The 72,089-nt window shown below is 42.8% G+C and overlaps 1 long non-coding RNA gene across 1 annotated transcript; it reads left to right on the forward strand.

Annotated features, from left to right (window-relative positions):
* The first annotated feature begins 9,694 nt into the window (after window positions 1-9,694).
* LOC309366328 lies at window positions 9,695-58,645 on the forward strand. The gene is made up of 3 exons (XR_014166640.1): window positions 9,695-10,177; window positions 12,157-12,951; window positions 58,521-58,645. It is a non-coding gene; the product is annotated as an uncharacterized lncRNA (long non-coding RNA).
* Window positions 58,646-72,089: the final 13,444 nt, after the last annotated feature.

The raw sequence follows: 72,089 nt of genomic DNA on the forward strand, positions 1-72,089 counted from the left end.
GGACCTTCAGATATGAAAACTCAAGACCTTGTGGTACTGACAGGTTTAACTTGGTGCTCTGGAGCAGGAAGTGCCTGAATCACCATGGCTTGATGCTCCACCAGCATTGTTTGATCTTTCCACTTGTTCACATTTCATCTCCTTGCACTTTGGAGAGAGGAAACACGGGTTCCCCCTTTGCCCTTTCCTGAATAAATGTGTCATGTTACTATGGATACCTCCCACCAGGGGCATGCTCTTTTCCATCCTGCTAATGTCTGCATTGATTGACAAAGAGGCCCTAAATAAACCTTGTTGAATGGGTTTTGAAAGGCAAAGGTCAGGGTTGAAAACCTGTCAATGGGCAGCGCTTAATGTACATTGATCTGGTCTCCCATGTTTTTTGGTGCGGTACCGGAAACTCCCAACCACTTGCCTGTTTCTGGTTTTACTTTTAACCACTTAATGATGCAGTATTAACCATGGCCACTCAGAAGATGCAAGTCCTATTGAATTCAGTCAACTTCACTCCAGGGAATTTCTCCCCGTGATTCTGTACAGTGGTACTTAATTTGTTCCAGGGGTCCATTCTTAACCTGAAACGTCTGCACACAGCTGTGACCATGGGGTTTACAATTAGGGTTCATCTATTAAATGTGTGGGACACAAATGTAACATGTTGAGTTAGGGATATAAGCAAGATGTTGGGGAGAGAGGTAGGGTAAGTGGAGGAGACATTCAGCTGCCAACTTCATTCCAGTCTCAAATCTTCAGCAGCAGCCTAATATTGGGGGGGGGGTTAGCAGGTAATTTCTGCATATAATTATTAATTATATGTTAATTATATGTTAAGTTAATTTCTGCATATAATCCTACCTTTAAAGGCACAGGAGCAAAGCTAAGAGAGACAAGTTGGCATCCCTGGAACCATAGAGGCACAGCATTGTGATTGCACTATAAATGCACATGTATTTCTCATATGTTGCATGATGATATGTCAAAAACTGAGCATCCTCAGTTAAAGACGAGTTTGCTCCATTGTTTTGGAAAGACTAGATATTAGTCTGACATGGAGGGATCCTGAAGCAGAACCCCCATGATACAGACCTCTGCAGAAATATCTGTCACAACCAGCTCCAGGTTGTTGTGGGCCCTTCTACAAGAAGACAGTTCTCTTTCATCTCTGGGTTAATGAAAAATAGACCATCCCTTCAAATATACAAACTGATCTCCCTTATGGTACACAACCATAAGCATCTGAAAATAGGGGAAATATCTGTTACTTTCTCCAGGGGACCACATTTTAACTAGGGCTGCCACCTATACATTGCCTCAAAAGAGAAAATGCATCAACCAGAATGAGGCCACAGATTTGCATAAAACCTGCATGTGTCAGTTTGCATGTATAGATGCCAACTTAGAAATAATTACTATAAATTAAATAGAAATACAACAAATCTCACAGTTCTTTATACAGTGGTACCTCAGGTTAAGTACTTAATTCGTTCCAGAGATCCGTTCATAACCTGAAACTGTTCTTAAACTGAAGCACCACTTTAGCTAATGGGGCCTCCCGCTGCCGCCGCGCCGCCAGAGCACAATTTCTGTTCTCATCCTGAAGCAAAGTTCTTAACCTGAAGCACTATTTCTGGGTTAGTGGAGTTTGTAACCTGAAGCGTATGTATCCTGAAGCGTATGTAACCCGAGGTACCACTGTATTGAAATGAAACTTGGACTGGGAAGCCTTTCAAACAGAGGGCTCCTTCAACTACAGGACTGTCCTTTTCAAAGTAGTACATGTTGCCATCCAAATATTCCTGTTTCTGGTATGAATTAGTACATTACAGCAGATGTGCCCCTCTGGCCCTGCCAAATGCCTGATCCTGCCTCAACCCATAAAGCCTGTGGTGGCAGAATCCACAGAACCCAGAAGCTCAGAAACAACTTCCATAGTTGACCCATTTGTTTTGCAGCAGATAGTGGCATTTAAGAATCTGATACATTTACATCAAAGAGAACTATGCCTGTTGGCACCTGTAGGTACCTGCATTGTGCTTTTTGAGAGTTTTAGTTGTTGTTTTTTTAAAATCGCTTTGGCATAAGCATGACCTCCAACTTCTTGAATCCTTTTGCATATAGTTTTTTTTTTCCTCTCCCAAGTTTCCTTAGACTGTGGTTTTCCTGCTTTCAGGAGCTTGTAGAAAAGTTTCTCAAGCCTCTGCTCCCACCACTGGCTTTGTGAAAAGATTTTCTCTTCAGTGGCTGGATCTGTAGATCCTGCAATAATCCTCCTGGACCTGAGAGAACTTGCTTGTTTTCTATTACAAATTGTATTATTTGTCAAGCCCCTTTGCTTTTGTTACACTCAGAATTGCTTGACTTCTGCTGCTTGTTTTATAGCTGAGTCCCAACATTACAGTCTATGGGGCACTGCCTTCTCTTTCCCTGCCCTGCAGATAACCCAGTGCACTTTGCTACCTAGCATAACCATCTCTTGTACAACTGGATTTCGTTCTGTTTATTCTAATGTCAGGCTGTTCACTTGAACTCCTGCATCTATTCTTAAATGCCACACCTTGTCAAACTCTGACGTCCTGAATTTTGCAAATGAAAAAGGGAGGACATAAATGTCGTGCTTGTAGGGGTGTGAAAGGGGTGTGCCAGGTGTGTCCAGGTCCCCCTCTCCCCAATGTTGTACAGAGCGGCAACCTGCCTCCCACAACTTTCCGCATCATCTCATTGAACTTGGGTACTAGTTGTGTGGTCAACTCAATACAAGACTTGGGAGTAGTATCACAGCTGCTGCCCCGTCTTGTAAGTGTATTTGGCAGACCTGCATACAAATGATACCCAACCTGTAGGTTCTTCATGTGATGGGGAATGATTGCATTGGTAAGGTCCCTGATTGCATAGGTGCAAGCTATGCACAGCTTGTATGTGTGTAGGATCCTTTTCATACGCCAAATGCACATATGGGACCAGGGTAGAGGCAAAGACTAACAGCAGGCATGATCCCACTTAATCCCACCTCTCCAAATAGCATCCTATGACCTGACCCAAAATATTCTGGAGGACCCCCTGAGCCTCTAAATATCGGGTTGGGAGGAGGGAATACAGGTGATCAGAGAGGGGAACAGACAGGAAGCCCTTGTGAACTTCCCTAAATTCACTTATCTTAATCCAAGCAAAGGTGTGGTGTGTTGCCCTTTGCAACTTTCATTTTCATTGCATCATTAACAGAATTCTCCTTTGCAGCCAGTTTCTATTGGGCTGGTGAAGTGGTCTTTTCATGGAGAGAGGCATTGTTCTCTCCTCTACTCTGGAGCAGTACAAAGAGACTACTTGTACTGTGCTGGCACGTGTCAAGTTTGAAGACGATCCTTCCTTGCAGAGGAAATTATCCACACTTTTTCAAGGCCAGTGTATGTGACCGTCTTGATCATGGCTGCTGCTCTGTCTGTGAGCTCATGTTGACAGCTTCTTGCTGACAGCAGCAAGGTCATCTCACTTACTCACCATGAATAGAACTGGCAATTTTGCTCACCTCTGTGGACAAAACTAGACATGGCATGTTATCAGCAATTGTGTGTATGTTTTTTGAGAATAAGAAGTTGATGGCCTGATGCAGATCAGGACCCTGGCAGAGATAGGGGTCTTTAATGCATCCCCACCCCCTGGCTGCAATCCCAATCCAGATCAGGAGGCTAGTGCCTGCTATTTGCATTGGGAGGAAGACTTCCATAGGCAAAACTTTCCTCCTGATGGGAGAACTTTCCTCCTGATGCAAATAGCCAGCACAGGGGGACTGCTAATTGCATGGATAGTGTCACATCCCATTTGGACCCAGGCAAATGGCATGAAGACGTTTTACAGCAATGTGCAAAATGACAGGGTCTGTTTGTAGTGGTAGAGGACAACAGTCCACTTGCCAGAAGCAGAGAGAAGCTGTCATTCACAAAAAGGAAGCAGCTGAGTGAGACAAAGGGAGGAGAAGAGACTGCCTTTCCTACTTACCTGCTGGTGCTGCTACTGGAGCAGTTATGGAGGCGGGTAGGTGGTAGGGTTGAGAAAGTCGTGGGTGAGAAAGTAGGAGCGGGTTGGGGACTGAGTATGAGGAGGAGGAAGCAGTTGAATTCTTCTCCAGCAAAGATTGAAATATGAGCTGCAGAAGAATTCACAGGCTCTAATGCTCACCTTGTATTTTAGAAAGGGACTGTGAGCCTGGTATTCATATTAAGTATTGGCAGCATCACTGCTGACTCCCAAAGCTTTGATTTGCATTCATGATGTGTAATTGTGCCCGCTGGGCAGGTAAAAAGTAAACACCAAACAATATGCAAAGTGTGAAAGAATAGAATGCCAGCCATGTTTTCCCAATGTCCCAAATTATTTCAGGCTTCTCTGGAACACTGTAAAAATGTATACCAGGATTGAGGAACCTGTAGCCTCTGGATGTTGTTGGACTGCAGCTCCCATAATCTCTGATCATTGGCCATACTGGCTGAGGTACTGACAGAGCCCAGTAGCATCTGGTGGGTCATAGGTTCTCCATCTCCATTTAGAAAAGATGCTTAGTTGCAACTTAGCAGTACAAGGTTTTGAATATTGTTCTGCAAGAAGGTTCTGATTCACACATATATGTAGAATCCCCACATTTATTTCCCCACAAACACTTTTTAAAAAAACAGAAACAAAGTCTTTCCTTTAAAATATCTATAAATATTTGCAAATGCCTATTGGCAGAGATATGATTAAAATTTGATTAAGAAACATATAGCCCACTTTTAAAGGGAAACTCTACCCCAAGCTGTTTACAAATAAATATATGCCGCCATCCCCCACCTCCCAACCCCACCCCAAGGTACTATAATATACGAAACAGTTAAAAGGAACGTTTCATTTTCTGGCACAAAACTCACAATAGCCCAGTATAATCAAAACACAGCACGACTTCAACACAGATTGCCCACTAAAAGCCAATGTAGAAAGATAGGTCTTTCAGGTCTTTCAGGTCTTTAAGGTCATCTTAAAAGTACCAAGGGATGGTAAAACTCTATGAAAGAATTGTTTTGTTTTTTTGTTTTGCTTATTCTTCAGTTGCTTAGTTTTGAGTTCTCTTGACTTCCCACTGTAGTATACATTCACCCCCAGTTTATGTCGGGGTGTGTGGGTGGAAATACGATGAGGGCATTTGACAAAGAGGGAAATATGTAAATTTCAAATTATTATGCAAATCAGGCGCAGCTGCCCCTGCATCCTTATTAAAGGCATGTGGTAATTGCACCAAGACTGCCAATTTCAGCAAAGCAACTAGCCAGCAATTCCGGAGAAGAACAGAGCACAGGCCGCTTTCTCATTCCTCCACACAAACACAGTTGTAAGAAAAGGAGCAAATCACGTTCAGGGCAGACCACTAGCAGGATTTGCTATGGATCTACAGCCAAAAGGCTTTCTGCATGCCAAACAATGGAGAGATTCAAGAGATATTGTTTTGAGACAGACCTATCTTTTGCCTCGGAAAGGCCCCTATGAACACCCCAGACTCCCTTTAGTTGGATTCTTTCCTAATTCCTAGGCCCACAGATTAAGACCTGGCGTGGCAACCGAAGCCTAGAGGAAATGCGCTGCATATTAAGCATCATGTGGGCATGTGAGCCCCGAGACCCTGGCATTGCCCCAGCAGAATCATATTCTCATTGCATTCCTTGGATGTCTCCCAGCCTCTGGTCTGAGAAAGTTGTGAGCCTTTGCACACTTCATTGTTCTGGTTTGGGTGTCGTCCCATGATCTGAGTGACCAGTGCATGTGCTTGTTGTATGTGCTCTCCCGAAAGGACAGCTGGGGAGGCTGAGGCGATCCTTATGGAATGTCCTTGTCCTCAGTGAACTGCCTTGAGAGGGGGCTAGCAACCTGGGTAAGGACTTGGGAGAAGGAAGCTCTCCAGGTGTGGTGCATAATCCTCCAGCCAACGTCTTTCATAGAGGAAGAACTGGGCTGTTGCAGCTGAAAAGGATCCAAAAGCTGGAGGAATGAGAGTGTGCCAGATCCTCAAAGACCAACGAAGCATGCTTGGAGGCAAGTGGCACCCCCTAGAGGCCCCTGTCATTACCGAACATGTTGCATTTACGGGACGTTTGAACACAAGCATCTATTACTATTTATCTTTGCTTCTGTTCAGTTGGCTGAACTTTCATCATGCACATGAATGGCATATATCCAATATCAAATTTAAAAGGCAGGGGAGTGAATTATGAGTGGACTACCCTCATATAGAATCCCAAGAACTGATGCTGCACTTGAAAATACCCCTTTACAAAACAGGTAATTCGCACATGGGCAGTGGGCATAGAACAAATAATCTGCTTAATTTTCTCCTAGCAAAATGCCAACCCAATGGTGGAAAGGTATGTGGTTGTATAAATGGATACCTGAAATACTATCTCTCCCCTTATATAGCAATCAAACCCTACTCTCTGCTGGTGATGGCATCCCGCAGATACCATCTCAAAAGGAGGTCCATTCTGCAGAAGATAGGAATTAGACCTTAAGTGGGGGAGCCACTAGGGGGCGCATCGGAAGATGGCTGACAATAACATCTCTCTGACCCACACGAGGTAATTTGGAGGCTATGATGGGAGTAATTAGCCTCCCTACACCCCCCCCCCAGGATGGGGGGGACTGCCTTGCCTGCTGTGCCCTATATCACCCCCGAATTTGTGGGGGTGGGGCACTAGGCACAAAGCCCTCCTGTGGGATTTCGGTGCTCCTGGACGCCGTCCCTGATCTGCGCCACTAGCTGCAAGAACTTCAAAAGAAACAATTTGGATGAATTATGAACTCTGTTTGGATTGATTTGGACTGATTTGGACATTAACGCAGTAGCAAGAAGATGATCAGAATCCCCCTTCGGGTCTTGAAATATGGGTCCCCCCAACAAAATTTAAAATTCGGCTTTGTAATTTGGAATTTATGTGATGTGATTTAATTTGATTTGATTTGATTGGCCGGTTAATAAAAATTATTTTTTTAAAAAAGGAATTAGACCTTAAGTTTTAAGGAACCCACCCTCTGGAATTTCCTGCTGTTAAATACTAGACAGGCACTGTCTGGATTGTATTTTCAGTTCCTACTAAATGCCTTCTTCTTCCAACAAGTGTTTTAAGTAGATATCATTCCCTGTATGCACCTGCACTGGATCTTTAAAAATATGTTTTAATTGTTCTATCATTTGTTCATTTGCTGCCCTAGACTCCTTTGGGAAGAAGGGTGGGGTATAAATTTATGTGTTTTATCCACATATCCCCCTAATACAGACTTTTTTTTATTAAAGAACTTCATTACCAAATTCCAGAGATGTGCAGATTTCAAAACTTTGAAGCTGCATTTTGGTTCATGTATTGTTTTAGGAACTCAGAATTAGCCAGATGTAAATACAAATACACATTCTTCCCCAGCATGGTGACAACAGAGCTCTCTGTCCTGTTTCAGTCCATTATGAAAACAATTTGGTCTTCAAACTGTCATCACATTCTGGCCCTGAATTTTCTAATTACACTTAAAAAACAACCCAGATGTAGTCAAATAATTTGTGGTCATTGTTTTGGCAAAGGACTGTAGAAAATGTACATTGCCTACCCACTCATACACATGCCTTTCATTAGAAGCATTGTTAGCAAAACTGATGGCATTCATGCCCCGATAACTTGTTCTTGTGAGTGAACCATAGCAGACAAAAGTGGGAATGTTACAAGATTGTTTTGAATATGGTAGTCAACAAAAAAGCAACAGCAAATAAAGTTTTATAAGGCAACAGTAAAAAAAAAAAAAACACCTCCTATGTAACATTTATGATGTTTCCTAATAGAGAATTGCAAACTTTAACAAGGGACATTTTACTGTGCACGTTTCTCCCTTGGTAAACCAAAGGGTGGCAAACGTACATTTTGCTAGTGATCTGGAGATATTGATCATTGACAGGTGGAGCAAGACACTCATTCAATGACTGGATCACTTTGCTGCTTCACTAACATTAATAGATGGGCCTTTCGAGCATGCTGACAGAAACCCAGGTGGCTGAAAGCCTCTGCACCCTTGCAAATGGATGCAGTGTTAGAAATAATGTCACCAGAACAGTGATTGACACCATCATTAGCATTTGTGACCCTCTATATGCATGCATGCCAATTTTTAGATATTGCGGCTTTTATTTCAAGATGATCATTTACTCTTCCATGGGCTTTTCAGTGACTCCATCAGATTGTACCACTAAAAGCTGATTTTTTTCTCTCAGAGTACAAACGATGAATACTCTGCAATCACTCCTGCACAATACAGCCTGTACCGGCTATGCTTATCCATCCCTACTCCTTTATCTGTATTGCAGCAGCAAACTGCAAGCTGCAACCAGGCTCAGGCACAGTATAAAGAGTGAGGACTGGATACACACACTGGATACACACTGAAAAGCAGGCTGCCTTTATACTTCAAGGCACCACTGTACCTCAACATCAGTGAACAAAACCCTTCTCTCTCCTTCAAATCACATTCTCCCATTAGCTTGGTGAGGAATGTGTTTGGCATGAACACAGACCTGTAAGGTCCTTGAAGGTGTACATTGTGATCTGAGGGTTCTCAGCCGTCAGGAGCCATTGCCTTTATTGCTGCTCCAACAGAGCAAGCATACCAACTCGGCTGCAGTACCAGCCTGCCTCAGGAATAGTCAGCTGACCTCACTAGCCAATCCTGGGTCACCACAGTCTATAAAGCCCTGGCCTCAGAATTTGTTCCTCATTCTCACCAGTGAAAAAGCAGCAATACAGACTCAGTGTGCCTGGGCCAGACTGGCCCTGATTTGAGTAGAAGCAGCCATTTGTGGGGGTTCTGTTCATCCTTAGTATAAACTGGCCATTCTTAGTCAATAATAATGTGGTCAAATGTTCAACAAATCAACAAGCCCAGGACTTGAGCGTTAAGTGAATAAATCACACAACTTCTCCATTGCATACTAAAACTCAGTGAACATTTTCTTAGTCCATTTACCCTTCTGTTGCAGTTGAGAGTATCTGGACACCACGTTGGGCTTTAGTTCTCCCTTCTCCTCGCCAGCACACTTAGAAGCCCTTTATACAGCTAATGCTACATCCTCCTTTCTAAGGGGTAACTACTCAACACACTAAGTGCAACAAATAAAATTAAACAAGAATATACTATTATGATGAATACTGCAAAATCCTCTGAAGGCCAGGGTAGACTATGTATCAGGAAATACTCTACTCTGATGACTTGCAACCACTTTTGTTGTTTAGTTGTTTAGTCATATCCAACTCTTTGTCACCCCATGGACCAGAGCATGCCAGGCACTCCTGTCTTCCACTGTCTCCCGCAGTTTGGTCAAACTCATGCTGGTAGCTTTGATTGCAACCACTATTTCTAACCATTCTGTGGGCTTCCAAAAGGGAACAGAGGAAGCTGACTTGGGTCAAACCTCTGGTCCCTGTACCCTAGTATTATCTACACTGACTGGAGTAGCTCTCCAGATTTCAGGCAGGGGTTTCTTTCCCAACCCTACCTGGAGATGCTGGAGATTGGGACATTCTCTGTGCAAAGCATCATCTCTCAGGAATGCAAGTGGTTGTTGCTTCCTGCCTGGGCATATTCTCTGAGAGGGAGGAGCTGGAACATCTCTAGGGGTGTAACTTGGATAGTGTTTTCTTCAGCCTGCATTGTGGTGGTTCCTTAGGAGAGCACTGGAGCATCTCCCACAAGGACAAGTTGTGTCCGATTGTGACAGATAATTCCTGTCAGAACTGCAATCAAATAGGAGCAAGAAGTCTCTGCATTCTCCTGTACTGGCACATTTTCATAGGACTCCTTTGTGCAGAGCAGGTCTTCTGGTTTCATGAGTTTAGCATTATGCCATTTGCCACAGACGTTCTTCCGGCAAGCTTTATAATAGGCATCCTGTTCTGCAAAGCTGTGGAAATCAGACCAAGATGGAGTTAGTTAGGTGGCAAATGCTGGAATCTTGGAATGGAACTTCCATCCTAGGAACAACTGGGCTGAAGCGTTTTGCCAAAGGTGTTGGCTGCTATGTCAATAGGACAAGGTAGAGGATGGATGATTTCAACCACAGGTGTTTTTTTAGTCAGGACAACATGTTCTATTTCACTGTCGCTCTGGAGAAACAACAGACTTGGAGGTAAGAAGGGTTGAAATCTATAAGCCTCTGCAAATTTTCATATTAGGGATGGGGAGAAATTTGATTCAATTTGCACTTACAAGTCAAGCTTTCGAAATTCTGTTTCCTAAACAATATGAGAATCCAAACACACCCATCTTTTGAAAATCAGTTTTCTGAATTTTACGACACAGTTCTCCAACCAAACAATATTCATGAAAGTGTTTATATTAGGGAGCAGTTTGCATAAAAAGGTGTAAAATATATTAGGGGAAATAACTTTTGCAAAAATGTGTTCATTAGTCAAAACTGTATATAAAAATGTTTTTATGAGGAGAAATTTGCCTTAAACACTGAGCAATTTTCATGAGGAATTCTTGTTTTAATTGAAATTGCTGCAGAAATGTGGAGAACTGAATTTTAGACTCGAAACATGAGGAAACAGAGAGAACCAAAGTGACAGATTCTTTCATTGCTAAATCAGATGAAAACTGCAGCCTATTATTAGAGATTATTTTCTCAGGAATCCCAAAGTGGGGGGAGATGGGCTTCATTTTATTGACAACTGATCCTGATACAGTATTGGTTACCTGAGCAACTTGGACACGGGTGGCGCTGTGGTCTAAACCACTGAGCCTCTTGGGCTTGCCAATCAGAAGGTTGACAGTTCGATTCCCCGCATGAGCTCCCGTTGCTAGGTCCAAGCTCCTGCCAACCTACCAATTTGAAAGCACCCCAAAAAGTGCAAGTAGATAAATAGGTACCACTCCGGTGGAAAGATAAACGGCATTTCCGTACACTGCTCTGGTTTCGATGTTCCGTTGCGCCAGAAGTGGCTTAGTCATGCTGGCCACATGACCCGGAAAAACTCTGTGGAGCGGACAAATGCCGGCTCCCTCGGCCAGTAAAGCGAGATGAGCGGTGCAACCCCAGAGTCATCTGCGACTGGACTTAACTGTCAGGGGTCCTTTACCTTTACCTTTACCTCAGCAACTTGGAGGTGCTTCCCATATAAAAGAGATCAGTCCCAAGTTTTTGCTAATGATGACTTGGGAGCCTTAAGTGCTTCTGGTGGGCTGGTTTGCATGCTGGCATATATATCACACCTGAACAGGGAGCTGTGCACCTGTGTGTGTGTCCTCTATGTGTGTGCATGTGAAATTACATGTGAGTGGGACTGCTCTCAGTCTTTCTCTTTACAGAGGGCTTTCTCAGTCTCTTTCCCCATCACGCCACCTGAAAAAACTTCCCAGTTTAGAACACATCAGGCACAGAGGTTGCTGCCAGAAAGAGAGATTGTTCCTCCCTCTATATGGGGAAGGGAAGTGGCTCAGTGGTACAGCATCTGCTTTGCATACAGAAGGTCTCTGGTTCAATCCCTGACATCTCGGGGGGGGGGGGAGGTTATGCTTTATTGAGATTAAAAAGAAATAACAAACATAAGGATTATCCAGAAGAAAGAAAAGAAAATGGTAATATTTGTTATTCCACATCACACTAAGTTCTTCTTGAGTTTCTGAAGGCTTTCCACCACCCCATCATGCATCTACCACTTAGTCTATCTAGTCTTTTGTTAATTTTCATCAATATTATATTCTCTTATAATTATCCATCATACCACAGAGGTCATTCAAGGCCTGCCACTGACGTCATATTTTTACAGTAATCCTTAATATATTTTTTTGTACGTGTCCCATTTCCTAATAAATGTTTGATCAGTATGACCTCTCAGTTTTTCTGTTATTTTTGCCAACTTGGCATATTCCAGCAGTTTACTTTGCCACTCCAGATTTGTCAGAATTCTCTCTCCTTTCCAGTTCATAGTGATTAATATTCTTGCAGCTACCATGGCATACAAGAATATTTCACTCGCACTTTTTGGTATGTCTGGGCCTAATATCCCCAGGAGAAAAGTTTCCGGTTTTTTTATGAAGGTTACTCTGATCATTCTTTTGAGCTCATTATAAATTACATCCCCAAATTCCTTTATTTTCTTACAGGTCCACCACATATGTAAAATTGAGCCTTCCGCTTCCCTGACATCTCTGGATAGGGCTGGGAATATCCTTTGTCTGAAGCCCTGGAGAGTCCTTGCCAGTCAGTGTATACAATACTATGTGAAATGGAGTAATGGTATGATTTAGGAAGTGTCAGCTTCCTGTGTTCCTATGGAAGCAGAAACAGCTCTCCTCCTATTGGGAAAATGCCTGAAGCTTTCCTATTTTATATGCACACAGGAAGCCATGATTAAAGTGTTTATAAAGTTTGCATTTTCTGTTCTCTCATTGCTGCCAGTAGTTCAGCAAAGATGCCACACAAACCCCTTAATTAATATCTGGGTATCTTTTTCCTGATGGTGTCAGTGCAAGTAATTCCCACGGTCCCACGCTGACACTTGAACGACAAATGGTCCAAACTCACAGCAATGTTAACATACAACAATTCCAGCTTCTGGGAAGGAAAAGTTTCCCATTTCAAGTGTGGCAAAATCCATTTGTCTCTAATTAGAAAAAGCAGAACCCACATGGCAGTAACCAGTGTGCCAAGACAACTCATGAAAAATGGAGAAACATCAAAAAGGCAACAGAGTTGCATTTAAACTGATTTTTCTGGGGGAAAGCTGAGAAGAACTGAAGAGAAGCCAGTCTGGAGCAGCCAAAACAGTCTTGGGAACAGTCGCATATGAAAATGACATTTGGAGAGGTGTGTCTATGCTTACGCAAGAAGCCTTGAAGCCAAGACAAGCTCTGAAAGGAAAGGCAACAAGGCACAGTCTTCAGATCCCTGTAGGAAAGGTAAATACAATGAGCACAAATTCATGCACATCAGGGCAGAGGGAAACCTTTACACAGATGCAGTCTGAATTGGCAAAGACTAACCAGGAAAGAGATCTTGGTGTTTATGGTGGATTGCCTCTTTTTTATTTTATTTTATTTTTATTTTGTAGAAGTGCATTATAAGACTGAACTGAATACCGCAGAAGAAATGTACATAGTAACCAAAAGAATCAAGTAGGAAAAGATAGCTGGTGGATAGCTGAATAAAAGCATCAACTCAGTATGCAACACTGAGGGTTGGGGGCGGGAATTTCTGTGCTATAGATTATTTCAGAAAAGGACTAAATACAGAATAGGCATTATCATAATGCCTGTGTGTCTGAAATTGAAACTGAGTTTCCCATAAACGTCCAGTTGGCTGCTGTGAGAACAGGGTGCTGGACTAGATAGGCTATTGGCCTGATCCAGCAGTCTCTTCTTCTTAAGAATTGCCATGTACTGTTCTACTTATCCCACTTTGAAAAGGATGTCAGGGCTGTAAATTGTGAAGAGAAGGGGAACCACAACAGTGCAGCAGTTTGGACACCTTCCCCAGGTCTTAAGGCTGAAATGTTTAGTGTTAGGTGACTCAGGGAAAAAAAAGAAAAGTATGGAGAAGTATTGGGGGGGGGATGAAAATGCATGGAGAGAATTCTCTCTTTCTTTGATAATACTTGAGGCCCTCTAATAAACCGTATTGGCGGTAGTTTGAGGACAGATCTGCCTTCTCAAATATTCTATCATGAAACTCATAATTAACCTGTGGAATGCTTGGCCTTTAGATGTGGTGGCTGCCTCTGATTAAAATGGTTTTTGATAGGGATTAAATCAGGGATGGTGAACTTTATGGACTATAATTCCCATCACCCCGACTGTTGGCCATGTTTGCTGGGACTGAGAGGAGTTGGGAGTCAAATCGCACATGGAAGGCCATGGGTTCCCCTCCCCTGTGTTAGGCAAACCCATGGAGGTTAGGTTTATTAGTGGCTATTAGCCACAATACCTAACTGGAACCTCTGTGTTCAGATGCAACGTATCACCAAATAGTTGTTGATGGGGGGAGGGTCATCACTGCAGAAGGTTGCAGAAGGTACTATTGTTCTTGTGAGCTTTCAGGAAGCCACTGAGGGAAAGAGTGATCCATAAAGGCATTCATCCTAGTATTCCTAAATGAACTTCATAAGAGACTTTGCAGGGCTTTTTTCAGCCAGAAATCACATCAGAACTCAGTTCCAGCACCTCTCAGGTGGGCACCATTGCCATTATAAGAGAACAAGGGAAGTGTTCGTGGTGAGTTCCGGCACCTCTTTTTCTGGAAACATAACACTGGTCAAAAGTAATAAAATAACCACACGACGAGCTACAAATTAATGTGTGATGCATCCCTTATAAACCACCTTTTTCATACACCTTGGCTTGAGGTGACAAAAAAGGAAGTGCTGCTTTTAAAGAGAAAAGAGAAAGAGAAATGAAAAAGGAGGAAGGTTTAAGCTTTTGTTTTTTGAAAAATGGGGGTAGCTCATAATGCATCACCATGTTTACAGACTGGAACATTACTGCAAGCAGAGGTACTGTGGCTGCCAGATTTGATGCCAACAAGACTTCTGGAGATAATGAATCTAGTTCCACTGCAGTACAGGCTCTTTTGTGAAGACCCTTCGGGGGGCATGAAATTTGTGTCTAGAATAGAGTAGGTCATAAAGCAGATTTAGTATATATAGCAGGCTGCCTATGGGAGGTCTGAATAAAATAGGTTAAACCGTATTCATTTTCTTTGATTAATGCTCACATTCAAATTTGCACCTCTTTGAAAACTTGGACAAGTTTTTGACATAGATTAATTTCTTCGGTTTGCATTTTAATTAAAGTTAAACATCCGTTTCAATGGGCTTAATTAGTTTGACTAATTTGCTTAGAAGAGAGTCAAGCCAAGCTGAAGCTCTGCTTGGATCAGAATGACCGCTCCCCGCTTAAAACGGGGGGCACCCTTTGCGTGGACGCGTGCAGCCCCTAGACCTGGAGCGGCTCCAACAGCATAGGCTAGGCTATGCCATCCCTCAGGTGGGATACCTGGAGGTCTCCGCCTACCTCAGTCAGTTGTCCAATCCCACCTGGGGGAAAGGGTTGCCAAGGAGACCAGGCCAGGTGGGGGAGGGATTACCTGCCCACACAAAGGAGGGAGGATTTTACCTGGGAATTCTCACTTGGCTCCAGAGCTTCTCCCACCCTACCCACCCTCAGTCAATGTCTTATGTTGCAGGTTAATTTTCCTCACATGTTTTGCAAGTTAATTTTCTTCACAGGTATGCGGGCGCTGCTACGTTAAGGTCGCTGTTAAAGGGCCGGAAAGGAATTTCCCTGCATTGGCAGGTTTCGCCTTTCCCGTAGCAAAACGTCACAACTTTGGCAGTATCAGGCCTTGGGCGGAATCCTTTTGTCCATCTTCCTCTTTGCGGCGGCGATACCAGGGTTCCCCGTTAAAGGGGTTTCTGAAGGGAGGCTTTGACCGTACGCCGGAAGGTCGTCATTGCTCTCCCCTGCGGCGGCGGCGTTACGGGGGCGGCTATCTCTGCTTGAACATATGTTCTCCAGAGCCGGCCCATCCCCCACACACACACTGGATAACCCTGATGCTCCCTAGGTCCCCGGCTGGGGACTGGGGAGGGAGAACGCCCAATGCCTGAGCCAAGGTCTACCCACATTTGAAATTTAATAAAGTTGTGGCCAATTTAATCCCATAGCACGTTGTCTTGAGTCGTTATTCCACATGACGGGGGGACCGCGCAGGATCTGGGGACTCCGCCTGTCCACGCAAAGCAATGTGACACCTCTTCCTTATTTGGTAGTCCATTCCATTGCTTTCAGTGAAACTTCCACTGTTTTCAGTGAGATTTACTTGCAAGGAAGTAAATGTATTTGGATTGCGGTGCCACTCTGTGCAGTCAAAGAATCACTCCCATTGGCTTCACTAAACTCAGGGTCAATTCACAGAGCTGTCAGGCCACTTAAAAATAGATTTATGTGTGCCAGTGCCTGCAAGCACCACCCCTCGCAACATTACAATTTTTAGGTGCCCTGGCAGTTGCTTTAAAATGATGCCAGCACATGTAAGCATTGCTGTCAACCACAAATTGAAATATCTTGTTAGGCAAGCACTCTTCATTTCTTTTATAAGCTTTTGTGGTAGCCCCACTGAGGCCACTGTCCCTTAGGGAAAGAAACACAAAAACTCCAGCCACATGTTGAATTTCTGCCTCACAGGTACCTTTCAACAAATGAGTTTTTAAATGGAGTCAGGGGAAATTCAAGAGAGAAAGAAATCTAGGAGAATGACTGCAGAACAAGAAGGATAATTGTCAGCCCTGGGCATAGTACCTCTGAGCATGTGCAGAGTTATTCATTTTCCATGAATAACAGCAGGAAACAGGAAATCTGGGACTGCGGGCCATGACTAACTTGTATATGAGCCATGGTTTCCTGAATATTCCTAATAAAAAGGTAAAGGGACCCCTGACCATTAGATCCAGTCTCGACCGACTCTGGGGTTGCGGTGTTCATCTGGCTTTATTGGCCGAGGGAGCCGGCATACAGCTTCCGGGTCACATGGCCAGCATGACTAAGCCACTTCTGGTGAACCAGAGCAGTGCACGGAAACGCCATTTACCTTCCCACCGGAGTGGTACCTATTTATCTACTTACACTTTGACATGCTTTCGAACTGCTAGGTTGGCAGGAGCAGGGACCGAACAACGGGAGCTCACCCCATTGCGGGGATTTGAACCGCCGACCTTCTGATCGGCAAGTCCTAGGCTCTGTGGTTTAACCCACAGCGCCACCCACGTCGCTAAATAGGATGCATGTTAACAGCTCGTATCTGTATACCCACTGTTTGCAGTTTATTTGTGGGAGGATTACCTTATAGCCAGTCACAATCATTTGACCTGTGGATATGACTGTTTGAAAGCCTTTCACTTGCCAGGCAAAAAGGCGCTGTAGTTTAAAGAAGAATTATATGAAACAGGACTGGATTTCCTCATATCACAGACAGAGGCATCATCACATGGCCTTTGAATGTCTATCTTTCACACAGATTTTGTTGGGGAAACAGTCAAAGGCTTCAAAATAACCAACATTCGGGATAAATTTGGTGAATGGTTGGAGGAAAGTACGCCATGTGAATGGGCCGTGTCAAAGTGATAGGGCCCACTCCTCTACTCCTGGCACCCTTCCCTCCACTGTTGGAGACATTACCTCACTAAGCTAGCCCAGACGTACACCTGACAGAAACATAAATTGTTCTTTTTGAGGAAAAGGGGCCCTTTATTTCGCCGAAAACGACTTGACTGTGAAATGGTGACGTTTGCTGATTTTCCACACATCACTCTGGTTTCTCAACACTGCCTCTTTACTCTAAGGTCTGTCCCGAAGTATCCCATTCCCCCACTCACATTTTATTTTCTCTACCCTACTGCCTCTTGAAGCATTCTCATGTTTTTCCCCACACAGTTATTTTTCTGTGCGTTACTGTCTATCTAAGCATTCCCATGATTTCTCCAAATGGTCACTTTTCTGCATGCATTCTGTCTCACACTTTCCCAAATTTCGTGATGCAGTTCTCCAGCCACTTAATGTGTACAAAAACAAAGTAAAGTGTGCATAAGATTTCATGTATCAGTTAAAATAACATACAAAAATGCAACGTGTTAGGGGAAATCACTTTGCCAAAATACGTATCTTGGGCAAACCTGCATATAAATGTACAGTGGTACCCCAGGTTACATACACTTCAGGTTACATACGCTTCAGGTTACAGACTCCGCTAACCCAGAAATAGTGCTTCAGGTTAAGAACTTTGCTTCAGGATGAGAACAGAAATTGTGCTCCGATGTCGCGGCGGCAGCAGGAGGCCCCATTAGCTAAAATGGTGCTTCAGGTTAAGAACAGTTTCAGGTTAAGTACGGACCTCCGGAACGAATTAAGTACTTAACCCGAGGTACCACTGTATGTATATTAGGAGGAATTTAAGTAAAGAAAGATGTAATTAAAGCTAAAGTCCAACGCACTAGGGATAGACAATGTGGTGCACTCGACATATTTTTGGCCTACAAGTCTCATCATCCTTGACCATTGCTTATGCTAGCGAGGGCTGATGGGAGTTGTAGCACAACATCTGGAGGGCAATACATTGGCTATCCTGGCTAAACACCTTTATCTTAGAGGAAACCCCGTTGAACTCAATGGAGCTTACATCTGAGTGAACAGAAGTCGGGCAGTTAATGTCACTAGTCCTATGCTTTGAATATTCTTCCAGGAGAGATTGGGCAGAGCATCCTTGCTTTTGACTTTCAGGCATCTCTGAGAAAACATTTTCCCCCCCCCCCCATTAACAGGCCTTTGCAGCTGTTTAATCTTTTATTTTTAATTAGAAGTCTTAACAATTATTTGTACTTTTATTTTGAAAATGGTGGGGGGTTTTGTATTCATTTTGTATGCTGCCATGATGTTATATATGGCGACATAGAAAAACTTGTACAAATAAAAAATAAATATGGCTCTTTCCTAGGCAGTTTTGAATTTTCACAGGCATTCTGCTCTCATTTACAGTATAGACTAACAGTTGGTACATTCATACATTCGAAAGCTTCTCATGAAGAAGGAACTGAGTGATCCAGAACCTCAGGGAATACTGCCACAGTTACCTGGAAATAACTTCCATGATCATAGCGGCCACCAAAATGGAAATAGCTGCTAGGAAGTTGTGGTTGTGTCCATGGATAGCTCAGGACACAATATTACCTTCTCCAAAGAAAATGCAGGGAAAATTGTGTCAGTAGGGCTGCATTCCTATTCCCACTGATTTAGGAGTAATCTCCACTCAACTCAGTAGGACCTCTGTCTGGAATGCCATGCATAAGAATGTTCTCTAAACCTTTTATGGGTCTGAGTCAACCTACCAGATATGCTCAGATCTTACCTGGGTAGGTTTCCATTTGAAAATTGCCCATGCACACATTCTTGAAACTTTGTGATAGCTTGGGGTACAGAAGAAAAAACTAAATTTAACTGAGCTGGATATTCCAGTTACTTTTTCTAAATGTAGAAGTTATTTAAACCATGAAGGCGTGCTGGCTGGAATGCAGTTTACAATGGTACTGAGGCTTTGATAGATTGTAAATACCTATCATATTGTGCTGCTTTGTTTAAGTGTTTGGGATAGCAAATAAACCAGGCGGCTTTATGTATAGAATAGCCTCGTGAATTTCCTCAGGGAAATTAACTAGGCTGCTTTTTTATGGGAAGATTCTCAGTTATCTATTTGGGCATACCTGACAGAAGGCTTGAAGATATATGGACTTGTGTTACATCTGTACTTCAAAGAAGAGCATCAGGATGGGATTCTCTTTGTAGCCTAAGCATATATTTACTCTAGCTTCAGTTGCTCCAATGCATGCTATAGGTGTGATTCAGAAGAAGAGAATGAGCAAAAAGAAGAATGGCCACGATAGCAAGCAACAAGGGCCTTGCTCTTATTTAGCCTCCCACCACCAACAGCACTGTCATTTTAGTGAGACAATATGTAACATACATGTTTTATATATGCTGTAAGCTGCCCAGAGTGGCTGAGGAAACTCAACCAGATGGGTGGGGTATAAATAAATAAAAATGTTGTTGTTGTTGTTGTTGTTGTTGATCCTGAGAGCTCCATCAAATTCCTCATGAAATCAGGTGGGGAAAAGTGAAGACCAATTCTTGTTAGATGTGCTGATGTTCTTATTAACCCAAGTAGGAAGACATTCTCTTCCAGACACAAAGTATGAGATTAGAAGAAAGGAATGTGAAGGGAACAGGCAAGCCCAGGGACTTAACATGTCTAGGTTACCTTTTGTGGATGTAGGGTCCCTCTGGCCTGACGTATTATTTTGACTGACTATCTCTTCAAGAAACAAGGATTTACTGTCATTGCTATGCAATGTAACTGTGGAGAGTTTTGGATTTGTCTCCACAGCAAGCTTTAAAAAAGAAGAAGATAATTTCAGTAGCACAGGTAGGGTTGGTAGGGTGGCACAGGTAGGGTGGCATTTCTCTCTTGCCTTCTAAACACCAAGCATCGCTGCCAGTTCCTGAGAGGGGCAGGAAGCTCAGCATGGTGTGGTGGTAGTGCCAATCTGACACTGCTGCCACCTCGCTCACACAATAGCCACACTGCAGAGTGTGCCTCAACCCTCCCTCTCAAGAAGCAGCAGAACCATTTGTGAGCAACACCACCCTACCTGTGCCACCCCACCAACTGCTATTAGACAGCCTACAAAGTACTTCTTCACACATAACATGGGAAACTATGGAATTCTCTACCACAAGAGGTAGTTAAGGCCACTAACGTAAATGGCTTTAAAATGGGTTTAGGAAATTTCATGGAAGATATCAATGGCTACTGGGCACAAAGATTACTTTTGAATCCACTGTTAGGGGGGGGGACCTGCTCCTTTTACCTTCCAAGAGACCATATAGAATCCTTAAGTATGTTCCCTATTGGTAGGAGAAAATAACAGAGGCCAACCAGAGTATACTGAGAAGCAAAGCAGCTAGTAAGCCTGAACTTTATTAACTGTTGCAACAGGGACCCCACTCACCACACACAGGAGGGAGGAGAAAAACCAGAACAATGGTGTGCAAGCCCTTATATATACTTTTGAAGTTGCCCACCCTGTAGCTCAAGACCCCCCCCCAAAAAAAAAAATCATACATACATGACAGAAGGAGGCGGTCTACAGCAGAAATCCTGTCTGCCAGGATATGCTGATAATGGTCACTGGTTGCTTTACCTGGGCAGCCTAGCCATTCTTTTGTGATGGGAAATAGTTTAGTTCCTGAATCCAGGTCAGACATGTGGTTTATATAGTTATGTATGTGTTTGCCTCGTACATTAATGAACATTTAATTTTTTATTTGAGACCTTAGAATTCTTATAACACCACTATTGGAGGAAGTATGCTTCTGAATACTAGTTGCTGGAAATCACAACTGAGAAGTGCAATGTTATATTCAGGTTCTGCTGGCTGGATTCCCATAGGCATCTGGGCGGCCCACTGTGAGAAGAGGACACTGGACCAGAGGGGCCTTTGGTCTAATCCATCTGGGCTTTTCTTGCATTCTTATAGTTATGCCCCATCAAGTAGTTCAGGGAAACATCTTCAGAATAAACTTCCTTTGAAGGCAACAACACTGAAGTTTTGATGGTGCTTTTTTTTAAATCGCGGGAAGCAAAAGACTTTGCATCAAATCTAGAATCTATGTTTTGGATATACAACTAGATCTAGTGGCAGTACATTTCCTTAAATATCCATTGTGGCTTTAATACATAAAGCCCACAATCCAACAAAAGTTAGGCAGGATTAAGCTAGCTGAAAGCAGTAGACTTAAGAGCACCTTACTCTGTTGGACTGTGGCCCAAAACTGTGCCATCTGGAAGATTGTTCACCAGAGTGCAGAGCTTGGAAGCATCAGACCTCTCTTTGATTTTTGAAGTTGTGTTGTGCTTGAAGACTAGTTTTTGTGGTGCTCCTAAATGCCACAGGCCAGTCAGGGACAAGTTGCCATTAGGAAACAATTTCTGGCAACATCCCTGTGATGTGTGAGATGACCCTGAGTCTTGGGCCAGGCCACAAAACTCTCGTGCCCCTTCTCTTTCAAGCAGCACCATATATTTTTATTTGTCTAGCTCACAAACCTTTGAATCCTGGGCAAACTTGATGTGAGGAAGTGGGGATGTTATACTTAGAAATGACGCCAATTAACCATTGCTATTTATTACTTTCTTCCAGAGTTCAGCCAGGTTAGGCAAAGAACAAGGAATAGGTCACCTAGTGTTTACCTTGGCATTTTGAAGAGCAGGCCAGACACTTATTTTTCACCACTATTTCTTTAATGGATCCAAGTATAAACAACTCTTAAAACTTTGCTTCTTTAAGTCGGGGGTTATTTGAAGACAGGAATGGTCAATGTTGACCCAAGGGAAAGCAAAGAGGTGGTGTCAGGAATGCAATGCAAATTCTTCTGTATGATGGTAGAATCATTATTAGATAATATACTAGCTCATGGAAAAGTTCTGGAATTTGGGAGATACTTTCAAAATGCATGATGTGATTAGAGCAGGACCAAATGACTGCATATGTCCAACTAAGTTGGCAAATTTTCAGCCTGGGGATTTTCAGATCTCCAAGAATGGATTAAGTGTTGTTTTATTTATTTACTTGCATCCTTCATCCTCCCTTGAAGGATTTGTCTGCACAACAACACAGCAGACACTCAGCCTTGGTGATGATTATGGTCACCTGAGATGGCACCACAGCTAAATACCAAGAATCTGCAGTGTGTTGCTTCCAGTACAAGAGGTAACAGGATTTCAGCTAAACAAGATCAAAAACCTGAAATTGCCTAGGAGAGACCAGACATAAAAGGTGATTAATCTAAAGGTCAGACAATGCGGAACATGCCAAAACTGTAAGATCAAGAAGTAAAAAGATTGCCAGACATGTTCACATCTGCTGTTAGATTCATAAGCAATTAGCAGTTCAAGCAACGCGTTCCTTAAATAGTTAGAATGGGCATGCATACGAATGTGGTGCAGAGAGTTCAAAGATTTGCATCCATGCATTAGACATCAGCGCTAGCAGAGCTGCTCTTTGACCCATCAAAACACTTCACTCTAAAAGCATCACCTCACTGAACAGGTGGTTCTGTCAGGCACAGTAGCAGAAGAGGAAGAAATAAAAGGGAAAGCACAACAATGCTCTTATGTCATTGGAATGCATTGGAATCCCAGCGGATTCTTCCCCGACCATATTCATCAGTTAAATATGTTAGGTTCTGTAGGCAATATAATGGATTCAGTTATTACTACCTGGGATTCAGTTAGGGATGTCAGAGGAATCAGTTGAGAATGGACCATCATGAGGACTTCCTTCCATCCATATGTTTGACACACACGTACCTGCCCCCATCATGACACGGACCTTCTTTCAGTGAATGACGTTCGCCTTACGTTATTATGTTTACATACAATCCATGTCTCTGACTGAACTCATATGTGCCCTACAAAGTGCTGTTTTTAATCACTTAGGAATCTCCTCCCACTTCTTACCATACCATTGTCCATACGTTAATGTTTTAAGAAGGCTGATTGCCAAAGAATTGATGCTTTTGAATTGTGGTGCTGGAGGAGACTCTTGAGAGTACTATGGACTGCAAGAAGATCAAACCTATCCATTCTTAAGGAAATCAGCCCCGAGTGCTCACTGGAAGGACAGATCCTGAAGCTGAGGCTCCAATACTTTGGCCACCTCATGAGAAGAGAAGACTCCCTGGAAAAGACCCTGATGTTGGGAAAGATGGAGGGCACAAGGAGAAGGGGACGGCAGAGGACGAGATGGTTGGACAGTGTTCTCGAAGCTACCAGCATGAGTCTGACCAAACTGCGGGAGGCAGTGGAAGACAGGAGTGCCTGGCGTGCTCTGGTCCATGGGGTCACGAAGAGTCGGACAGGACTAAACGACTAAACAACAACAACAACAGACTTAGAGACAGTCCAGTGTGACATGTCAATTACAATCTGCCAGTGTGGGTGGCTGCAACCACTTCTCTGTCCTCCCTGGTCACTGACAAGGACATAGGAAAACCATAACAATTTCACTGAAACCTCGTGATTATTGCTTAATTACAGATATTTTGTGCACCAGCATTGGTGGATGCACATGAAGAAGAAAAAATAACATCCTATAAACACACACCCCATCTTATTAATTTCACCAAAGATGTCCCTACCCTCAGAGGGGTGTGTATATGAATGTACCAGCCATACCACAGATACTCACAGTCAAGGGTATGAAGGAGGAATCAAGTAAGGACCCTTCCGAGTGAGCAAAAATACTTGCAGGATCTGAAATATGAGCAACAGCATTAAATAGGTTTAAATGGATATATTGAATAGTATATGAGAAATATGCAGCATTCAAGTGTAAACAGGGAAATCATGGAAGGGGTGGATGGATGGATAAAGTAATTTACAATTTATGTTAAAATCTGTAAAGTTTTTTTGTGTGAAAAATCAATAAATAAGGTTTAAAGATACTTGAATCCAGGGAGGGAAAGTGATATTGGGGGGGGGGGATTGAAACTAGAGAAGTAAAAATGTGATTCAGATAAAACCCCTCTGTTTACAGATGACACACAAGACTCTGGAAGCTGCGACTGTACATCCAGCTCCCTGCACAGGCACCAGCCATTTAAGAAATATAAAGGATACAAGCACATTTCAAGCTGCCTTTCACACATGCACACCAACAATGGAAAAGAAACTCAGAAACACTCTAAGTGGCATGTGCAGATTCTGTCTCTGACTCGAGAAAAGTATTTTGTGCAAGACAATTGCATGCCAGCCAGGACATGGTTTTGTAATGGCCGACCTGCTGTCAGGGGCACATGCTCCACTTGTCAGCATTCAGCACAGTCATGTGGAACAAGCAGCAACAGTTCATGCGGACATGATGGAAGCCTTGTGTGCTTCATCTCCCAAGACAGACAGTCAAGCACAAAAAGGTACACGCTCAGAGACAAGGTATGAATTGGTGCTATGCCTGCTCACCGTGCCTCTCTGTTGCAGTTTGTTTCTTTGTGGTTTATTTTGATCTGTCCCCTGGTTGTCTTTCACGTCTTGGGTTAATCTTTGTGCATTTGCACTGCATATATACAAGAACCCAAAAAGCCTGTTCGCTCAGAATAGTGGGTGGCATTATGATCCCCAAACTAGAGCCGTATTGGGGAATATGACCAGGGTGAGTTGCAGACCCATGAGCTCATCCTATTTATTCTAAGACATAACCCAGAAAAGGCAGTTCAGTCCTAAAGAAAATTACTAAAATTCACAGCTAGTCTGCACAAATGGAAAGTTGTGTGATAAAACTGCTCATAGACTGAACCACTTCAATCTGCAGGTGAGGGATTAGCAATAGACAGATATTGATCTATGATCTGTCTGTCTAAGTCCCTGCACATAAAAATAAGGGAGAAGAGCTCTAGCCTAAATTTTCTCCTGACATATTCATTTTCGACATGTACAGGTGAAAAATTTCCTCCACATGAGAGCATTCAGGCAAATGATTTCACACCAGAAACACTTGTACTGTGTGATATGGGTTGCCCCAGCCACTTTGGGCAGCTTCCAACAAAAATAAAAGCATAATAAAACACCAAATATTTAAAAAGGCAACAGGGTTTAGTGATCAGGAGGAGGCTGTGGCAGAGGGCAGTCCAGATTCAGAGGCAGGAGAGGAAGGGGACCAGGAGACAGAGATGGGGTAGGTTGCTAAAGAATCCAGGGAGTCTCCCCCTCTTGCATTGACCCTCCCTGCTGGTCTCCCAGTACGTGCAGAGAAATGAAGATGGAGGAACAAGAGACAAGAGGACAAAGTCTTTGGCTGCTGTGGAAGGAACCAGGGGAGGCACCTTAGAGAGCGGTCCTCACAACTGCTTCATTGGGGCAAGACTTACTGGGAAAGGTTGCTGTGACCACTAGGGCTGAGCTGATCTGCTGCTTTGAATAAAGAGTTAACTTCACTGACATCAGGTGCTTTATTGCTTTATTGTCTGACTTCAGCTCCTGGTGGCTGGGCAAAGTCACAGCAACAGCTTCTCAGCAGCGGAGGTGCTACCGCTTATCAGGAATGGCGAGGGGCAAGGTGGCATTTAGGCTGGGATTTTGTGGGTGCATCAGTGGGAACACCAAGATTAACTTTGCGTGCACATCTACGCGGTCCTGAACTTGGTGTCGCCTCATCCCTCTGCCACCGAAAGCCTGTTGCTGTGAGCCCTGCTGCTCTGGTTACCAGTTGCTGTTCTCTTTACTTGCTTAGGGGCTTCCCATAGACAGCTGCTCTGAGCAGCTCTGAGAACAGAAAGCTGGACTAGATGGGCCTCTGGTTCTTATGTTTTCAAAAAGTTTGTGGAAGGGGCGATGTCCCTACCAGTAATACAACACAGTACCAATCAGTCATGAGAAATTGAATAGCGGCTCATGAGCCCCACCCTTCAAAAGCCGCTATTGTCACTCTTTTTCTTCCTTTTCTTCTGACCTCATTCCTCCATGCTAATCTTTTTCTGAACATAGCACAATATCTTGCTTTGTATCCCAGAATGCAAAAGATTATTTATTGCTTCCTTGCTTCATTGTTCGGGTGGGAAGTACCCAGCATTATGGGTGGAAACCCTTGATAAAAAATACAGATATTCCCCCTGTTTTGTTTTGCTGTGTTATTTGATGGAGATAATCATCAAATCAACAGCTTATAATTGTTTCTTCTTCTTCAACACTCCTTTGATAAGTATAGTTCTGTCTTTACTTTTCTCTCTGCCTTAATGATTCACCAGGCGTGTTTAGTGAATTAGTTGTTCCTTAGAGCTATGGATATTGCCTAACAAAAGTAAGTAAATTCTCCTAGGTTGGAAATAGTCCTGCACCTTCAATAGATAATCTGGGCATCAAGGAGGTTTCGCCCGTCTGTCCTGAGTTATTATTTCCTTTGCCAGTGATCATGGATTTGAGCTGTAGCCAGTTTTCTTTCATTCAGATCTTTATTTCAATCATCTTCGTTGCTGGCTGTTATTCTAAAAAGGATGGGGAAATTATATGTTTATTCATGCTCAATCTTGCCCTCCTGCTGGGACACAAACTGATCTTTCCCCCTTTTTTATGATTCCCTTCCCTTCTCACTGGTGGCAGGGAATGATAAAGTCATAAATCAGGTACCTTTATCTATGAACAATTCAAATTTTCCCATTGTGTTAAGGTGAGTAGTTTGCATAGATAGTTGCTTCCAGAAGAGCGGGTGAAGAAAAGCAAACATAGAACACCATGCCCTTTATTTCAGGAAAATACCCTGTTGAAGAAATCAACCCCAGAACAGTGGGTCTCACATTATGGAAGTGGACGCAGAATTCTTGTTCAGTAGCTCACTGCCAGTGACACAGTGCTAAAGGCAAAACTGCACCCCATGATCCATGATCAGAGAAGACATCTGGATTCAAGGACCCAGCTGGCAGATGCATTTGAAACAAAGGATGGAGACCAACATACATTTGAACTGTGGTAGAAGTGGCTTGAATATACACTCTCTGCCCCGAAAGCAAATACATTGGGGTGCAGTAGGTGGGTGTCCAAACCACTTCTAGCATCCTTTTAACGTGTGTATATGTGCCTGTCATCATCCCAAAAGAAAATTCATTTATGGGTTCTCAGTTCTTACTTTAACTATGTAATTGGTTATCTAGGCATGCAAAAATACAGTATAAAACGCACACGAGCTGCATCAAATGTGAAGTGCTCATTTATGTTTTGTTGAGAGCATAAGAGCCCAGCTGGATCATCAGTCAGGCAAGAGCCTTCTCCTGCTGCTGTTCCTAAGATGGTCCTTGTCCCTCTCAAATGCAACTGAGCAGCATCTGATCCTTTCCCAATTGTTGTGCGTATTTTAAAGTGACAATTGCTGAAACAGCGCTTGTGTCCATTTCATTTCTCAAATACAGTGCATGTATTTTATTCTTGAATGTGTGTTGCTGAATATATATATATATTAAAAAATGAAGTGAGAACTGGCCCCCTGTGAATCAGATAATTCAGAAGACTTCTTTACTAATAGGCATCAGGTGTAGCTGTAAAAACTACATTCCATGCTTGTGCCAAAACATCCATTATTTATTCTTAGCAAGCTAAGCTAGGTGCTCAGTCTTTGGTAGCCCCAGTGAAAGTGGGCATGTTTCTCAGGTAGTAATGTGATCCACTAGCTTATAACTCTTCGGTGTTTCATTTTCACACACACAAAAAACACTGAAGGTAGGTCACTTCTGTCTGATAAAATCCTATCCTATATGCATTGCTTCAAATTAAGAAAGAAAGAAAATGAAACCTTGGCAAAGTAAATTCTGAACTCGACAGAAGAAATCAAGTTATCCCCTGCACATTGCTGAACTGAAATGACTAAGCCAAGAGCCTTCCAGGTGCCAGCTTAAGTTATATTTCATCATGTTCATATATAATGCGATTAGGGAGATGAGGTTAGTGGATTAGATGCCATGAAAGCCCTCGTTGAGGCTCAGAGTGCCCACACAAGCCTTGAACTGAAGTACGGTTTGCTGAAGTCAGGCGAGGTGTTAGGGCTTCAGTTTCACATGCCCAGAAGAATTGATTACATTTGGGCACCAGCTCTGAGGTATTTTTGGCAGAACACAAACAGTTAGAGCTTGCCCAAAGTGCTATCCACTATTTCTTGTTAGGATGATCAAAAAATAATAATCATTCACTGAGGTAAAATCAAAGTCTGGGTTACAGTACTCATATATTAAAAGACTAAAACAATACAATTTTTCCCCCAGCTGAATCCTCCACAACAGTCTTAGTATAAAAATGTAACACACAATATCCCCAACTCTTCACAAGACTCAGAGAGCAGGACCATTACGTAACTGCTCTGGTGTAAGACTGTGACTCCAGACTATCTATCATCTATCATCTATCTATCTATCTATCTATCTATCATCTATCTATCTATCTATCTATCTATCTATCTATCTATCTATCATCTATCTATCTATCTATCATCTATCATCTATCATCTATCTATCATCTATCTATCTATCATCTATCATCTATCATCTATCATCTATCTATCTATCTATCTATCTATCTATCTATCTATCATCTATCTATCTATCTATCATCTATCTATCTATCATCTATCTATCTATCTATCATCTATCTATCTAATCTATCTATCATCTCCTGTCTATTCATCTCAACAGACCTTCAGAAAATTATCTAAGGCCAATACTGAGGATGGGGGCTTGCACTTACTTTCATGTAGTCTCACATTCGTCCTCAAACAGTAAGAAAAACCTATCTGCTTTAGCATATGTGGCATGCTCTAAGATTTGCTAGTTTACAGCGTCGAGGTTTTATATTACCATTGGACTTTTGTTCAAGAGAGATACCACTGCCAGGGTTTTCTTACACACAGCAGTCCTTGAAGACCTCTTGTTGCTACTTTAAGATTTATCCACAAATGCACATCAAAGCTTTCCCTATACTATGAAACTTGCTTTTAGGGTCAATCAACTCCTTACTACTTGTTTAAACATTGGCCTCTAGGAGGGCGGGGGGGGGGGGTTGTTTATATATATATATATATATTCATTATGACTGTTTGAAGTTTCTGCCAATAGAGCCCTAGAGACAATGAGGTCCTTAAGTACTACTTCAGTCCAAATCCTAATAATGATCTGATGTTGAAAAGCTTACATAGGAAGCTGCCTTATACTGAATCCATTGGTCCATGTAGATCAGTATGTTGACTGGTAGCAACTGTCCAGGTTTTCAGATGGAGGACATGCCTAGTCCTACCTGGAAATGCTGAGGACTGAAACCGGGGCTTTCTGTATGCAGGGCAGATGTCCTATTGCTGAGCCATGACCCTTCCACTAAACTTGAGTTGATAGATAGCTTTGCCAGATGGTGGCATCTTGAGATTTCAGCTCCATAGGCAGGATTTCCTTTCATTATCATTATCATCAACATCATCATCATCATATCCTGCCTTTCCCCCAGAACTGGGACTCAAGACAGCATACAAAAATTAAAACAAACATGGATATGATAGAAAAAACTAAAAACATATAAAATATATTAGTTAAAAAGTGAAGTTAAACATAGAAATGCATGTATTAGTGAAAAGAACATGGAAAATACATTCTATTAGGAAAAATGATTTGCAAAAATGTGTATTTTGCACCAAAGTGCGAGTCTTGTTTAAAACAAAATGATTAGAGGGAGACACTTAAGGTCTTGTTCTGATCATGAGGATAGTGATACAGTGGTACCTCAGTTTTTGAACAGCTTAGTTCCTGAATGACTCGGAACTCGAATGCTGCAAACCCGGAAGTAGGTGTTCCAGTTTTCGAACTTTGCCTCGGAAGCCAAACGTGCTCCTGTTTTCACTGTTGTGCAGCTAATCTGAGTCCCCTGCAAAGTAATTAAGGCTTCCTTCCTTCCATTTTTACTGTTGCGCAGCTCATTTGAGTCCTCCCCATCATAATTAAGGCTTTTTTCCTCCTGCTTTTATCTGTGCGCAACTCATTTGAGTCCCCTCCCCATCGTAATTAAAGCTTTCCATTTCTGATTGCAGTGTTCTGAGGTGATACTTGGTGCTTTTGTTTTTGCTAATTTTTTGCGTTGTTTTTTTCGTATGGCTTTTTCATTTTTGTGACTGTGGCTGTTTTTTGATTTATGATTGATTGATTGATTGATTGATTGATTGACTGGTTGTGTGACTGTGGAAATAGATAAAAGCCCCCCATCCAAACAATGACTATCATCAGTGCAGGTAAGATTTTATATATATATATATATATATATATATATATATATATATATATATATATATATGCTTTCGTAGATTTTCACGGGTACAGGAATGCAGGTTTTGGTGTCCTCGGGTGTCTTCCCGTGTAAAAGTTGGGGTGTCTAGGCGACGTTTCGACGAGGTCTCACTCGTCATCTTCAGGCTGGTGCTTTCGGCTTCTTGTTACTGGAACAGAGCAGGATCTCAGTGTTTGAGTTCCTATAAATACTGTTGAGGGGGTGTGGTGTATAGCCTCCAATGTTCTGGGCAGAGAGGAAGTTCCCAGGCTAGTGTGCCTTTTCTTCTTTTGTTCCTTAATTACTTGAGGGATATCTTGAGTGATTTCTTGAGTGATATCCTGAGTACCACTTAGGTGGGTCATTAGGTGTGGATTAGTTGCTAAAGTCTTTGTGTCTTGACCTCTTGAACTTTGTGAAGAGTTTTTCTGAGAAGATGGCTGTACTGCACTTAGTTGTGCTCTGGCTTGGCTTCGTGTATAGGGGCGAGCTGTGGTTTTGTGGCCTGTGTCAGCCAGATCTGTGTAGGGATTGCAGGGGGGTGCAGCATCCGGAGGTGCCACCATGGTTTGGCTACTGGATGGTGTCTGTAATTTATCTGTGGAGAGGGTCTGGGTTTGGGTCTGGTGTGGTTGATTGGTGATGGCGTTCTGTGTGCCTCTGGATCTGGTGTCAGTTTTTGTGGGGAGGGCTAATTTCCAGATGTCTGGCAAGCGGGATGTGTCGTCACGCTTGTTCATGTTGTGAGGGTGTTTCTCTATCTCGATGGCTTCCATGATTATTCTCTTGTGGTGATGTTCCATGTTAAAGAGCAATTTGGAATCTGCAAAATTAATTTCGTGTCCTGTTTCTTTCATGTGTTGGAAAAGAGAGGAAGTTTTTTCTTCTTTTTTGACGGCATTCTTGTGTTCTGCGATACGTGCATTTATTCGTCTGTTTGTTTGTCCAATGTACGTGGCTGGGCAGACTTTGCAGGGTATTTCCCCAACTTTTACACGGGAAGACACCCGAGGACACCAAAACCTGCATATATATATATATATATATATATATATATACATATATATATATATGTATATATATATATATATATTTACACGGGAAGACACCCGAGGACACCAAAACCTGCATTCCTGTACCCGTGAAAATCTACGAAAGCAAATATATATATATATATATATATATATGCAGGTTTTGGTGTCCTCGGGTGTCTTCCCGTGTAAAAGTTGGGGTGTCTAGGCGACGTTTCGGCGAGGTCTCACTCGTCATCTTCAGGCTGGTGCTTTCGGCTTCTTGTTACTGGAACAGAGCAGGATCTCAGTGTTTGAGTTCCTATAAATACTGTTGAGGGGGTGTGGTGTATAGCCTCCAATGTTCTGGGCAGAGAGGAAGTTCCCAGGCTAGTGTGCCTTTTCTTCTTTTGTTCCTTAATTACTTGAGGGATATCTTGAGTGATTTCTTGAGTGATATCCTGAGTACCACTTAGGTGGGTCATTAGGTGTGGATTAGTTGCTAAAGTCTTTGTGTCTTGACCTCTTGAACTTTGTGAAGAGTTTTTCTGAGAAGATGGCTGTACTGCACTTAGTTGTGCTCTGGCTTGGCTTCGTGTATAGGGGCGAGCTGTGGTTTTGTGGCCTGTGTCAGCCAGATCTGTGTAGGGATTGCAGGGGGGTGCAGCATCCGGAGGTGCCACCATGGTTTGGCTACTGGATGGTGTCTGTAATTTATCTGTGGAGAGGGTCTGGGTTTGGGTCTGGTGTGGTTGATTGGTGATGGCGTTCTGTGTGCCTCTGGATCTGGTGTCAGTTTTTGTGGGGAGGGCTAATTTCCAGATGTCTGGCAAGCGGGATGTGTCGTCACGCTTGTTCATGTTGTGAGGGTGTTTCTCTATCTCGATGGCTTCCATGATTATTCTCTTGTGGTGATGTTCCATGTTAAAGAGCAATTTGGAATCTGCAAAATTAATTTCGTGTCCTGTTTCTTTCATGTGTTGGAAAAGAGAGGAAGTTTTTTCTTCTTTTTTGACGGCATTCTTGTGTTCTGCGATACGTGCATTTATTCGTCTGTTTGTTTGTCCAATGTACGTGGCTGGGCAGACTTTGCAGGGTATTTCATAGACCCCTTGGTTTTCCAACTGGATTTTATCCTTGGGGTTTCTGAGGATATTGGCTATTTTTTGGTTGGTGCAAAAGGCTGTTTTGATATTGTGTTTATGGAGGATTTTGCTAATTTTATCTGTAGTGCCCTTGATATAAGGAAGGAGGGCCATGCCATTGTTTTCTTCTGTGTCTTGGTTTTTGGGGGGTGTTTCTTTTTGGATTAGCTTCGTAACCCTGTTTTGCTGGTATCCATTGGCAATTAACACATTTGAGAGATTCTGTAACTCAGTTGTCAAGTGGTCTTTGTCAGCCAGGCGTTTGGTTCTGGAGATGAGAGTCTTGGCTACGGAGTTTATTTGTGCAGGGTGGTGGTGTGATTGTGCATGTAAGTAGCGGTTGGTGTGTGTTTTTTTCCGGTAGATAGTGTGTCCTAGGGAGCCATCAGGTTTTTTGTAGATTAGGACGTCAAGGAAGGGAAGTTGGTTGTTGGCTTCTATTTCCATAGTGAATTGTATTTTGGGGTGTAGGCTGTTGAGATGTGTGAGGAAGCTATCCAGTTTTTCCTTCCCGTGTGGCCAAATTACAAAGGTGTCGTCAACATATCTGAGCCAAAGTTTGGGTTTGTGTTCTGACTTGTCTAAAGCATTGGTTTCAAAGTGTTCCATGTACAGGTTTGCGATGACCGGTGAGAGGGGTGATCCCATAGGTGCTCCTTCTATCTGTTTGTATCTTTGTCCATTGTGGATGAAGTACGTGTTGGTTAGGCAGTGGTTGGTCAGGTCCAAGATGTATTCGGGGGGATTGTATTTGTTTTGAATGGCTGTCAAGGCTTCATTAATGGGCACTTGTGTGAAGAGAGATACAACATCGAAGCTCACAAGTAGGTCATTAGGATGTAGGTTTTGCTTCTTTATTGTTTCTATGAACTGGAAGGAGTTTGGAACGTGTGAAGAGATGGATTCTGCATAGGGCTGAAGTTGCTTGGCGAGAAATTTAGCGAGATTTTGTAGAGGTGAGCCTATGGAGCTGACTATTGGTCTGAGTGGTGTTCCTTCTTTGTGTATCTTGGGGAGGCCGTAGAGTTTGGGGCATCTGGATGATTTTTCTCTGGGGATGATTCTTAGCTGGATTTCTTCACTGATAGGAGAGGCTTTTATTTTGGATTTGGTGGTTTTTTCCAGATAGGTGGTGGGATCTGTTTTTATAGGTTGGTAGGTAGGATCTTGGAGTAGATTTGATAGTTTTGCTTGGTAGTCCGATGTGTTCATCACAACAGTGGCATTACCTTTGTCTGCTGGGAGAATGATTATGTTGTTGTCTTTCCTCAGGTTGGTGAGTGCTTTCTGTTCTTCTTTGTGTAAATTGCTTCTGGGTGGTTTGCTGGAGCAGAGGATGTTGGTGACTTCAAGTCTGATTTTATTGGCTTCATCTGGGTTGATTTTGGTTAGGCTAGCTTCGACTCCGCATATGATGTTTTCCGTGGGGATGCGTCTCGGGGCGACTGCAAAGTTGAAACCTTTGGAGAGTACTTTGGTTTCAGTTGTGGTGAGGATCCTGTCTGATATGTTATGTACTGTTTGTTTCATGGGTTGTTGTGGAGGGTGGCTGGGCTTCTGGCGTTTCTCTAGTTTGTGGAGTTTGTTGGTGTGTGTGTCTGTCTTATGTGAGGTCTCCGTTTCAGCTCTCCAGACGGCTAGTTGTTTGCATTTGTCCCAGGGTGCAGGGTGGATTTTGTTACAGAGTTTGAGGTGAAGAGTGAGCAGATCTTTGTTGGTTTGGTTTAGTAGGTATCTTTTCTTGTGTAGTTCGTTTCTGATTAGGGATAGTTCAGTTCGTTTCAGGATCCTTTCGGTAGCTGGGGTTTTTGAATGGAATTTAAGTTGGAAGCATGTGGGAATTAAGTTGTTGTCTCGGCAGTTGCGTAGGAACAAGAGATCACATAAGATGGTGGCTCTTCGGACTTCTAGTTTCTCGTAGGTTCTTGTCAGCTGGAAGGTTTCCTCCCCTTGGAGGTGAGATATTTGCTTTCGTAGATTTTCACGGGTACAGGAATGCAGGTTTTGGTGTCCTCGGGTGTCTTCCCGTGTAAAAGTTGGGGTGTCTAGGCGACGTTTCGACGAGGTCTCACTCGTCATCTTCAGGCTGGTGCTTTCGGCTTCTTGTTACTGGAACAGAGCAGGATCTCAGTGTTTGAGTTCCTATAAATACTGTTGAGGGGGTGTGGTGTATAGCCTCCAATGTTCTGGGCAGAGAGGAAGTTCCCAGGCTAGTGTGCCTTTTCTTCTTTTGTTCCTTAATTACTTGAGGGATATCTTGAGTGATTTCTTGAGTGATATCCTGAGTACCACTTAGGTGGGTCATTAGGTGTGGATTAGTTGCTAAAGTCTTTGTGTCTTGACCTCTTGAACTTTGTGAAGAGTTTTTCTGAGAAGATGGCTGTACTGCACTTAGTTGTGCTCTGGCTTGGCTTCGTGTATAGGGGCGAGCTGTGGTTTTGTGGCCTGTGTCAGCCAGATCTGTGTAGGGATTGCAGGGGGGTGCAGCATCCGGAGGTGCCACCATGGTTTGGCTACTGGATGGTGTCTGTAATTTATCTGTGGAGAGGGTCTGGGTTTGGGTCTGGTGTGGTTGATTGGTGATGGCGTTCTGTGTGCCTCTGGATCTGGTGTCAGTTTTTGTGGGGAGGGCTAATTTCCAGATGTCTGGCAAGCGGGATGTGTCGTCACGCTTGTTCATGTTGTGAGGGTGTTTCTCTATCTCGATGGCTTCCATGATTATTCTCTTGTGGTGATGTTCCATGTTAAAGAGCAATTTGGAATCTGCAAAATTAATTTCGTGTCCTGTTTCTTTCATGTGTTGGAAAAGAGAGGAAGTTTTTTCTTCTTTTTTGACGGCATTCTTGTGTTCTGCGATACGTGCATTTATTCGTCTGTTTGTTTGTCCAATGTACGTGGCTGGGCAGACTTTGCAGGGTATTTCATAGACCCCTTGGTTTTCCAACTGGATTTTATCCTTGGGGTTTCTGAGGATATTGGCTATTTTTTGGTTGGTGCAAAAGGCTGTTTTGATATTGTGTTTATGGAGGATTTTGCTAATTTTATCTGTAGTGCCCTTGATATAAGGAAGGAGGGCCATGCCATTGTTTTCTTCTGTGTCTTGGTTTTTGGGGGGTGTTTCTTTTTGGATTAGCTTCGTAACCCTGTTTTGCTGGTATCCATTGGCAATTAACACATTTGAGAGATTCTGTAACTCAGTTGTCAAGTGGTCTTTGTCAGCCAGGCGTTTGGTTCTGGAGATGAGAGTCTTGGCTACGGAGTTTATTTGTGCAGGGTGGTGGTGTGATTGTGCATGTAAGTAGCGGTTGGTGTGTGTTTTTTTCCGGTAGATAGTGTGTCCTAGGGAGCCATCAGGTTTTTTGTAGATTAGGACGTCAAGGAAGGGAAGTTGGTTGTTGGCTTCTATTTCCATAGTGAATTGTATTTTGGGGTGTAGGCTGTTGAGATGTGTGAGGAAGCTATCCAGTTTTTCCTTCCCGTGTGGCCAAATTACAAAGGTGTCGTCAACATATCTGAGCCAAAGTTTGGGTTTGTGTTCTGACTTGTCTAAAGCATTGGTTTCAAAGTGTTCCATGTACAGGTTTGCGATGACCGGTGAGAGGGGTGATCCCATAGGTGCTCCTTCTATCTGTTTGTATCTTTGTCCATTGTGGATGAAGTACGTGTTGGTTAGGCAGTGGTTGGTCAGGTCCAAGATGTATTCGGGGGGATTGTATTTGTTTTGAATGGCTGTCAAGGCTTCATTAATGGGCACTTGTGTGAAGAGAGATACAACATCGAAGCTCACAAGTAGGTCATTAGGATGTAGGTTTTGCTTCTTTATTGTTTCTATGAACTGGAAGGAGTTTGGAACGTGTGAAGAGATGGATTCTGCATAGGGCTGAAGTTGCTTGGCGAGAAATTTAGCGAGATTTTGTAGAGGTGAGCCTATGGAGCTGACTATTGGTCTGAGTGGTGTTCCTTCTTTGTGTATCTTGGGGAGGCCGTAGAGTTGACAAAGACCACTTGACAACTGAGTTACAGAATCTCTCAAATGTGTTAATTGCCAATGGATACCAGCAAAACAGGGTTACGAAGCTAATCCAAAAAGAAACACCCCCCAAAAACCAAGACACAGAAGAAAACAATGGCATGGCCCTCCTTCCTTATATCAAGGGCACTACAGATAAAATTAGCAAAATCCTCCATAAACACAATATCAAAACAGCCTTTTGCACCAACCAAAAAATAGCCAATATCCTCAGAAACCCCAAGGATAAAATCCAGTTGGAAAACCAAGGGGTCTATGAAATACCCTGCAAAGTCTGCCCAGCCACGTACATTGGACAAACAAACAGACGAATAAATGCACGTATCGCAGAACACAAGAATGCCGTCAAAAAAGAAGAAAAAACTTCCTCTCTTTTCCAACACATGAAAGAAACAGGACACGAAATTAATTTTGCAGATTCCAAATTGCTCTTTAACATGGAACATCACCACAAGAGAATAATCATGGAAGCCATCGAGATAGAGAAACACCCTCACAACATGAACAAGCGTGACGACACATCCCGCTTGCCAGACATCTGGAAATTAGCCCTCCCCACAAAAACTGACACCAGATCCAGAGGCACACAGAACGCCATCACCAATCAACCACACCAGACCCAAACCCAGACCCTCTCCACAGATAAATTACAGACACCATCCAGTAGCCAAACCATGGTGGCACCTCCGGATGCTGCACCCCCCTGCAATCCCTACACAGATCTGGCTGACACAGGCCACAAAACCACAGCTCGCCCCTATACACGAAGCCAAGCCAGAGCACAACTAAGTGCAGTACAGCCATCTTCTCAGAAAAACTCTTCACAAAGTTCAAGAGGTCAAGACACAAAGACTTTAGCAACTAATCCACACCTAATGACCCACCTAAGTGGTACTCAGGATATCACTCAAGAAATCACTCAAGATATCCCTCAAGTAATTAAGGAACAAAAGAAGAAAAGGCACACTAGCCTGGGAACTTCCTCTCTGCCCAGAACATTGGAGGCTATACACCACACCCCCTCAACAGTATTTATAGGAACTCAAACACTGAGATCCTGCTCTGTTCCAGTAACAAGAAGCCGAAAGCACCAGCCTGAAGATGACGAGTGAGACCTCGTCGAAACGTCGCCTAGACACCCCAACTTTTACACGGGAAGACACCCGAGGACACCAAAACCTGCATTCCTGTACCCGTGAAAATCTACGAAAGCATATATATATATATATATATATATCATCTACAATGCTCTTTTATTTATTTTATAGTACAGAACATTGGTTATTGCTTTCATTTTATGGATCAATTGTATCGTTAGATAGTAAAATTCATGTTAAATTGCTGTTTTAGGGGGCTACCGTATTTTTCGCTCCATAAGACGCACCAGACCATAAGACGCACCTAGTTTTTGGAGAAGGAAAACAAGGGGGAAAAAACTCTTTGCTTTCGCTGCGTAGCGATCCCTCTTGCTGTTCTGGCTTCTGGGATAGCTGCGCAGCCTGCATTCGCTCCATAAGACGCACACACATTTCCCTTACTTTCCCCCTTACTTTTTAGGAGGGAAAAAGTGAGTCTTAAAGAGCAAAAAATACAGTATTTTAAATTGTCTGGAATGGATTAATCCGTTTTGCATTACTTTCTATGGGAAAGTGCGCCTTCATTTTGGAACACTTTGGTTTTGGAACAGACTTCCAGAAAGGATTAAGTTTGAGAACCAAGGTACCACTGTATGTATGTATGTATGTATGTATGTATGTATGTATGTATCTATGTATGTATTTAATATATTATCCTCCAGGCAGTCCATTTATTGAGCATTCATCCTGATTTGCTTGTACAAAGCTTACACAGAGGTTCAACTATTTCCTTTCTTTATTGAGCACTTATTCTGATTTGCTTTGCCAAGCTATATGACAATGTGTAATCATCCTACATCCAACCTGATCTACATACAAGGTGATTATATGTCTTCACTTTAGTCATTCGTTCACCCCACAGTCCTCAATGTATTTCCCATTCACTTCCCAACTGCAAAGAGTCTTGTTACTTTTTTAAAAGGGGTTTGTTGTAATAGGGCAACAAAGCACTTTAATCCAAATTAATTGTGACAAACCTAAATTTACAGTCTGCATTTGACTCACTCCTCCACAATAGTAACAGTATGAATGCAACCACATTGTCCATTTCTTATTATGATGGTTTGGCAAACTTTTACCCAGAGCCCTGGTTTGGGTATTTTTCGGTTTGAATTGTTTATTATTAGAAAAGCTGTTATTTCGCAAAACTTCATGGTTGAAAAAATGTGACCTTGGTCAAAGCTATGTCAAATTTGCAAAACTAGGGGAAATGTTGCACAGCACCCATTGCATAGTGACAACCTACCACCTTGTTTTGCTTGGGAGTCTATCAAGAAAAGCAACAAAGAATGTCCATACATTCTTTAAGAGACTGCGTCTTCAAAATTTTAGGAAGCCTATTCACAATAGGTGAAATGTCTCTTAGCTATCATTCCTCAGATCATTGAACAGATCCTGAAAGGTCAATCAGGAATAGCTCTGTGTGTGTGTGTGTGTGTGTGTGTGTGTGTGTGAGAGAGAGAGAGAGAGAGAGAGAGAGAGAGAGAGAGAGAGAGAGAGAGAGAGAGAGGTGGAGAGTGAAGGAGGGATTTGATACTGAATGTTTTTGGAAAGTGTGTCTGTGGCTCTTCTGGAACATTTCCCATCATGCATTGCCAGTGACAAACAATGGCTCCAGTCTGTCCCGTACAAGGCCACCCAGAATATCTCCATGGCTCCCCATGCATTGTGCACTTCCCCAAAAATAGTACGACTGGCTATAATCATAGTCAAAATTTGGTGATCAAGGAGCCGCAAAAAGTATGTGAAAGCCACAGAACCACTTGGCCATAGTATCTATTGCTTCCATGCCAGAATTATTTGTGAGATGCCAAAATTGCTCTCTCTGGAGTTCTCATTTCGGTTTTGTTATTTTAAGACAACAAAGTACCTTGGCTAATCAAGCTTGAGCTACTCACAGCCTATTTGCATATCCTATATCTAAACCAATCAAATCAAAGAGCAACATCTAAGCACATTCAACTCTCTCAGTCAACCATACCATTCACTCTAACTGCAAACTTGATGGACCTATGCCAGCAGTAGGGCAATAAAATGTGGCCACCCATAGAGAAGGTAGGGAGTTTTTGCATTGTTGGAGGCCTTCCTGGGTGTGCAGGAAAGTGTCACTTTTGCAAAAACAGGCTGTGCAGTCCCAAAACCTTCCCATAGGGAGTGGGGGGGGGAGTTAGAAAGGATATGTCGAGAGGTGACATAAGAACATAAGAAAAACCTGCTTGATCAGGCCAATGGTCCATCTAGCCCAGCATCCTGATCTCACAGTGGCCAACCAGATGCCTGTGGACAACCCACAAGCAGGACCCAAGCACAAGAGAACTCTCCCCTTCTGTGGTTTCCACCAACCACATTCAAAAGCATTACTGCCTCCAATGATGATAAAGATAATGAGGGGTCTATACACCAAGTCCAGTGAGGAAAGATTGAAAGACTTGGATATATTTAGCCAGGAGAAGAGACAAGTAAGAGGGTACTCTGAGAGACTCTGAAAGACTCAGGTGATGGAGCAAATTTGTTTTCTCTTGCTTCAAACTCAGCAGGTTCAAATGATGAGGAAGGGGATTTCAAGTTCCCTGATGGTATGAGTTGTTCAACAGTCTGTGATCAGGAAATAACGCTTGTTGGATTCCAAGAAGCTCTGTGAAAAAATAGATTAGAATGTTGCTTAAAAGAGAAGATAAAATAAGGATTGTTAAAGTGCAACATAAATTTAGGAAATGTGAGAAGTTGTGATAAATATGAAAATTGTCAGATAGGCTGATGGAAGTCTAAAAGAATGTATAAGTTAAATTGGATGTTTAATTATAAATGGAATGGTTATTGGAAATTTGAATAAAAATTAATTTTTTTAAAAAAGAGTTGTTCAACAGTCTGCACTTGGAAGGTGATAAACTTTCCTTTGAAGTAGAGACTAGATGGTCACCTAGCAGGAATGCTGCGGTCAGTGCTAAAAAGAGGTGCCGGAACTCACCAGGAACACTTCCCTTGTTCTCTTATAATGGCAATGGCACCCACCTGAGATGTGCCCGAACTGAGTTCCGATGAGTTCCTGTTGGGAAAAAAAGCACTGGCTGCAGTTGTGGCAGAGGACTGGATTAGATTAGGTTCCTTCCAACCCTGCGGTTGGTTCCATAATTCTCCAGCCAGTGTGGATGGAAGGATTCAGCAGTCTTCCAATCAGCTCTAAACTCCACCCCACCCCATAGTACTGTAACATTATAGTGGTCAGTTTGGGGACTGGCAACACAGCATGGAGAGGTGGATTTCACCCTCACTGACTCCCTGTGAGGTACAATCCAGGTTGGATATCATCCTCCATAACCTCCCTGCCCCCACTTCGCTCCCTCAACAATTGCTTCAGGGGGTGAAAGGGAGGATGAATTCTCATCATACATCCTCAGGGTCCTCAGGCTGAATCAGGCTGCACTAGAGATAAGTCCTCTCACTATTTGGCACACACCTTGTCATTTTTAAAACTTTAGAAGCAAGGCAACCAGAATGAGACCCAATGCATGAGTGAAGGCCCTTTTTTGAAACCTCTGCCCCGTGGCGTGGTCTGATTTAAAAAACAAACAAAAAACCCTCCTCAAAGCTGCTATCTGACACCAATTCAATAATATAAATACCCACTTGAAATGTCAGCATCATTTTTCTCCCACCATATCTATATTTTGTATCCTTATGCCCATCAGGATAGTATAAGGGCATTTATGTACCAGTGTGATGCAGTTGATAGAGTATCAGCTTCACCCCATGGAGATATGGGTCCAGTTCCCAACACAACTATTCAATTCATTGGATGACCTTGGGGTTAATGATCCCTATCTCTCAGCCTAACCTAAGTCTCAGGCTGGGTCTAACCCTATAACAGAAATGGGGTGGGGGGATGAGTAAGAACTTTGGCGTGTAACCTCAGATTACAGTACAAGAGAGAGAAAGCATGTTATAGCAGGCCTTGAAACTTGACACTGCTGGTGTTCTTGTGCAACCAGGAGCCACAGGCAGTGAATATGTAGCACATGACCTCAGGAAGTCAGTAGTAGCAATGTGTGCTTGGAATGGATGAGTCGTATATAACTGCCTGTTCAAGGGTCACTCGTATGACTAAGCTTGCAACTGATCGTTTGTCAGCTTCTGAGAAAAGGAGGGAGAGAGAGCAAAATATATCTCATATGACACAGAGACGTACAGATGCACAAGCAGCTTCTCTAATGAAACATCATTCAGCAGCACCACTTTACTGCTCAGATCATAATAATAATAATAATAATAATAATAATAATAATAATAATAATAATAATAAATTTATTATCTATACCCTGCCCATCTGGCTGGGTTTCCCCAGCTACTCTGGGTGGCTCCCAACAGAATATTAAACACGATAAAACATCAAACATTAAAAGCTTCCCTAAACGGGGCTGCCTTCAGATGTCTTCTAAAAGTCAGATAGTTGTTTATTTCCTTGACACCTGATGGGAGGGCATTCCACAGGGTGGAACCAAGAAGGCCCTCTGCCTAGTTCCCTGTAGCTTCACTTCTCACAGTGAGGAAACTGCCAGAAGGCCCTCAGCATTGGACCTCAGTGGATGAACGATGAAGGTGGAAATGCTCCTTCAGGTATGCTCTGGTGATCAGATGCTCTGGTGATTAGTCCAGAGCTCTTCACTCACCACAGGTAACATACTGAGAACTGCTGGCTGTTCAGTCAAATGAGCTAAATAAACCTTTCAGTTAAAAACCATGGCTAATCTAACATGAGATAGTCACAAGGTGCTGGTCTACGACCGTAATAAAGTTTTGTTGTTGTTGTCGTACTTGAAGGTGCTTTTAATTTGCAGCAACTGCTTTGTCTTTAAAGACTTGTCACCCATCCTATATCCTTCGAACAATGTAGGCTACAATTTAAATCAGCATATATGGTAAACAAAATGAAATTAAAACAATTTCAAGAGGTTTAAATGAAGAAATCTAAAATGAATTAATGCAGTAGGGAAAGGTGCCATCTCTTCCAAGTTTCTTAATAAATGTGACGGACAGCACCACCTGCTCCAGCACCCTGTAGGATAGCCCGGATAGGTGACTCATCCTATTTCTTTCTCTCTTCATGCCACCATTTGTATATGCATCACCTAGGAGAAGGGGCATGGAATCCCCACTACCTTGCGGTGGTCTCCTCAGGAGCAGGGAGACAGCCAGCTGGCATCCAAGTCTCCTACCCAGCAACTTCATGCCATCTCACTCCTGCCTTTCCAGGCATTTTAATAACCAGTAGTGTAGCACAAACCGTCTAGGCAATGTATTATTAGGACAAGCAGCCCTTAAGTATCTCCAATTCAGAAGTTTGTTCAGAGGAATTTATAACATAGGGAAATGGGAATGAACAGTGTGCTGGCAGTTTATGCAGATCTAATGAACCTCGGGTGATTGCCACAGAAGTGCAGAAAAAGTCAAACTATGGCGTTATATACAGATTTCAGCTTCCCGAGAATGTTAACTCTCATTTAAAAATAAAATTTAAAAGCCCACAAGTTTCTAATCTTTGAGAATGCAAAGAGAATGCTTGAGAAGTTTGGGTATGAAATCTCCGAAGCCAGAAGAGAGGCTAAATTCAATTCTAAGCAGACAAAACATTGAGGTTTCACTGACAGGCATAGGACCTTGTCTCCCTGCTCCCAGCAGAGCCATGATAAATTATGCAAAATAGGGAAAAAGTAGAATAAATTATGCAGAACAAAAGAAATTATGGAAAGCTACTTAAAGTGTGTAATTCATACAGGCCAACAAATCCAGCTTTTCTTGGTATAGAATTCAGGTTGACTTGACAGAGAGATTTAATTTATTAATTTTTAGTGCAGCAGAGTACACACAGCCCTGGCAAAAAGTCAACATCTAACTGTTATTTCATTATTAGGTTGGTTTCACGCTATGATTCTTTACAGCTCAACAATGAACCCATTGAGGACAGGTGATGACACTGATGGCAAGTTATATAATCAGATTTGACGTAAGGATTTTGATGATTCACTCATCTGAAAATAAAGGAAGCGAATGGACCTCAGTAGGCAGCCATGCTGGCAAGAAGAGGCAGCTCCTGTGCCAAGTCCAGAGGAACTTCTTACACTAGCAATTCTTCTTGCATTGATCCTTCAAAGCTAGTTAAAGATCTGTGAAATTCAGCACTAGGTGTTCTTAATCATGCAAATAGGGATGGGCTTGTGCTGGCCTCGTGCCTGCTGCTGCGTCACAATAGCACTCAAGCCTGCATACGCAGGTGGCCTTGGTATGGTTTTCACCACTGTAGTTCTAAGTAGGAAGGGGCAGGTGATGGGGGCAGAACACTTGTTATCTTATCTTTCCTCTCTCTGCTTTTTCACAGCACCTGTCCTGTTCAGTCAAACAAGGTGGGTTAGCAGCCAGCGTGGTGTAGTGGTTAAGAGTGGTGGACTCGTAATCTGGTGAACCGGGTTCGCTTCCCCGCTCCTCCACATGCAGTTGCTGGGTGACCTTGGGCAATCACACTTCTCTGAAGTCTCTCAGCCTCATTCACCTCACAGAGTGTTTGTTGTGCGGGAGGAAGGGAAGGGAGATTGTTAGCCGCTTTAAGACTCCTTAAGGGGAGTGAAAGGTGGGATATCAAGTCCAAACTCTCCTCCTCCTCTTCCTCCTGCTTCTAGCAAGCTATAGCAGCCCAACAAACTCACATTTGTTCACACATTATCTGCCCAAAACATATGCATGAGTGTTAATGGGGACATAAATATTAAAGTATAATAGTCACAAACTCTAATGAATTTCCAAAGCAAAGGGCTCAAAAAATGTGAACCAGCCATTAAGAATGTCTCTCTGTATATGGTATCACTTTGGACTGCATCATGAGAAAAAGTTAGTCACACCTAGGCTGAGACCTAATTGAACATATACCCAAAAGATTTCTTTTCAAGATAATAAAAAAATGATTTTAAAAGTATTAATTGGAAGTTTGGGATTTTTAAATTTAACTTAGGACACAGTCCTATGGTCCCTAGCATGCTGTCGCAGGAACCACAGAGCAGAGCAGATATACCTCTCCATCTATGGTCCTCCCTATTTCTCATTTTTCCCATTTCATTATTTCCAATTCTGTTTTCCCCCTAAATTCAGTTCTCCACTTTTCCACAGTAATTTGCAATTGTTTTAAGATAAAATTAAAAACCTCATGAAAATTCACCAGCATTTTAGTGCTAATTTCTCCTAATATACACATTTTTGCAGCTATCCTCTGATTTAATGCACTTTGTATGTTAGTTCCATTAATATATGCACTCCCGTGCACACTTTCTCCTAATACATGATTTTTGTACACATTAGTTGGCTGGACAAGCGTAGTGCAAAATTCAACAAAGTGCAAATTTCAAAAGATGGCTTCCAAAGATGCTTTTCAGTTTAGTTTGGTACTAAGTATTTGTGGCCCATGTAGTTAAAGCTATGGTTTTCCCAGTAGTGATGTATGGAAGTGAGAGCAGGACCATAAAGAAGGCTGATCGCCGAAGAATTGATGCTTTGAATTATGGTGCTGGAGGAGACTCTTGAGAGTCCCATGAACTGCAAGAAGATCAAACCTATCCATTCTTAAGGAAATCAGCTCTGAGTGCTCACCGGGAGGACAGATCTTGAAGCTGAGGCTCCAATACTTTGGCCACCTCATGAGAAGAGAAGACTCCCTGGAAAAGACCCTGATGTTGGGAAAGATGGAGGGCACAAAGAGAAGGGGACGACAGAGGACGAGATGGGTGGACAATGTTCTCAAAGCTACGAACATGAGTTTGACCAAGCTGCGGGAGGCAGTGGAAGACAGGAGTGCCTGGCGTGCTCTGGTCCATGGGGTCACGAAGAGTCGGACACGACTAAATGACTAAACAACAAAATAACAATTTGTACATCTGCAGTACTTAATTGTCCACAGTATCTTTTCAAAGGTGGAGGATGAGAAGAAAACCAGGGCAACTTGGCCACACCTCCATGACCTTCTAGCAGCCCCCCCCCCAGGTCATTGACTCTTCTGCTGCTACTACTATTTGTAAGTAGTCAGTTTACTCTTGGAACTGTCTCAAAGCAACTTACAGAAACTACTAACCACCAGTGGGGTGGGGGCACAAGGAGAAAGGAGGGATGGGAGAGGCATTTTACAATTTATCGGGATATGAGTACTGGCACCTCATATATATTTTTACCAAAGAAATAACGACTTCAATGGCTGCCTGGCAATGGGGAAATAACAACAAGTATGAAAGGATAAAGGATATATAACACTGAAGCAGGAGTCAAAACAGCAGGAGAAAGAAGGTAAAAGGAGACAAAGGAAGCTGTCAGAAGATGAGCCAAATTTAAGAGCACAGTATTGTGCTGTGGCAGAAGACAGATGTCTCCTCTGAAACACTCAGAGACAATGAGAAGCCTTTTACAGAACAGATTCTAGTCCAAGTGCAATGTTTATTTTTATTTTCTTTTAAGAAACAAAAGACGCATAGATGGCATTAACTGCAAGATGGGAATGTAACCTCTGATCAGAGGTATCTTTAGATCCTGGCAGGAGAATGGAGAAATACATGGCAAGTAACAAGCCAGGAGAGAGAGATATTTGCATCACACACACACACACACAAATACACACCCCCAAACTGCAAAAGGCCAGATTGGTTAAAAACCGACCAAGTGGAAATCTTACATCTACTTACCACTCAGGGGTGCTTCACACATTCCAACATGTTTCCGTCATGGAAAATCTCTTGGGGGTGGTATGAAAGGACGAAAAAGTTGCACGCTGTAATTTGGAGTGGTGACTGGAGGTTTTGGGAACTGGTAGTTTCCACAAAGTCATTGTATCCTGTGTATTGATGGTGATGGCCTAAGCCCACCCACATTTTCCATTGCTTGGCATGTGTAACGTTCCAAAAATATTATGTTTTATTCTTCTCATTCATTTTCGCTGGCTTTTGTGATGGAGAGTTACAGTTGTTTTATTAGTGCCTTCACCCTGGGTTGGGCTTATTGTCTTTGACAATCCAAGCACCACATCTTCCAATTAATACAGACGACATTCAACAATAACACTATAGACTAGGATCAAGGATGCCAGAAATAATTTACATGTTTTAGCTGTGTGTGTGTCCCACCTGGTTTAACAGGGCATCTACCATGCATTTTTAAGATACCAAGGGGCCTTTGAATGGGATCATTATTGCATGCTCTCCAACATTCAGCAGAGAAAAATAGATGCAATTGTTCTGCATTCAGTTAACAAAGGGTTCACATTAACTGCATTAATTGGTTTCTGTGTTGCCAAGTTCTTAGGTAATCATTTGTATGCTGCTGTGTCCTTTATGCACTTCAGAATTGTAAACTTACAAGATTTAGGAGACTTAAATGGTTCATTTATTTCTTCTTCAGAGAACAAGGGGTTCAAATGAATCAGGGAACAATCCAAATGAATGAACCACATCCACTGGATCCGGTAGCAAGCACAAAAGAGGTCTGATCCACCAGGAACTTCTCTTAAGTGATCCCATCTACAAAAGAACAGGAGCAGCTCCTGTTCATTTCAGTGAGGCATGCCCAGGAGATTGCTCTGGTGGACTGTGGCCAAGGTTCTATACTTCAACAAGTCTAACCTACTACAAAATATGGGTTTGCATCCTCACTGTCTAGCAGGAATGCTCTTATTTAGGGTCATGGCCAGCCAGTCATATCTTTCTCCAGGATACTCCATTCTGTTTCTCCACATTTTTCATCTTTCTTTTCCATCTGGTCAGTAACAGTTTGCAGAGTTGCAGCACTCACCTGACTTCTTGTTGCCCAGGTCACTGCTGCTTTCAAGGTAGAGGAGACAACAGTGAGTTTGGTGTGGTGCAAACACATTGGCGGGAGGACAGATTGACTCCACCACTGCATTTGCACTGCACCAACCTCAACACTGCCTCAGTACTCTGCTGCTACCGCTAGGATGTGGGTGATGGGAGATCAGGTGAGTGGCAGCACCCAGCCAACCAGCACTGCATCTGCCACTCAAAAATCTGCAACTAGTGTGTTCAGTCCACATTTGAAAATTGGGTGTGTGCACCCTTAGGGTATTTAAAACTGGGTTTTCTATACTTATGCAATCCCTAGGGAAACCCCAGTATACAGGTGCCTCCCTCTTGTTTCCCAGTAGCTGCATTTTGGCTCTTATCCTGTTGACATTTGCCATGTGGTTTGCTTTTATAATGAAGGATGAGTATTTTCTCCTACACTGAAATAAACAATTATTTCACCTACCAAACTGCCAAAACGCTCTTTTTTAAAAACCAGATCTTTGACATTTTAGAACACTGGCAAAGTTGAGAGATCACAAAAGAGCAATAGTATTGAGACAATCCAATTGGTGGACTCCTGGAAATGGAGAAAGGCTGTAAATGGAAAGAGAGTTCAGGTTAGGAAGCTGATTGCCATTTGAAGGAGAAGACACTGGTTGCAGTGTGTACACTCACCTCACTATTGTGTTTGGTGAAGAGGCTCTGTGGCTTTGCAGTGCTCAGAAAGCATTCAAACTCTTTTTAGCCATAGGCAACAAAAGAAATGCGTGTGCACATCATGGTTAGTAACAGCTCTCTCAAAACCATTTCAACTTCTCCAGTCTAAGCACCAATAAAAGGCATAGTTGTTACTGAGGGGCTAACCTCAGGGGGTGGAGAGCTCACATGCTTGAAAACTAGAATGTCAGTGAGAAGTATTCTAGTCTAATACCTAATACTAACCTGATCCAGACATATTTGTTTCTGGAGTTCAGATTTTTTTAAAAAATGTTTAAGACTCATCATTCAGTTCTAAAACTTTCCACATTCCATCTGAAGTGGTCTAATATACATGCACATTTACCACCTCCAGGAAAACTAGCAGCTTGTCACATTTGAGCCTTATTCAGCTGTTAATCCACTTCCCCTCCTGTTGAATTAGACTGGAGTAATCCACACCAAAGTATACTTGAATTTGTATGAGGAACAACTTTGGTCTCTCCCATTCATATCAGTAGGCGTTCCCTTTTCTGTTTGTCCCTACCTTTTAAGTTGTTAATTCTACTATGCTGATTATGTGCCAACAGGTACCTTCTTGTTTTTAAAAGAATTCCCCACCCAGAAGGTGCACAGAAGCACACATTCAGGCAACTGTAAATTCTCAGCACATGTCTGCATTTTCTGATTTTGAACAACAACAACAACAACAACAACAACAACAACAATAATAATAATAATAATAATAATAATAATAATAATTTATTTATACCCTGCCCATCTGGCCGGGCCTCCCCAGCCACTCTGGGCGGCTACCAACAAAATATTAAAATACAGTAATGCATCAAACATTAAAAGCTTCCCTAAACAGGGCTGCCTTCAGATGTCTTCTAAAAGTCTAATAGTTGTTGTTCTCTTTGACATCTGGTGGGAGGGCATTCCACAGAGCAAATCTGAGGGATCTATAGATCTATTGCTCCCCCATTTAGAACCAAGCCAGAAATAGTTACGAGCATTGCCAGAAAAGAAATGAAAACATGAAGGAGGTAGTGGACATGGGAAAGGGAGTCGCCAAAAGTGACAACCGACCCACACAACCCAAAATATCAAACCAAATTATCTGTGGCCTTGAGCGGAGTGGTGTGGAGCCCGATCTTCCCCAGCTTACTGGTTTTACCCCATATTGGATAAACCTGAATTTACAGAGGGAAAGCATTGAGGCTGGTATTGCTTAAGGGCAATGCCATGTGGACCGCCCAAAATAAATGGGAATACAAACAGCTGCAAGCATACAGTAAACTCCAGTGTGGAAAAGCCTTCAATCTAAGTAGGCCTTAGGTACCCACCAATATGCTGCAAGCATTCAATATCTATTGATCTATCTTTAAATAAATACAATTTGGAAGTGTCTTTAATTTACTTCTTCCAGAGGCTGACTTTATACAATAGTAGTAAATTGTGCCTCTCATAGATGAGAAACCTCCCTCAAATTCTAAGGATTATATTGTTCGGCCCCTTACTAGTTGTAGGGTACTGGGTGATTTATGACACCCTAATCAGTTAGTTGCCTTGGCCCCACAGTGTGAGTCATGGTATAAAATTGGATATAATTCTAACAAGTTCCTTAGAATTCAAAATCAACCCTAGGCAATCAAAGGATTTGCCAACTGACACTGTGAGACCTACTAAGACTGGAGATGCCTTTGCTCAAACCTGCCTCAAAGCCACACCCTCCGTTCTAGAAGCCTTTCCCCTCCTGGCCTCCTCACAGGAGATGACATTTCCTTCCATTTTGAGGATTGCATGATAACCTGCACGTAGCTGCTTGGCTGACAAACATTAAGCAGCATGGCCTTAGCAGGACGTCAACTTCAACCATCATTTCCTAGGTGTGCATGTGGTCATGGATAAAGAGACATGTGCTTATTGATCAGAGCTGAGGGACAAGGTTCAATCCTTGACATCTCCAGTCAAAGGGCTATCAGGCAACTAGGGCAGGGATTGGGCACCATTTTCAGCCTGAGGGCTGAATGCCAGTAGACTGTGGGGCCAGAGGCAAATAATGGGTGGAGGAAGAGATGTTACCTTTACCTCTGTACAGTAGGTTACAAGCCAGCTACATATAATAATAATAATAATAATAATAATAATAATAATAATAATAATATTTATACCCTGCCCTCTCCAACCAAGACCCGGCTCAGGGCGGGTAACACCAGATATAAAAACAATTAATTGAAATACAACTTAAAAAACAAGATTAAAATACAACATTAAAACATTAAAATGCAGCCTCATTTCAGTAGAAACTCAAGTAGAAGTCAAAGGGTTCTAAACACACCTCTCTCCAGCCAGACAAGCAAGCGGCAGCAGCACATTTCAAAGACGCAGTCCCATCAGGCAAAATGTTCCACAGGCTGATTTAAAACTACAGATATAATTCAGTTAAAGAACAAAAAAAGTTATCGGCAACTCTCAGGTTTCCCAATACTTGCCTTCACTTTGCCTTTTCCTGTTAAGGTGGATAAACTGTTGTTTTCCAAGCCCATCCTACTGTTTTCTCATGACTGGGGCCAAATGCTCAATTAAATGTCAAATCGGTACATGTCGTAAATTCTGAAAAAGACTCTCACGCACCCAAGTGCATGCCCTCCGTGACCTGCCAAACCATTTCACGCACCTGTATAGTCATTTCTTAAATATCTTGCTCTGTACGGAAAAATCATCTATGTTGCTAGGAAACAAAGAGGTTCTGTTGCAAAACTTGCCGACAATTTGCAACTGACTTTCCTCAGAACTCCCACCAAGCACCTCTCTGCAGTTTTGATCTTTGCTCATAACTATCTCCTTAGCTTTGTTTGTGACATTTGTATGCCCCACCCCATAACAGAGTTGCTTGGGTTGTGTATAATAAATAAGTATATTTTAAAAAATAAAATAAAGCATAAAATCATGAAAAAGCAGCTGGAGGGGGCTGGGGAAACAGAGTTCAGCATCAGACTAAAGGAGGAATCCTAACTCCCAGCTGGGAGCAACTGAGCTGAGCAGGCCCCAGCCATGGGGGAAGATGGGAGTGGGTCTCTCCTATTTTTGCAAACAATCCCAAATCAAGTCTGTCACAAGTAGCTGGACTGACTTAAGTTCCATAAGGTGTTTGGCAAGCCCAGCTCTGCCCTCCCCCACCCAGAAATAGCCTGTCTCTTATTGCTGGCAGGAGTATGCTGGTGGTAGCTTCTGTCCACACTTTTGACAGGCATGGTGTGGACCTCCATGGTGGCAGCAGGCAACACCAGCAGGGCCTGGTGGAGGAATGCCTTCACCACATCCAAACACACTCCAGCACAGCATATTCGGGGGTAGGAGATGGGTTGGATGTGGTGAAGGCATTCCTCCACCAGGCCCTGCTGGTGTTGCCTGCTGCCACCATGGAGGTCCACACCATGCCTGTCAAAAGTGTGGGCAGAAGCTACCACCAGCATACTCCTGCTTCTTAACCTGAAACTGTTCTTAACCTGAAGCACCACTTTAGCTAATGGGGCCTCCCGCTGCTGCCGCACTGCTGCCATGCGATTTCTGTTCTCATCCTGAAGCAAAGTTCTTAACCCGAGGTACTATTTCTGGGTTAGCGGAGTCTGTAACCTGAAGCGTATGTAACCCGAGGCACCACTGTACAGCTGAAGAAAAGGAGACAGTACTTGGAGTGCCTTCACCATCCACCTCCCTGATCATCTAGGCCAGAGGATTTGTATCCAAAAATAAGGCAAATATTCATTCCATTAGTGAACTACTGCCTTATGTTTTCCCTGTGTTATTTTCATGTGGCCACTGCCCTAGCCAGTGATATTTTGCAGGCAACTGGTGCACCAGTTCAAGGATCATGTCCATTGATTTCAGGCTGGATCCAGACTCATTTACATTAGGGATCCCTCTAGAGCAGGGATGGAGAACTTGTCATACTGCAACTCATCCCCGACCATTGCCTATACTGGGCTGGGACTGATAGAAGATGGAGTCTGGTTCTTCCTTCCAGCTCTAGCATCAAAGCAGCCACACATGGCTTATTTTTATTCTCACGGTTACTCCAGATATATACCTCTAGTAGGTCAGGGGTCCATGATGCCACTGCAGTACTGTCAGCAGTCTCACCACTAAACACAAACACACCAAACCCAATGAGCAGAGGAAGCCAAAGGAAAACAATAGCCACAATTTATTTTAAGGAGTGTGAGGGAACGTGGTGTAAAGGAATTGCTCTAGGTTCCGCGGGAATTTGTTTTACTTTGAATGATTGCTTCTTGTGGCTGCAGTTTCTACAAGGACACTGTATCCTATATATGTCAGAACGAACCAGCCCCTGAAATAGACCAAGTGAGGCTGGCAAGAGCTATTTTAATAACAGGAGCTTGTTCCCTTTAAACGTCGCCAAATGATGGGAGAAAGCAGTGGAGCAGAAAGAACAAAGTCATATTATTTTAACCCACAGGGTTTGCTCCAAGCTGGGCTAATACACATTCCTGCCACTAGTACATGCGAAGATGTGCATAAATGTCAGGAGCTCTGTTGACCAGGCAGTCACTCCCCAAAGGAGAAAATAGAGGCTATTTCCAAGTAGTCCATGGTCCTCCTGGCCTGGAAAAGTCATGTGATTCTGAAGGTCCAATTTGATGCTACTGAGCAATAGGCAGACATCTTTCCCTCATTATGGTAATGAAGGGGACGACAGAGGACGAGATGGTTGGACAGTGTTCTCGAAGCTACCAGCATGAGTTTGACCAAACTGCGGGAGGCAATGGAAGACAGGAGTACCTGGCGTGCTCTGGTCCATGGGGTCACGAAGAGTCAGACACGACTAAACGACTAAACAACAACAACAACACTGTTGGGAGAATGATATCCACCCTATATTTCAGGAGTGGGGAACCTGTGATCCTCCATAAGCTCCAGACAGCATAGCTAATGGTGAACGATGGTGGAAGATGTAGTTCAGCAACATCTGAAGGGCCTCAGTTTATTCAGCCCTGCTCTATTTCTAATTTCTAACTTGGTCCCACTCCGTCTAGCCTGTAAGTCTGCAACCAGCCTGTCTGCCTCTATCCATGTTTGATACCCAACCTTAAGGAAGAATGGGTGTTCTCTTGCGATGTGTGTGCATGCACCCAGTGCTAAGGTACAGTAACCCCAGATGTTTGAACATCTGTCAGGGACTGGGCAAAGCAGGAATGGTGGAGACCGCCTCCCCAGCTTGACCCTTCCAGGGAGGAGGAAGAGGAAGACAGTTTAGATTTACAACAGGGGTTTGAGGGAGGTCACAACTCAGAGGCAGATAAGGGGAAAATTTGGGAAATAGTGGGAGATGAGGAGGAGGAAGCACCAGGAGAGTGACAGTCTTTAGAAAGCATTCCAGACCCTCCCCCAGAACCCAGCAAGCCTTGAAAGTAGGAGATTGACAATGAGATTGACGAATGAGGAAGTGGGAGAGACCGGGGGGTGGAGATTCACTTGGGTCAATGCCATTATCCAGGAGGCTGGGTTCTATAGCCCCTCTCTGTAAATACTGAATAAAAAGTGAACGGTAAGAAACTTTTCCTTGTCTTTGTACATTCCCGGCAACCGGCCGGGAGTCTCTGGCAGCAGCCTGACAGCATCAGAGGAACCAAAGAAGTGGACCCAACCCAGCTGATAGGTTCTGCAGATGTAGCTTGAATGTGCTAGCATTTGCAAACGATGAAACATGCATGTGTGCGCATCCAGCATGCCATGGTAACAGAGAGTACTCAGAAGGGCAGAGCAAACCTACATGGTTGGAGGAAGCAGGATCCAAGATAAAGGAACAGTCTTGTTCTGGCAGAGTGGGAGGTGGTTGGTGGGGCAGCGTTTTCTTCTACTCTTTGGGGCATTAAAAAAAAAATCCCTCTCCCAGTGGGAGGTACTATAAGTACAGCAGTTCCAGGGGTGTGTAAAAGGAATGGACAGGTATTATATCTAGTAGATCCAAAGCCTTCTATTCTCTACCACTCCTCTGTTGTCTTTACCACCCTAGGAGCAGCCATAGTGGTGGATATTTCCGTGCTTGCAACAGGGATGTTTGCAAAGGCAGACCACCACCTCCCCGCACAGATCTCCTCCCACAGGCAGCCCCCAGGACATATCTCCAGGAACCAGGGGATTTCACCCTTAATCACAAAGTTCCTTGTTTTCGCTCCATGCTCAAAAGGACAAACGTATCAAATAACTAAAGAAACGCACTAGAAAATACACAGCCCTTTCCAGATTAGTCACCAGAATTTAGCCATTATCTCTGGTCAAAGGTATAATCTCTTGTAACTAGTGACTTTGACATGTGATATGACTCAAACTTCAATTATCCGCCTCTTCCAGTTCATTTTACCAATATCCCTTTTGGTAAGGATGCATCCTATCAACACGTCCTTTGCCGTCATCAGAACACTTACCATTGTAAGTAGGTCTAATTGTGGTGTTGGAAGAGGCGAAACCTCTGAACACAGGATGTGCTGCCCCTGGGATGTGACAGTATCATCCCACTCCTCTTCTTTTTATTTTTGTGCCACCTGTAAAAATATGGGAATTGTGGACAGGAAAGAAGGGAGGGCGTTCTTAAAATATTTCTGCCCCTCCCCCAGGAATGATTTAAATTGTTCAAATTTATCTCCCTCCAGACCAAAAGTCACTGTGAATAAAAAATAAACAAAAATGAACAATCTAGTTTACGTATTTATTAAGAAAAATTATACGCTACTACTCTATAAAAAAGTTGTCAATCTGGCATACATCAAGAAATAGAATATATTACTCAGGGACAATAAAAACAATACAAGTATAAAACAGTTTAAAAAGACAGTTCATAGAATTATAGAGTTTGAAGGGACCATGAGGGTCCCTTTCATAAGTCTTATTAAACAGATGAAATGTATATAACATTTAACAGAGGTCTTACAATCCTTATAGAGCTTTCTTTTAAAGCATCCCCTTCCCCTAATAGTGGGATAAATCCTCAAATTCTCCCATTTTGCATATTCAGTGTTATGGATTATAACCAGCCATGCTGAAATGACCCAAACAGCTGTTTGCATGGTTGGAAACCTCAGATGAGTAAAATCTAATTTTACCTATGGTTAGATCCCATATATTTCTTGTGGGTGAACCTGTTTGAAATAACACAAGCAAATAGTTCAGTGCTCCAGGTGCCAACAAATCAGCTTGTTCATGTCAGTTGATCTACATTCAATTTCTGCGCTAAATTGCTTTTGACTGTCATAGCATATACATATCCCCTCATGAGGCAGAAAATAGTTAAGAGTTCACCATGGTCAAACTGTCTCTGACTCACATCTTCCTACAAAGGCAATGGGAAATTGAGAGTGGGATTGTGGTGGTTTGAATATCTGCCTACAAGCACAGCATGCCGTGAGAGCATGCTTGGTCTGTCGGTTAAAGAAAGAAACCTTAGTCATTTTTAACTGAATATTTAATCAATTAAATATGTATAAATTTGCACATGATGGTTCTAAAGAAAAGGAAAACATCCAAACTAAGTTTGTTGACCTTGGAGTCCATTGAAATGAATGTGAAAAGTTAGAAGTGACTGCACTGTGATGGAAGGAGAACGAAGTGCAAGTAGCTTAGTCTTGCTTCAACTCTATCTTTGAAAAGTGCCAGCCGAAGGCGACCCACCTTCAGCCCCTGAAAGAATTTGTCTTGGACATTGATGATCCTCCAGAAGGGGGCCAGCTGAAGTGAAAACAGCTGGAAGAGGGGCACCAAATATCAGGGAAGAGACACCTTCCATAACTAGAATTCCCACTCACCTGATTTTCAGCAGTGCTCAGCCTGCTCCATTCAGGTGGGTTTCCTTATCCTCTGGAGTAGCTTTTAGAAAGGATTTGGGGTGTAAGGGAGAAGATGAGTGCTGGAATCAGCTCCCACCAACCATTTTCTGCTGGCACTTCTAAGGAGCCAAATGATTGTGATTAGATGATGGACACAACATGCGTTGTTTTTAGAAATGGCATCCTTTGTTCTCTTATATACAGGAGTGAATGTTTGGGCTAAGCTGGCATCACCCATCTGCAATTGAAAATAACTGAAAAATCTGACTATTGGGGGATAGCTAAGTAAAACACCACCTATTTGATGTCAATTACTGACTAAACATGGCAGTTCCAGTCAAAACTAATTAAATAGGTTTCACAGAGGGCCCATATTAGACAAAAATCCTGGTGCCACACTTATGTAGCAAGAGCATTTTGATTCCTTTCCCTGTTTTCCCTTTGGACAGAACTGAAGCAAGTTTTAATTCCTGTAGAATACATTCAGACATTTAATGCGGATAAATTTATGTCAGTCAATCAAATGTCTCTTACGGTTGACCGACCAGTAAGGATACAATTGTGTAACAGGATCCAGAACTGAATTACTCGAGGCATCTCTTGTTCACTATTGTTAGGAGAGGCAATTATGTGTTAGCAGGTGCCTTTGAACAACATAGTAGAAAGGGGCAGAGGCACTCAGAAAACAATGTCACAGCCCCTAGAGCTTTATTTATGACAACATCCAATGAGTGATCTATGCTTGCTTGGGGTGGAAGTATGGTGTTAATTCGACTCTTGACATGAAGATCAAGCAGTGTTGTCAACACATATCCCTGCCTTTCAAACATTCCTCTGAATCTGGAGTCTGCCATCAGGCCAACAAATTGGATTCCTGCCAGTGGGATTCCATGGAGCTGGGTTGCCTTTGGTTTCAAATTAGTTTTTCGCATATTCCAACAACAGGTGCAAAGAGTAGATGAGTAATAAGCCTGGGGCTCAGATCTGCATGGACACCAGGCACGGTATATGCAGTACAATGGATAAAAAAATATATGTTGCTCACTGGAGTGAAGTGATGACTATTCTGATGCTGTGACGGTTGCTAGATCTTTGCACATCTTTATTCCTTCTTTGTGTCTTCGGTCTCAAGAGGGAATTTCTTCCCAGTGCAAATAGCTGCTTCAGATGAGTGATATTGGTCAGGGCCACAGCAGGAGGGAAGGGTTAAGCTCCCCATCCCTGTCTGCTGTTCTCCTAATAACTATCCCACACACCTCAGCAGCAGCTACGGTATTTGAATTTTAAAACTCACGTACATTCAGTGCAAAGCAATTTTGTCCGATATAGTTCATTTTAGTGTACTATCACGTATGTATGCATTTCTACACACACTTTACCCCACTATACATTATTTAGCTGGAGAATTTGGAGCATTGCAGAATTTGGAGAAGTTGTGTTTTGCTTCGCACATTCTTTCAGAAATTGGAGGGTTTGTCTCTAAAAGGGGACTGAATGGAATTTCCCCTCCATCCCTAGATGAGAACAGCACACAGGTGTGTCCCCAGTTTCCTATGTGACAGATTGAGAGGCTCTGTGAGGCTCTGTGAGAAAGATCTCCAACTACAAATCACTTTGGGCCAAAGAGGAGACCTGTGTATTTGATCTGCTCCATTCACAGATGAAGTGGGGAATGGAGGTTGGATTGTTTTTCACATAAAAAGGATGGCACATGAGAGGGGAATTAAACCCTGCTCTTCTCTCCCCACTCCCACAATATGGGGTGGAGCCAGCCTTCAACACTGCAGCTCACCTGGACAGGGGCTGGGCAGTTGTGAGGTGGGGTCCTGCAGCTACACCAGTGGAACTGCCACCAGCCAATCCAGCATGCCTGAAACCTCACAGCCACAACCTCACCATTACCCCAGCTCAGCTCTGTCCAGGTAAGCAGCAGCAATGCCAATATCAGGAGAGCAGCACTGTGGCTCCATCACACCACGCCTTGCCGTGGCTACTGCCCTCTCCCCCCTTACCCCACTGCATGCTGTTGGGACAAGCTATTTCTTCTCCAGCTCCATCCACTTCCACTATTAGTTCCCCTCACCTGTATGGTCTAATTCATTAAAAAAATAAAAGGATCTAACGTGCCAGAAAGTAAACCATGCGGATAAATACTTGGGGCTGCCTCGATCGCATCTCGCTGAGCTCGGGCCACCTTTTCAATAAACAAGGTCCTGCGTGGCTTCCTGTGCCATTCATATATTTGTAAGTGTTTTACGCAATACTTTGATTTCAAATAATCTGTGCTTATCCAAGTCCCTTTGAATGCCTGGTGATATCTCTGCTGATTAATGGGAGCAGCCTGCGAAGAATTACAATACAAGTCAAATATTTGATATCTTTGTTCCCTTTTGTTATAGGTCATGGCTGGGCTGCTTAACCTTGTGAAAAGCCCAGCTACTGGGCTGAACTGCTTTCTTATGCCAAGCCATCTCAATGGTGTTGAAATACGAAAAACAGAGACTGCCAGGAATTTGGGTTCCTTGAATGTAAAGGACAGAAATGAGGAAAGAATGAACTTTAATAAAAGGAGGGAGTAGGTTCAGCTGCAGCAGCTCCTTCAGTTAGGTCCTGCAGCCCATCATACGTATCAAGGCTTTCTAGCGCTTGTGAGGTGGCCATCGTCTTAGAATCCCCACATAACATTCCGCAGTGACCATGAGATTGAAGACAGCAATGTGCTATTTTTCTAGAAAAAGAGGTGCCAGAACTCACCATGTACACTTCCCTTGTTCTTTTATAATGACAGTGGTGCACACTGAGTTCAGGTGAGTTCCGGCTGAAAAGAAGCACTGCATAACATATGTGCATAACATTGACACATGCTAATTTCATAATTTCATTGAAATAATCAATTGTTATAATTTAAACAGAAATTGATGTTCCCATGGTGGCAGCCCAGTCGAGTTGCCAAATATATCACCCCAGCGGTCATCAGAAATTGCGAATAGGGATGGTGGCTTCCACAAAAATTAATATTATTATTTTCTTCTTAATATATTCTTTTAAGATTTGGACAATTATCTGAAATTGTGTAGCTGCACAAAAACGTCAATAACTTAAATGGCTATTCTTCCTACATTTTCACTATGCCCAAGTAAAATTCCTGAACTTGTTTCGCTTGAAGGGATGCAGTAGAAGTTAGCCTCAGGTTTGACTAAAATGTGAACCTACTAAATTCACACACCATAATATGCAAATTAAAATGCAGCTGTGCTTTGAAATCTGCACTTTCTTGAATTTTGGAGTACAGTTCTCCAAATAATAAGCAAGATATGCCTGTCGAAAAATGCATATGTTAGGGGAGAGTGGGCATAAAAACATATTATAGAAAACAGCAAACAAAATGTATTATATTAGTGGAAATCATTTGCAAAAAAATATGCATATCAGGCAAAATTGCAAATAAAAATGTGTATATTAGGAACAATGTGCACTTAACAGTTTTGTGAGGACCTTCCAGGGTGGGGTGAAATCTGAAATTGATGAGAAACTACAGTGAACTGAAGTTCAAACTGGGGGGAAATGAAGGAAACACAAAGCAAAACAAAAAACACACATCATGGGCATGGTAGATATACAAAGAAAAAAACAGTATAAGAATAGATTTTACAATACTGAATGTACAGTGGAACCTCAGTTTTCGAACATAATCCATTCTGGAAGACCGTTTGAGTTCCAAAATGTTCAAAAACTGAAAACCCAGTACAGAAGCCTCAAAACAGAAAACTCAAAATGGAAAACTCAATATGGAAGTTGTGTGGCATGTTCGACTTCTGAGGCGTGTTCGAAAACTGAAGTATTTACAGTGTTTGAAAACCGAAATGTTCATCAACGGAGACGTTTGAAAACCGAGATACCACTGTATAGCTAATGCACATTTATATGTATATAAACCAGTGAAAGAGAATTAACATCTAACTGTAAGGAGCACAGTGGAGTGGGGAGGGAAGAGGCAAACTAGAGATTTGCCTTTTCCTATTCATTTGATAACTGCAGACCATTTACACAGATGCTGTATCCGTTGGGCAGAAGTCCCACACATTTAATGCACTCAGTGTGAGGAAACAGCTTCCTTCTTCTGTGCTCTCTTACTGTTGGCAGACACTTCCATCTGAGGGACACACCTTTCCCCAAACACACTGTGGTGAGCGACGGCTGCCAAATGCAATCACACCAGCTTTAAAACCTACCCATCCTGCACAAGCTTCCTTATCGCTCCAGCCTGTCGAATTTGATGGCTCAATAAATCTCTCTCGGATATCCAAGAACAGCATTTCCTTTACACGTCAAGTACAGGAACACTAATGACACTTTCACTTCCAGAAATGCTACGGGGCACCTTTCAAAATCGGAAATGAATACCTTGTCAATCCCAGGCAAGGCAGAGGTGGTTTGGAGAACAATGATTCAGATGTTGCTTGTTGGGTAATATACGCTAGGCAGCACAAGCCCAAAGGCGGGGAGGCGGGGTGACAGTCAAGAGGCTGTAAATGACTCTGGCAGCAAGAGAATGCCTTCCGCAGTGGAGTCGGAGGGGAGAGGTCATCACCTTATTTGCAGAAGGCAAAGGCTGTGCCACACACATCACTGACATTCCATTTCAGCAAAGGATTATTTCACTCCTTTGTGAAAAGATGCATTTGCATGTACAGACCAGAAACCTCCCCCCTAAATAAATTCACACTTGACTCAAATTTTAGTTTGGTTTTTGGCAGAATTTAGGCCGCAACTTTATTGATTATAGAAAGTGACTGGTTGCATAGGCTCTGGTTCGACTAGCTCCCTGCCATGCAGGTAGCGCTGACCCAGGGCACCAGCATAGGTCAGCCTTTAACGGAATACCCTTCACAAAGGGATGTGAGAGTGTTCTCCCATCCCTATCACCTGAACCAGAGCCTATCCGCAACCTTACAAGTTGTGACGATTTGCTACGCAGCAGGTGAAACCCAAATGGCAACAGCCAATCAGCCAAGTGAGGAAAATTCCTGCCATGCCCCTCTCCCAACGACAGACGACACACAACAGCATAGCAAGGTCAAGCGCAGGCCCTAAAAGTAGGAAGAGATGGGCAGGTGTTCTGAATACACACGCCAAAAGAGGAAGCTCTGGGTCACATGCATGGGCATAAATAGGTCCCTTGAACTGTTTGGACTGCGTCCCATTGGCCAGATTGCACCCAGCTTTAAGGGACCTACCAATCGGGTGTTGTGGCTGACCAATCATACCCACCCACAACACAGGATGTCGGTTGTCCAGGTCTCACCACAATATGTGCCCTCTTTAAGGGAGGACCCAATTTCACACCTATGTGCATGGACCCAAAGTGTGCAAGAAGTCCATCCGAACCCTCCATAAGTACAGTAGTCCTAAAAGATAAAAAGCCTTTTAGCACAGCACTTACCCAAGAGAGAGTAGTTCAAGGTACAGCATGGTTTTGACAAGCCAAAGTCAAGGATAGAAAATCAGTTTTAAGTCCAAAACGTGATCCATAGACTATGTCAAGCCACAGTCCAAGGTCAACTGGTGAGGGTGCTCGGGCAAGGCAGGGAACCCAGATTCAGGCACCAGAAACCGTTTCCAGCATCTGTAGAAGCTTCAAAAGGAGATCTTATGTACTGTGGCCTCCAAGAACATACCCTAACCCCAACTGATGGAAGGCAAGGAGTTCCAGGAATTGCTTACTCATGAGTAGAACCCTTCGCAATGGGAAGACTCTGTAAAAATGGGAGATGGGGTTTCCCCCCACACACATACACTAATGACAACATGAGAGGGTAAAGGCAAGAGACATTCAGGATGCAGCTAGGGCAGAGTTTCAGTTTACCACCTAATATTATAAAAAAGTTCAGAAGGCAAAACTTGGAGAGAGGCGTGGTGAGTAGCCGTGGAAAAGAAGATAAGGCTCAGAAGCTTGATCAAAACTGATAGAAAGGAGTGGTTTAGAATGAGTACATCGTGTTGGAGGAAGTGTTTCCTCTTGTTTCATAGAATATTTTGAAGGCACAACTGACCTGCAGCCAGCATGAATTTTCTCTGTTAGGTTTAGTAACCAACTAAAATGCTTTTGAGGGAGAAAAGGTTGGAGAAGTGGACGGACACATCACTGCAATATCACTTAAAATGTCTTTGGCATCATTCCCTTTAGCCAGGTAGTGAGTGCCGAGGGCATTTGAGTCCATTAAGCAAATAATTAATAAATAAGCCTACCCTTCACCCACAGGTCCCAGTGTGAGTTAAAATCATTTAAAATTCAAAATTTAAGACAGTTTGCTATTAAACAGATCATAGTCACAGGAATAGATTGTGCCCTGAGAAAACACATCTCAGGTGTCCAAAGGCCAGGGTAAAGAGGCAAGTCTTCAGCATTTCCCAAAAGCCAAATAGCGAAAAAGCCAGATCCACTTCTGTGGGGAGGTAATTCTACAACTAAGGGGCTGCCACAGAGAATGCCCTCCTCTGGGCCACACACACAAACTTCTGAGGGAGGTGAAACTACCAAGAGAGTCCCCACTGTTGATTTTAACATCCAGAAGTGTCCACCGGGAAGGAGGAGGTACTTCAGATATTTGGGGCCTAAGTAATGAAGGGCTTTAAACATTAGCATCAGCACCTTGAATTGGAACTGGAAACAACCTGGCAGTCAATGCATCTGAACAGGGTTTTTATGAGTTCTGAAGGCAATCTCTAAGAATGATGGTCTCTGAGAAACAAGAGGAAGATATTGGGCAGTTCAAGGAAAACTTGAGCGGTGCAGAAATATTTCATTAAAATATTTTTGAAAGCCTAAGGGAGCAACCTACCCACAAAGTAGTTCATTGCAGCTTGAGGTGGAATCTATGCACATATATAAAAACCATTCTGAAAATGCTTTTTTAAAAACATTTTTAAAAATACATTGAATTTTCCATAAGGCTCATCATCGCCTTCTAGTGTCACATTGTATATTGCACTTAAAACATTTTGTGTGCAGCTGTACAGCTGAGTCCTTAGTATGCTCAATAGTTACAGAAAGTTCAATGCCAACTGAGAAAGGAAAGTAGTAAACCAAGACTTACTTGCACAGAGCATAGCTGACCTTCTGGAATTCTGAACAGAAGCACTCCTTTTAGGAGGTACAAATAAACTACAACCTTTTGTTGCACGTTCCACTTAAAGACATGTAATATTGCTCAGGTACAAAAACTGGTTCTTAGCCATTTGAAGCTGATGAAAAAAAAACATGGCAATCAGTAGCTGGTAGGTTTCAAAGCTATTCACTGAGGTACAATCAACACAAGACCTGCCTTTCCATTGCAGCAGACTTTTCATTTGAAATGTAGGCCACTCAAGTAGTTTAGAATTCTATTTCTGACTCAGGGAATTTCCTTCATGTTCTGGCAGTTTGTCAGAACAGTTAGGCATTAATTGGTGTGGTTTTATAATTGCTATACATTCGCTGAGAGATTAGAAAACACAGGCGTTTATGACATAGCTGTAGAATGAAAAATGCTCAGCCAATTCTCTCAGCCAATGCCAGGAGAGAGCCATTTGAATCCACACACACACACACCCAGACAACAGAAGCTTCTGGGTAAGATGTTGGCACTATTTGGAGATGTTTCAGTAGCTCACAACACTGGGCAGCCACCTTAATGCCTGGGGGGCAACATGGCCTGTTCCACTGCTTGAGACAGACTCTCCCTGCACTTCCAAATGCTCTTCCGGGGTGAGTGCAATGGCAGGTGGGATTGCCCACATTTCCCCACCTCTCCTGCCCCCTTTAAAATTAGTTTTATTTGGCCAAGCACATCAAGCTGCGTTCGTGCAAATTAAATGTGCATAAGTTGCGAGTCGACTGTACAATAATGTTAGCAGCCTCTGAGCCAAGGTGGATATAAGAAAAAACTGGTGGGGCAGAGAGAACCAATGGTTATCTCTGGATATAAACTCTATAGGAAGGACAGGGAAGGATGAACTGGACGTGGTGTCGCTTTGTATGTCAACGACAGCACTGAGTCTAGCAAAGTAGAAATCCCAAAAGGGGCAGACCACCTCCATAGAATCATGGTGGGTCATGAAAACAGGTCCTAATTGTCATTTGGCTCTGGGGACATGCTATGCCCCCCCCCCCCCGATAAAATTGCTCAAGGAGATCTTGTGATAAATAAAGACCAAATCCAGTAGGAGGCAGAGCTAAACTCAACTGGGCCACTCTTTTCTCTCAGTCTCTCTTCTGCCACCCCTTCTCTCTGTGAGCTGCTAAAAGAAAGACAGATCTATCTGAACTGATTCATTGCAGACAGCTTTTAAAATTAAGCAAAGGGCTGCACCCACTCTGCCATTGGTGTTGGTGAGGAGAATGGCCTGGAGTGCCTGCACTATGCTGGGTGATGTGCAGTGCATGTTCATGCACATGCGATTTACACATATGCATTTTGTACTTGAACAAAATGAAGTACCAAGCAAAAATGACGAAGCAAAGTGCTAGGGTGGTTGTTTAAAAAACAAAGCTGTTTAATACGTAATTTAACTATTACAAAAATATAACCTATTTATAATTACTAATAACCACCCCCACCCTGAATCGCCTTGTCAGCATTAGTCAGCAAAATTCCTGACAGGGAATCTAGAAAACAAACAATGTTCTATGTTCCTCGGAGAGAGCAAACACGAGCGTTTGGGTTGGCTCTTGGACTTCAGCTCAGCCTCCAGCTCGCAGTTAATTTGAGAGCTGCTTGGTTATGCTACTTGATTTTCATAACCTCCTGTTTGTCTCACCTTTGATCACAGCCTCTGTTTACAGTTCAACTGTTCAGGCAGGAGCTGTGTGTGTGTATATATAGCTCGTAAGGATTTGCTGAAGGGGTAAAGGTGAACTCCTGCTGGAGAGACCAGCACAGGTTAAAAAGAGGGTGTCATTTTGGGGCGGTAGGCTTGCCTACTGCTTGTTCCAGCAGATGATCTAGCCAGGTAGTCAGTGATGCCAACAAGCTTACTATGAAATGTCCCGGCCAAACAGAAACTCTTGCTGTGGTGAAATTACTCTGTAGCTCCAGTTGGAGAAGCCATATGTCCTGTTTTCAGTAGTAAACTCAAGTGGTAAACTCTTTCTCTGTCCCCCTCAGGAAAAGGTCTGTGAAAGTGTTCCCAGCTGTGGAGCCATTTTGCAGGGCAGTCCTAGGCATGGCTACTCAAGTCTCATGGAGTTCAATGGGACGTGCTCCCAAGTGAATAGGAATGCCGCTCAAAGGTCTGTCACCTCTCGATTCTGAAGAGGAAAACACCTGTGCTTCCCTCCACACTGCGGCTGGTGTGGCATTGGTGCAAGAGGAATGAGCCCTCCCTCTCTCTGTGACTATGTGCATGTGGACATTGGCAGAGAGCAGCCAGCTAATGGAGGTCTGCCAAGGCCTTCAACCTTGCCCAGCTTGCAATGTGCATGCAGTTCGCCTGTTTATTAAGTACGACAAGGCTATTATGTGTATTTCTTCTTGTGATATTTGTGCCAGCGAAGTGCATTGCTGCAACTAAATTTGGGCTCAGCACCTATTTCCATCCCATTTCAATCTCACCACCAGCACTGAGTCATGGGCCCACCCCACCCGTGTTTCATCTGTAGGATATGCATTTTGCATGCATCTATTACATAAATACATAAAACACATAAATGTCATTAGTATACCCCCCCCCCCTATTTTGGACATACTATCCATGAGGAAAAACATAGAGAGAGCTATCATTTTTGTGAGGAAAAAGAATGATTGAGTGTGGGGGAAAGCCGGCTATCCCAAGAATTCACCTCTTATGTCCTGCTCTCACAATCAAAACCTGACCCGTGTGAGGAAAAAATCCTTTTATTTACCTCAGCATTCCTCTTCCCCAAACTACTCTGATTGAAGTGGCCTTGGAAAATGACCCATGCTGATTAAAAGCTACTCCTGTCCACCAAAATAAGAGCTTCCCCAGAGACCCATACCTGCTCCCAACATGCCCAGTCTCCCCCACTACCAGAACACTGCTGGTAAGGAATCTACACCAGGGAAGCTTTTGTCAATGTATTGGGGACCTTCAGTGGGCTGAAATTGCAAAACCTTAATGCACACTATAATAATAGTTTTATATTGGGGGGGGGGCTGTTCTGCCAATCTGATATATTAAATAAATGGATCCCAGGTAAGAAGTTTATAGAAAGAGTTAATAGCAGTCCTGCCTATTTTCATATCATTCTTCACTAAGAGAGTCCAGAGGGGTTTTTTGTTTTTTAAATCACATTCTCTGTATAGTGAGCATGTCGAAAGCTGAACTTTACTCTCTACTCTGCTAGCATTTATGAACACTAGCATGCCTCCTCCCCAACTCCTTAAAGAGCCCTGACACAAACTCTGTTTATCCCAGTAAAAATTATATAGGCGTTTTCTTGCCAGAATGGTCCCACTAGCCTTAAGAGTTACTGAAAAGTGCCTCATTTCCTTTTATTGCCCCCTTAGAGTGATTTGCTTCTGTGTATAGAAAAAAGAAACGAGCTGTGATCCTACCACAGCTTCATAAGATAACACCAAGGGTCTACGGAAATGAATTATGGTATGGAATTATACTGTGTCTTGACCTTTTAAGACTTATAAAATGTTAATGGCAGGTATTGTCCCCCTCCCCCTCTTTAATACTTACTGGTGTGGATAACCTACCTTCAGTCAAGTGATACAGTCCAAGAAAGATTGCATGCACTGTGTTCCTTTCTGGTATATTTGAATCAGCGCCAAGACTGTCACAGAACTCTAGCCAGGTGCAGTAGAATCAGGACCAAACTGGACATGATGTTACTTATGTGATCGCAATTAGGTTTTTTTTGGAGGGGAAGTCAATACTTGTTGAAACATCTCAGCCAAGGAAACAACATTAGCCAGGCTCAACAGTAGATCTATTTGGGACATGGGTGGCGCTGTGGTCTAAACCACTGATCATCTTGGACTTGCTAATTGGAAGGTTGGCGGTTTGAATCCCCACAACATAGCTCCCATTGCACTGTCCCTGCTCCTGCCAACCTAGCAGTTCGAAAGCACACCAGTGCAATTACCACGCACTCTGGTTTCCATCATCGTGTTCCGTTGCGCCAGAAGCGGTTTAGTCATGCTGGCCACATGACCCAGAAAGCTGTCTGTGGACAAACGCAGGTTCCCTCGGCCTGAAAGGAAGATGAGCTCCGCAACCCCATAGTCACCTTTGACTGGACTTAACCATCCAGGAGTCCTTAAACTTTTACCTATTTGAAATTAATGAACTTGAGTCCATTGATTTCAAGGTCTACTCTGAGTATGACCTAGTTGCTTGTTACCCATATTGTTTTTGGTTTTTTTTCAAAAGAGAGAAACATTACCAGTTCCATCAACTCCATCCACTCTTAATGAAGGGGCCATAATCTGAGGGAGTCCTAATCCTAAAGAATCCATGGTATTTGCTAAAAAATGCAAATAGTTGAGGATTTTAGTGATTTTCCTAATGCTTCAGCTGTTCTTTTAACTCCTGTGACCTTCTAGCTACTTAACTGCCATTTTTAATTTTAATGGGCAATAACACTTCGATCAGTGAGAGATAGAACACTGCATATTATTGGGTGTTATTTCAGATTCAACATCTTCCAAATCAGCCCTTATTTTGTAACTGCTGCAGTGGTAAACCGATACCTAATTATATTAAGGACCGAAGAAAATCTAGAAGAGACACTGGATATGCACACAATTTTAAAAGGCAGTGGCCCTTTGATCTGGAGCGCTGCCTTCCTCCCCATGACTCCCCCTCCAAAATGTTTGTGCCGTATTTGGGTAGTTTCAATTTCAGGCATGTCTAGATTGCAAATCTAACACTGTTGCAAATGCGCTTAATTGTCATGGCTCCTAGCCAAGGAGAATCTTGTGAATAGTAGTACTGTGAAGGAAGGAAATATATTCAAGAAATAATTCTCAGCACTGTAGTGCCTAGGTTTCTTGGAGGGAAGACTGTGTCAACCTAAGCTGGTTTCAAACCATTTCAAAGCAATTTCACATGAAGAGAAAAATAATTGGTGGCAAAACCATGACTTAACCAATGTTAATAGCAAGCAACTTTTTGAAAAAGATGAAATCTCCCAAATACTACAGGTTCCTTCATTCCCATTTTACTGTGAAGCAAAGTGATACTGAAGTTCTATACTTATGGAGAGAAACTGCTTCCAATTGTGTCTCACTTACTTAGAGAAACAGCTCATTGGCATATTTTTAAGAATTTATTCCAAGTATTCTGTGCTGCTTCTTCTATTGAAAAAAGTCTTTGAAGTGACAGTCAGGTAGTAAAATTGCAATAACAGACCAGAAATTAAAATGATTTAAAAAGCAACAAAACATGCATGCAGTTTTAAGGTCAGAAAAGGAACTGAAAACAGTTAAAGTGCCTTTTCTTGAGTCCTGTTGGGATCATGCTGGCCTGGTGGACGTGCACACTTGCCCTCCTCCTTTCATCTAGCCAGGTTTCCCCCTAAATTAGATCAATTCCTGAGCTAGTCTAAATCTCTTCTCAGTTTGAATGTGTGTCAAGTGGCTGAGATGGCTTTGGATCCAAGCCATTTCCTAACCCTCTGACATACTTCCTTTTCAGTCCTTGACATAAGGTAAAAGTAATGGACCCCGGACAATTAAGTCCAGTCAAAGGTGACTATGGGATGCAGCACTCATCTCATTTTCCAGGTCATGGGAACCGGTATATGTCCACAGACAGCTTTCCAGGTCATGTGGCCAGCATGACTAAACCACTTCTGGTGCAACAGAATGCCATGACAGAAACCAGAGCGCACGGAAATGCCATTTACCTTCCCACCACAGCAGTGCCTGTTCATCTACTTGCACTGGCCTGCTTTCAAACTGCTAGGTTGGCAGGAGCTGGGACAGAGCAATGGGAGCTCACCCCATTGAGCATATTCGAACCGCCGACCTTCCAATCGGCAAGCCCAAGAGGCTCAGTGCTTTAAACCACAGCGCCACCCGCGTCCCTTTTAGTCTTTGACATAGGCTGGGGCCAGGGCATCAGATGTTTCTGCTGTGGCAGAGAGAAGGATTCCACATTGGGGTCTTCATTTCCAACACTGGAGCTTTGTCTCCAGAATCAGAGAGGGAGACCCAATCTATAGAGTCGCATATGATAAAGAGTTGTATCCCAACACAGAAAAATGGTTAAAAACAGCAACAGTTGGAAAAACCAACAAGCCAAGTAAATGGCAGAAGCACAATTAAATCAAAAGCCTTGATGAATAAGACGGTCTTAACCTCATACCTAAACAGAAATAATGGAGGAGGCTCAGGAATCTGTCTGAGGAAAGGATTCCAAAGAAAAGGCGCCACCACTGAAAAGGCCCTTTCTATACTGACACTAGAACATTCTTCGTGTTTCTCAAGCCAGAGGACTGACTGTTATGTCCCCTGATCTTGCCATGCTTTACCTCTAGTAACCTTCCACCACCCCCCCCCCTTTATTTTGAATCTGGCTCCTATTTTAAACATACATAAGGTGACATGTAGAAACTTTCTTAGAAAACGGTCATAAAAAATGAAGAAAATGCAAAGAAAGGCTCAATGGAAAGCAGAAAATTACAGTGTCTGGGTCAGTATTTACAATAATTATAATTATTATAAAGTACAATAGGATATAGAAACCCATAATTCTCATGGTACTCTCTGACTTTTAGACCTATCTTTAGAAAGCACACACTCATACAAGAGGCATAAAAAGAATGCTATGGAGTCATCTGACTCTGTGTTGCAAGTGTTGGTGGAAAGGAGGGAGGAGAAACATGCTTGAAGTGACAATGTGAAATACTGTGTGGTCTTCTGGACCCAATGTGGATAGACAGTGCTTAGATCTAGGTTACTTGAGTTCAAGTAACACCCTTTCTCACAGTGCTATAATGTTCATTTTCATTCAACCACATTTTAGAAAGGGAAGGTGCATCAGGTGCTATTTCTTCAAGCAGAAAAATCATTTCTATGTTGCAAAAGGCAATCAAATCCATTTTAAAAAAAATATTATTATTCCAATTACTCAACTTTGGCAATCAGTAGTTCATCTTCAGGCAGATTTGCACAGAAATATTTTGAAGCCATTGGCTAAGTACACACTATACTACCCGCCACACACAAACACAATCACATTACCATAACATCTCACTCACTCTGAATCCACACAATTCAATAGTCAATTCTGTTGCACTCTCTAAATTCTTTATTCCATTATTTTTCTGAGTTGGGATGGTTTGTCTATCTCTTATGCTGTCTCTTGCTGTGTATGTGTGGCCCAGTGATGCACTATTGTCACATCTGAACAGTGAGCTCTGACTACAGAAGTCAATTGACAATCCGACTACCTCAAATTTCCCTTTGGCAATTTCTACCATGGAGAAATGGACCAAAGCTCACAAAATGATTCTGAAACGAGATGAAAACAAGATTTCCAGACCCTCCAAGTGTCCCTATTTTCCAGGGACATCCCTGATTTACAGAAGCCATCCGAGTTTCTGATTTGATCCCGGAATGTCCCACTTTTCCTTACTATTTTCAGTGGAGAAATGTTGGAGGGTATGGAGTTATATGTTGGAAGCTGCCCAGAGTGGCTGGGGCAACCCAGTAAAATATGTGAGGTATAAATAGTAAAATTATCATTATGTAACGAACGTCCCTATTTTCATCGGAGAAATGTTGGGGGGTATGAATTTCTACATTTTAGGTAGGAAGAATCAGATACACAAATGCAGGATGGGCGTCACCTGACTTGACAACAGTGCATGTGAAAAGGATCTAGGATTTTTTAGCAGACCACAAACTAAACATGAGTCAACAGTGTGGCATGGCAGTTTAAAATGGCTAAGGTAATTCTAGGTTGCATCAGCAGAAGTATTGCATCTGGATTGTAAGTAGAAATAGTACTATTCTATTCTGTTTTAGTTGCTGGTTTTATTTATTTATCAAATTTGTATACTGCCTGAAATTTTTGAGCTTTTTTTATAGAAGAAACCCCAAATTGAACGAATCCAGATGTATGGCAGCCCTAGGTTCATGACATAATCATGGCAGGTTAAGAAGGACACCAGCACAGGGTAACAAAGTCAATGTGAGGCCTGGAGGCCAAGTTTGTATCCAAAGTAGATGCACACATTAACATCATCCATTTAAAGCACTATGATGCAACATTAAACAGTTATGTCTTCCTCCAGAGAATTATGAGACCTGTAATTTGTTAAGAGTGCTGAGACTTGATAGGAGACCCCAATCCCCTCCCAGAGCTAAAATTCCTAGAGTACCCTAGGAAGAGAGATTGGTTGTGAAACCAGTATAGGAATGTCTATTAATTTCAATGAGTATTCTGTGTATGATGTTGGATACATCCACACGTTCACTGAGGGGGGAAATAAAAGAGCTGGGTATTTATTATTTGTTTCAAAGGGAGCCCAGGATGGCAAACACCTAAGTGGTAAAACAATATGATGAAAACTAAAATATATTTAAAACACTGAAAAACATCTAAAAACATTTACAAGTGTTAAGAACATCTAAAAACATTTGTTTATCCAGGCCTTTTCAATCTGGCATGGTAATATTTTCCCTGTGTGTGGATTTTTCTTATATATGGCTGTTATTTGATGGATATTTGAGTTTGTTTTGGCCATTGGTTTAATTCTGTTATTTATCCTTTGCTGTGCATGGTCCTGGACTCTTGTTAGAAGAGGGGCAATCACAAATAAAACAAACAAACAAATAAATAAATGGGGGAGGGGAAATAGAGGGCTTGTTGACCATAAAAACTCTCATATGTCATCATCACTGATACCACTCACAAGGTTCCCAAAAATGCACTGCACAAGTGTGCATTTGGCAACCTATGAGAGAGAGAAAGGATCAGAATGTGTCTGAGGACGGTCAACATGACAT

This window comes from Podarcis melisellensis (genome assembly GCF_964234715.1).
Source record: "Podarcis melisellensis genome assembly, chromosome: 3".
Taxonomy (NCBI): domain Eukaryota; kingdom Metazoa; phylum Chordata; class Lepidosauria; order Squamata; family Lacertidae; genus Podarcis; species Podarcis melisellensis.